Genomic DNA, 72,089 nt, shown 5'->3' with positions numbered 1-72,089 from the left:
AGAGCAGATAAGTATTGTTTCAGAATTTACTAAGGCCCTTGCCTTCTTTTTGTTAGGTATGAATTGATCCTGCCCGGTTTTGAGTGGGGTAATGGGTCAAGAGATTTGTAATGGTAATTTGGTGCTCAGAAGTCAGATGTTTAACAATGTTAATTCCTAAATTTAAATTGTGTAGAACTCTAGATCATCACGAAAATAACTTTTTTTGTTGATCCGTCCTCCATGTACCCTAGTTTGTTTTTGTAGTATATAAGGATTCTTTGCTTTAGGTTGTTTTATTAATAGAATGCGCCACAAAGCAAATTTGTTTTCTCTCTTCAATATTCCCTTATTGATGGCTTCTGTTGGCCAAGTTGTTCTGCTGATTTCAGTTTTAGAGTTCTAATTTTGTAGAAACCTCACAGCTACTAGATCTGAAGAAGATATGTCTTACAGCCCTTGAAATTGATGTAATATTTTACAAATATTTTGTCGATTAGGAATGTCAAATGAGACTTGCAAGATATTCTTATGCAAAGTCCAGAGTAGTAAGATCCTTATTGTTGTCTAATTATACAACAATACAAGAGTACAGTGAGGATTAGCAGTGGGGATAAATGATCAAAACATTACTTCCACTGGTATATCTGATAGGTGCTGCTGTGTGTGTGGTGGGGGGGGGGGCGAGGGGGTATTTCTGTTTGTTGTTTCATCTGTAATCCTGGAATCTATTGACATTGTGGCGCACTGTAAGGGTTCGATAATAATTTGTCATGATGATTGACCTTCCCCACTACGGTACTTAATAGTTCTTTGGTAAAAATTGCAAAACCATCAACTAATGTTTTTGCAATGCTCATGTGTTGTAAATTGCGTTGGCATTGACTATACAGTGTGTTAGGTGAACTCACAGCTCGATCTTCCACCAAGGTACATGCAGCCTGCGTGTCTCCGAATCTATTAATATTGAAGTTGTTGTTGCAGAGAATGCCATCATTATTTGTGTTTTCTCATCCATTGTTTCTTTTGGCTCTAGTTCATAGATTGAAGCCCCTTCTTTTAAATTTTCTGAGCCTTCTTTATGCTTCAAATTTGGAAAGAACAAGACATTATTTTGTATTCATTTAGGGTCAGTGACTGCCAGTAGGAGAATCTTTGAGCATTGACTTCATATTTATTCTCCTTAACTTTTTCCATCAGCATTTACTAACATACGGTTGGAATTCACCCATCGGCTTACACTATAAAGGAACATTATGGTCATAAATTTCTGCTATTAATTCGGCTTCCGTTTCCTCTACCTGGGCTGGCTGGTCAAGATCTTGGTGTGAATTTCGACCATTGTTCCCAATTTTATTTGCTTTAGGTGATTCCTGACATTTGCCATATTCCTTACTTATAGCTGTATTAGTTTCTTGTGTTCTATTCTCAGGATGTATCCATATGTATCTTACCGGGTAGTAATTGCAGTAAGTCAACTATATCATCAAACCTTGAAAGGTTAGAAAAGGGGGACTCCCATTTTTCTAACACGTTTTGTCCCTTTAGAAGATTTTCTTGAAGAATTCCCACGTTTTGAAGTTCAGCTCTTATGTCTTTAAACAGTGAGATTTCCTCTACATAACTAGACACTTGATCGTCTATGGCATCTGCCATCTTTGAAAGAGTTGTAGTAATCGCACCCATTACTTGCAATACTGGATACACCGTTGGAGTGGGTGTATCTTTCAAGTTCTCTTGATCCATACCAGCAATGGCCGAGCTATTTGTTTTCTGCTCTCGTAAACTATTTGTTTTCTGCTCTTGTAAAGTGGATTCCATTTCTGGAACAGATGGGGCGTCTAGACCGATCAATTGCAATAACAAGTTTGAGTCATCAAGTGAATTTGCAATAGAGTTGTAAAGTATTATATTATCCTTTAAGTGACTCGTAAACTTTTCTATTGAATCCACTTCTCTCTCTGTCATTTCAATCATTTGATCGATTGCATAAATTGAGACAGTCTGAATTGAAAATAAATGAACGAGTATTCTCTGGTATTGCATTAATTATAGCTGTTGTTGTGTATTTATATTGTAAATGTGGAGAGTGCCGTGGTGGTGTTGTTGCTGCGTTAACAGTGCCTAAATCAGTGTGAGAATGCAAATATATTGAATTTATTGGAGACATTCTTGAGCTGTAATAGGCTTTTCCACAGTAACAGTCTCAGCAAGAGAGCAACTCTTCCCAAAACAGTTTCTTATTGAACTTTGCTTTATGTGTTTTTTACTGGCTGTTGACTGATTATTTGATTGTATTGATAAGACAGCCGATGCCGTCTGCATTTTGCAACCATTGTCTCCATTCACTTGGGCCATTATTGATGGTTTCTGCACCATATTCTTTTGCAACCTTGTTTTCATCCCTAGGTGCTTTGACACAATAGACAATACACAATAGACAAAATGTGACCAGACAAAACCTAGAACGTACAAAACACACTAATGAGCGGCTATCAAAAAGGATTTTTCAGTGGCCACTGGCATGTACATTTTCAAAAATTGAAAAGCTCTTATTTTGTTCCATGCACCTTATTGAGACAGCATAAAAAATAAAAAGTCACATCCAGTGACTTGAACTCCAAATCTGAGGCTGCCCGTGGCAGAGTGTGGCCAACTTAGTGCACATTAGGCACGACCCTATCTAGTGTCACAGACCCGCCATGGGTCCGCTAAGTCCGGCTTGGATTCATACATCATTTCCGGTGCGTGTGCAGCCGGGGGTAAGGTACTTACATCTGCCCCTGCCCATTTGGCTGTCCTTTTGGTTCCTTATGGTCACGCCGTCTTATCCTGGTCTGGTGTCAGTTTTGTTCTGGTGAGCGTATGGGCATTGTCACCCCCCTCTCCAGGTTTTCCGCCTCCTGTCTGTGGCTCCAACATCGTGTAGGAGCCTGGTTGGACGGGTGGTGCTGGGCAGGAGTTAGGGGCTAGGGATGTCCCCGGGCGCCCTGGCCTGGTGGTATGTTTTGTTGCGGGGGAAGCAGCATGGGCCAAGGGCTCGTGGGCTGGTCAGGCACGGCCTTATGGTGTGGCTCGGGGGTTGGAGGGTGGCCGCGGAGCAAGAGTGGTATTGGGTGGTGTGGTGGTGCTCCGAAGCCCCGTCGGCAATTAGCAAATGAGGCGGGCCGGTCGATCACCTCGTGAAGTGTTGGTGGGTATTGCCAGTGTCATGGGTTTGTCCCGTGCAGACCCCGGACTGCCTAGCCGATGAGCATGTGGTAGCTGAGGGCGAGTGGGGGCTGGTGAGTACTCCCAGGGTGTTGCATACCGTACATGTGTCGGTCTGGATGAAGTTGCCACCGGGAGCGGGTGAGACTCCTGAGCGGTCAGTGCATGGTTTGGAAATATAGCTGTAATACACATGGTCAATAAGGGGGCACAAGCTGTTATGGATATGTTTGATTCCCCCCTTTATCCGTCATTTGCTTTCCTTTTAACAAGCAAGGTTTGGGCTGTAGGGATGGTCTATTGGCCGAAGTACTTTGTGGTCTGTGGGTCGAGCTACTATGTTATCGGCCGGTGTGTGCTCGAATGAGGCGTCGCCTGGAGTGGGTGAGTCTCCAGGCGAGAGGGGTGTAACGGCTGCTGCCATCGAACGGGGTACTCTGATGACAATTCTGCTAAGCATGCAGTGCTGATATTTGTTAGTCTTAACTGTGTTAATGCATTTTAGATGTGATTACGGAGATGTTAGGGAGAGAGATAATAATGATAATAATGTTACGGCCATTTATAGAGCGCACAGCAGCTACCTCCCAAAGGAGGTGTCCCGGGGCTATAATAACAAGTGACAGCAGCATAAAAGGTCAGACATCAGCCATCCCACAGAATTAATCCAGGTTAAAAAGCCATGTCTTAACTTCCTTCCTGAATAGGCATTCTGAATCAATTTGCCGCATGGCAGGCGGCAGGGAATTCCAAAGTGTAGCCACTCTTGCCACAAAAGATATGCCGCCCCAATGCTCTTTCCTAACCCGTGGGGTAGCCAGCAGATTCTGATTGTTGGACCGCAATAGGCGAGTTTTTTTGTAGGCAGATAGTCAGTGTTTCAAATATCTGGGACAAAGACCATGGAACGACCGAAAAGCCAACGTTAGGGCCTTAAATTTAATTCTGTTTGCCACTGGCAGCCAGTGAAGTTCCTTAATATGTGGAGAGATATGCTGTTGCATTGGTACGGGTCTAATCAATCCTGCTGCCGCATTTTGAACCAATTGCAGTCTCTTCACCATGTTGGCAGGTAAGCCCAGGTAAACGCCATTCATATAGTCCAGCTTAGACGTCATAGTTGCATGAACTACGGTTCGACTGCAATTTTCTGGTAGCAGGTGTAAAAATGTCCTCATGTACCTCAATTTTCCAAAGCAGGAAGATGTTACTTGCTGAATTTGAGAGGAAAAAGACAAATCAGCCTCCCATTGTACTCCTAGGTTTTTAGCCGCGCCAGTTGGGATGGCTGGCACCCCATTATCAGCGGCCACCACAAGTCCGAGTCTGGAGGCTTGTTGGTCCCAAAAAGCATCACCTCTGTTTTATCGGCATTTAATTTTAATTTATTATTGTTCATCCAAGCTGCAACATCAGTGAGACAGCTCTTGAAACTTTTATAAGGGGTCAGCCGACTGGTCTTTAAAAGGGAACACCAGCTGGGTGTAATCTGCACAAGATGTTGCCTTGACCCCCGAGTTGGCAATGAATGAAAACAGGGGGACAGAGTAGATGTTGAACAGCAGTGGGCTTAGAGCACATCCCTGGGGCACCCCACACCACAAGCGTTTCTGCTCAGACTGATAAGGTTGTAAAGCCACCCTTTTAGTTCGCTTGTGAAGGAATGACATGCCATCCCATTGGCACTCCCATCCGACTCCTTTCCCTCCCCCTGGCTAAGCTTTCGCCCCATCCAGGAAACTGAGATAATCTCGCTGATCCCGACCTCCAAACCATCAGCACACGTTTCAGACCCCATTCCCCCCTCTTTAATCAAAAAAAAATGAAGCTTACCTTAGCGCCCATCTGGGGAAGAATCATAAACAGCCCCTTACAAAGCGGAGTGGTCCCCGATTGTCTAAAAATGGGGCAAGTCACTCCTCTGCTGAAAAAACACGGTCTTGACACAACTGACTTGAACAATTTCAGACCGATATCCAACCTCCCTTTGCTCTCGAAAACACTTGAACGCTGCGTACTCCTGCAACTGACGCAACATCTGGACAACATCAATCTCCTGGACCCCCTCCAATCCGGCTTCAGACAAGGCCGCAGCACAGAAACCGCGATGCTGAACATCATAGACGACATTCATGGATCTCTTGACGCAGACAAGTGCTGCCTCCTCATACTCCTTGATCTCTCCGCAGCGTTCGGCGCGGTGGACCACAAGCTCCTCATCATGACTCTTCAAGAAAGAGCCGGCCTTGGCGAGGTAGTTCTCAAGTGGTTTTCCTCCTTACATAACCGTACGCAAATAACGAAAATTAAGAGCTTCACCTCCGAAACCCAGCAAGTCAACAAGGGTGTCTCGCAAGGATCAGTGCTCTCTCCTCAGCTCTTTAACATCTACATGGAACCGTTCGCCAAGTTACTCAGGAACGCCAACATCCACTTCCACCTCTACGCGGATGACACGCAGATTTACCTGGAAACCTCTTCTCTTAAAGACATCCACAGACTTAACGATGTCCTAAATGAAGTCCAATATTGGCTGACAAAGAATCACCTGAAACTCAACCCCGACAAGACAGAAACACTCCTCATCTCAAACAAAGAAGACAACCCTCAAATCACGAGTGGCAAAAATCGATCGATGCTCTCAAAGGTAACCTCACTCTAGCCGACTCCGTTAAATCCCTGGGCTTCACCCTAGACCCCAAACTAACCCTGACAAACCACATTAAGAATTCGGCGAAAAGCAAATTTTTCAACCTCAGACTTCTGAACAAAATCAAACCTTACATTCCTAACATGGACCTCAAACTAGCCACGCAATCTCTAGTTCTTTCAAGACTGGACTATGGGAACTCAATCCTAACAGGCATTCCCAAATCGCACCTGACCCCACTAAAAACAACACTTCACGCGGCAGCGAGAATGATCACAGACTACAAAAAATCTGACCGCATCTCCCCGGCACTCAAAGAACTCGAATGGCTCCCTGCGGAAATGCGGAGTACCTTCAGAACGGCCTGCCTAACCCACAAGGCCCTCCACACAGGCAAACCGGAATACTTGGCAAACAAGCTCAAAAAAGCAGGCCAAGCCAGAAATTTGAGAAGCTCTAACTCCCTGCTGCTCATCCTACCAAAAACCAGAAAGAAGAGAACTGCGGACTGCTCTTTCTCAGGAAATTCCCCCAAAATATGGAACGCCATCCCCCCGCACATCAGAACTATACCGTCCTATGCAGGATTCAAGAGCCAACTCAAATCCTTGTGCCTTATCCGCTCCCTTGGTTGTGGGTAACTTGGATCAGCAAGCGTCCCCAGAATCCATGCTGTAACGCTGAATCCTGTTACCAAGAAGTCCTGCTGTCCAAACTTTTCCTCATTCCAAATTGTCGCTCGCTGATCGCTTTTATTGGGTTTGTGTCATATTGTTCTCTTTTTCATTCCATCTACTGTAAAGCGCTCTGCTACCTTCGGGTCTTGTTAGCGCTATAGAAAACTTCTAAATAAATAAATAAAATAAATAAATAATAAATAATGCCAAAGTCATCAAGGCGTTGAACCAAAATATCATGATCTACCGTATCAAATGCAGCAGATGGATCCAGGAGTACCAGCATGTCTGATGCCCCCGAATCTACCTCTGCCCTCACTGCCTACAGAGATCGAACTGCCGACCTTGGATATCAGGAAGCAGGTACAAGCATCAGTTTGGTTCAACATCCTGTGATCCAAATATGAATGTCTTTGGGTAATGTGTATAACTTTAAAGAAGTTCTTAAATGAAGAGACTTGAAAAGAAATATAGGTAACGAGTCTCTTGGAAGTTACATCAAAATCAATGAAAGGTGGTACTGCTGGGAAGTTACGTTTTGATTATTTGTAAGGTTACAATGTGCTTTGTAGGGTGGGGGTAGGGTTGAAGCCTGTCTTTTTGCAAAGGGTAAGCCAGTGCAAATTACCCATCAGTAACGATTTGGCTCACCTGCAGGGATATATGTGGGTATGTGGTGCAGATAAAACAGATCACATTAGCTCCCGTCCCATCTATCAATGAGTCCAGTGCCTCCTCAGGGAGCAGCATGCTACTTCATAACAAGCGTTCCTTCCTGTAGAGTCAGTTAACACAAGGAACCCTCCTGGTTGCTGGTTGTTATGGTGGATTGACAACATTATAGTTTAACAATCCAAACATAAGAGAGTTTTTTGCAGCGGTATCTGAGCACAGGCATGCCAAGGTGCCCTTAAGTCAAATGAAGCAACAAGTAAAAGTCAGACAATTGTCTAGGATCGCACAATTTGGTTAAGCAGGGAAGCCATGACTAACCCCAGAATTATGGTTTCACATTGCACAAGATGTACCTCATCGAACAAGCAGCCATGCTGGAAGTCTAGAATAAGGCTCAAGGCCGTCCGATCACTAGCAACAATTTAAACACAGTCAAACAAATCAAGGTACTTACAGGCGGATGCACAAAGGACGAACATTCACTGAGAGCGGATTGACAGATTGATTGCCTTACTGCCTTTCTAGCTAGGTGGGTTGCGTACGCCTGTCATCCTATAAGTATGCTGTGGTTCCAAAGTATTGGGGAAACACCGTGTTAGAGTAGTAAGGCCACAGTTACTAGAAAACATTCAGTATTCCCACAAATTAAGAAAGGGCTACTAATGTGTACATATTTTTCAGTGATTGGGGTAACATACATCTGTTATCCAGCACCAACATGCCTACGGGAGCACGTGCGCTGCACAAATACACAATTATGTTATGCTCCAACCAGCATTATGCACAGATAACTGGCAGAGAGGAATTGGGGGCTGGATATAACCCTCACTTCTACCTGCAATGGCACATCTTGTCAGGAGTTGCGTGGGCAAAAGTATTGCACTAATGCTAAGCTGATTCTACTTGCATATGCACATATGACAAACATTGTAACTGTAACCCATTTCATTACATTATTAATATGTGCATCATAGTTTTATCAGGAAAACTGTCTGTGCAAAGGTATTGGTCATTTCAACAGAAATTGTAGATAAGCCAAGTTTATTATTATTATTATTATTGGGGTTTTGTAGAGCGCGTAGTAACCTGTAAGCATCCCAGCGCTAAGACCAAGACATTCGAAAGGTGGGTAGCGGGGAAGGAGGAGGAAGGGGGATCAGGGGAATAGATGTGTTTTCAATAGTTTCCTGAATCGAAGGTGATCAGATTCCATCCTTAGTTTGCGGGGGAGGGTGTTCCAAAGGCTGGCCGTGTTCACAGAGAAACGCCGTCCGCCTGTACGGGCCCTTTTCACTCTGTGAACTGTGATGAGGTGTTCATGTTGCCCGCCTTATCGCCCTGTAACTTGGTGGGCTGCGTAAGTCTGTCAGTAGAAAAGTGAGTTGGGGTTCCCAAAGTTTTTGGGAATCACGGGGTTACAGCACAGAGGCTACATTTACTGGACATTCGTCATTCACACAATTTAAGAAAGGGCAGGGGATCTGTTGTTATTGGTCTCACCATCCCAGTAGCTTTTCACCCACATGTCAGCATTCTGGTATACATTAGCAGAAGTCAGGCACTGGGCTACTCACGCGAGTGTGGGTACATCGGCATCTAAAGATCGTAGTCAGGCGGTGATGGGCTGCAAGATATGATTACATGAAATTAAGCAGAATACTGGAATAGAGGAGAGTGTAGGGTTTCTGCATTTTGTTATAACACCCCGCAGCCCTTCAGCCTACTAGGTTGCGTCAGCTTGTCATCCTAGAAAGTGTGCTGCTATAACTCCAACAGTGTTGAAAAATAGGGGTTGGAGCAGATCTGCAGACAATTACCAGTACATTTGGCACTCACACTTAAGAAGGTGCAGATACATTTCCTCATGTTTTACTCCAAGTCCTCAAAGCCAGAAGCATTGGCTAACATTTTTGGCACTCTGGTATACATTTAGCAAAAGCTGTTTATGGGCTACATATCTGGGATGGGGAACACTAGCATGGCGATATAGCATGGGAAGATCACAGTCAGGCTGATGGGTTTTGCAGGCAATAAGGACATGAAATGTAGCAGAATATTAGGAGGACCATTAGGGGACCTAAGGCCTTTCCCCCTGTGGTTAGATCCACCTTTGTCTGGTTTAGGTGCGGAGATTCACCGGGCGTCCTCGTAAGGACATGACACAGCTTGAATTCAATCCCATGTCTATATGTGCACTTGCTGGTACGGCACATGGTAAGTAGTCTGAACCCTAGTAATTGGGTTCATCCAAGTAAGGGGGGCAAACAAGGGCTTAATCAACCCCAAGTAAATGCTCAATTTTGCGTTCGGTGTGTAATGGATTGTGTCACACAGAACTGTGGTTACGCAGAGAGCTGTTTTATATCCCCTGCTGCTGTCCTCCTATACATCAGAGGTCAGCGGATAAAGATATGGGTATTGTGTTGGCCACAACAATAACTTATTTAATCAAACATACTCTTGGCCATGAAGGCAAACATCTTTTCGCTTACCAGCAAATCCTGAAGCTAGGCCCTGGGCAGTGTGCGGTAAATACAGGGCCCAGCCAACCTCCTAATCAGAAGGCCCATTAGCACGGAGGGCACCAGAGGAACACATCTTGGAACTGTGGTTAAAGAGGAGAACAGTAGTTCCCGACTTCCAGGGAGGCTGTCGAATTTTCCTACAAAAGGGTAAGTACATGCCCATCAAATGAAATAAGAAGGGGTTGGTAAATTTGTTAGCACAAACACAATAGGAGGGACCCCGATAGGGTCAGGCACACCTGCCCGAGGTTGGTGGAGAATTGGTCCAGCTGGAAGGGATGGTATCTGCAGGTTGCAGGAGTTTATGGAGCCTGCCATGGTGGGGGGACCCTGGATATGAGGGTGGCCACATCCAGGGCTTGGTGGAGTTGCAGGACGATCCGGAGGCTGAATGGTACATAGGGGTGTACTAGAACGCTGTATAGGTTCTGTTCAGCCGCAAGCGTTTTTCAGCGCATGATGGGTGAACTGTTCAAGGATATGACAAATAATATGTTCTTCCAAGATGATATACTCATATTTGGGAGCACGGTTGAACAGCACAATCTAGATCTGAGGCAAGCCCTGCATGGAATAGGTGAGGCAGGAATAACCCTAAGACGTCAGAAATGTAAATGTTTGGTAGATAGAGTAGAATACTTGGGATATGAGATATCCGCTGAGGGCTTGAAACCTACTTTCACCCAATCACCTCTAGAAATACGTTGAGAGACATTAGTCCCCATGGAACTTTCAATGGACATGGTGGCACACATCATCTCATGCAACCAGGCCAGAACAAACTTTGTTCCTAGTAGGTAGCCTACCACGCATCTTCTGAAAAGGAGTCTTACCAGTCACACCATGGGTACTAGACCGATACTCCCACAGCATCTTGGCCACCGACTCACGCACATCCTTTCTACTTGCTAAAGCCATTTGAATCACTCCCTTGACCATGCGGTTAGCTCTTTCGACTATACCATTGCCTTGGGGATTGTAAAGCGCAGTACAATTGTGCTTGATACCAAATTTCTCTAGAAATTCTTTCATTTCACAAGAAGTCAATTGAGTACTGTTGTCTGTGATAAGAACTGATGGCAAGTCAAGTCAAGTCAAGTCAAGAGATTTATATAGCGCGCTACATACCCATAGGGTCTCAAGGCGCTAGAGGGAGGGTGGGGAATTACTTGTCGAATATCCAAGTTTTAAGTTGCTTTCTGAATGCTAGGTGGTTCTGAGTAAGGCGAAGGTGAGTGGGAAGTGAGTTCCAGGTTTTAGCTGCCAGGTAGGAGAAGGATCTACCTCCCATGGTGGTTTTGTTGATGCGAGGTACAGTGGCAAGGGCTTGGTTGGAGGATCGCAGCTGACGGGAGGGGGTGTAGAAGGACAATCGTGTGTTGAGGCATTCGGGTCCAAGTTCGTAAAGTGCTTTGTGTGCGTGGGTTAGGAGGCGGAAAGTAATCCTCTTATTTACGGGGAGCCAGTGGAGGTTTTTCAGGTGACCAGAGATGTGTTCTTTACGCGGGATGTCAAGTATGAGCCTGGCTGAAGCGTTCTGGATGCGTTGGAGTTTTTTCTGGAGTTTTGCGGTGGTACCGGCGTATAGTGTGTTTCCGTAGTCCAGGCGGCTCGTGACCAGTGCGTGGGTGACTGTTTTTCTAGGGTCGGTGGGGATCCAGCGAAATGTTTTTTTGAGCATGCGAAGAATGTTGAAGCAAGATGATGAAACGGCGTTGACTTGTCTGGTCATTGAGAGTGAGGAGTCCAGGATGACGCCCAGGTTCCGTGCGTGGTCCGTCGGGATGGGGGCTTTTCCAAGGGCTTCTGGCCACCAAGAGTCATCCCAGGCGGAGGGGGAGGTGCCTAAGATGAGGACTTCTGTTTTGTCTGAGTTCAGTTTCAGACGGCTGTGCTTCATCCACTCGGCTACTTCTTTCATTCCTTCGTGTAGGTTGGTTTTGGCTGTGTTAGGGTCTTTGGTGAGTGATAGGATCAGTTGAGTGTCATCCGCGTAGGAGATGATGTTGAGATTGTGTTGGCAAGCGATGGCCGCAAGGGGGCTCATGTATACGTTGAAGAGGGTGGGGCTGAGTGACGATCCTTGTGGCACGCCGCAGATGACTTCAGAGGCCTTTGACTTGAATGGTGGGAGGCGGACTCTCTGTGTTCTTCCGGTGAGGAACGAGGTGATCCATTCCAGTGCTTTTCCTTGGATTCCTGCGTCTCTGAGGCGCTGAAGAAGGGTGCTGTGACAGACTGTGTCGAAGGTAGCGGAGAGGTTGAGGAGGATGAGGGCGACTGTGTCTCCATTGTCCAGTAGAGTTCGAATGTCGTCTGTTGCTGCGATGAGGGCGGTTTCAGTGCTGTGTTTGGCTCGGAAGCCGGACTGTGAGGAGTCGAGGGATTTGTTGGTTTTGAGGAAGGCGGCGAGCTGGTTGTTGACAGCTTTCTCAATGACTTTGGCCGGAAATGGAAGAAGCGAGATGGGGCGGTAGTTTTTGAGTTCGGTGGGGTCAGCTGTGGGTTTTTTCAGAAGGGCGCTGAGTTCTGCGTGTTTCCAGCTTTCCGGGAAGTTGGCGGAGTTGAGGGAGCAGTTGATGACATCTCGGAGGTGTGGTGCTATGATGGAGTCTGCTTTGTTGAAGATGTGGTGAGGGCATGGGTCAGTTGGGGATCCTGAGTGGATGGAGTTCATCAGGCGGATGGTGTCCTCAGTGGAGATTGGGTTCCAGTCGTTAAGGATGTTCAAGGGGGGTGAAGGTCCTGCAGAAGATTGGGTGGGTTGGTCTTCGGGACGGTTGTCAAAGCTGTTGTGGATGTCTGCGATTTTGTTGTGGAAGAAGGAAGCTAGGGAATCACAGAGGGCTTGGGAGGGGGTAATGTCGTTGGAGTTGGCTGATGGGTTGGTAAATTCTTTGACGATGTTGAATAATTCCTTGCTGTTGTGGGCGTTGTTATCTAGACGGTCTTTGAGTGCGGTTTTCTTGGCAGATCGGATTAGTTGGTGGTGTATGCGGGTAGCGTTTTTGAAGGCGTCCCTGGTGCTGATGTTAGGATCTTTTTTCCAGGCCTTTTCGAGGGAGCGACAGTGTTTCTTCGATTTCTTAAGATCATCGTTGAACCAGGATGCGTTTTTGCTGCTTAGCTTGATTTGGCGTTTTTTCAACGGTGCTAGGATGTCGGCGCTGTTGGATAGCCATTGGGTGAGGTTGATGGCTACTTGGTCGGGGTTTGAGGAGTGGGCGGGGGGGTTTAGTAGGAGCGAAAGGGAGATCTGGTCGCTGGTGTTTTTGTTCCAGTTTCTTCGCAGGGTGGGTTGAGGATGGTTGTGGATTGTTGTCTTATTGTAGGTAAAGTGAACGCAGCTGTGGTCCGTCCAGTGAAGAGCTGTGGTGTGACTGAATGAGATATGTTTGCTGGAGGTGAAGATAGGGTCGAGCGTGTGACCTGCGATGTGGGTGGGCGTAGAGACAAATTGTTTGAGTCCGAGGTCGGCGAGATTGTCCAGAAGGGTGGTGGTGCAGCTGTCGTTGTTCTTTTCCAGGTGAAAATTGAGGTCTCCCAGTAGAATGTAGTCCTCGGAGGGGAGGGCGTGTGGGGTGATAAAGTCAGTGATGTCGTCACTGAATTGTGCACGGGGTCCTGGAGGCCGGTAGAGGAGGGTGCCTCTGAGTGTGGTCTTGGGATCACTTATATGTCATCATTTTGCACTCCCACTTTCAACCTCTTCTCACTCTTTATACAGACAAAACATCTCTTCACCAATAATTCATCCACTTCAGCATCCATTCCGGGCCACCACCAATCCATCCTTAGTCTTTTCTTTGTTTTTGTTTGGCCCAAGTTCCCCTCATACGCCAACTCAATCAGTTTCGGCCTCAAACCTCGAGGCGGAACAAACAAATCACCTCTCATCAGCAAGCAATTCTCATTCACCAATTGAGAGAAGTTGGCCTGGTATATGATGTTCACTATTCTAGTGAGCACCTTGCACCAGTTCAAAAACCCTAATGGTGATGGTTGTAAAGTCAACCTTATAGACCTGCTATCCTAGTGGTAGCATGGACAAAGCAGTCTTAGGCTAAACTCAAGAGGGCATGTGAAGCCAGCTGTTTTACCATATGTAACCCCTTGAATACCAAATGAAAGGACACCACACAGGATATATATAAAATATATAAGTATTTATTTCTAAACAACTCCTCTGAACTCTTTATGAGGTCAGAGGCACAAGCACATAACAAGATACTTAATTATCATACAATAAGTTGCACAAAATACAGTAGGGCCCTAGGAGCACCCTAAACCATATACTAAAATAGTGGTATAAGAACCACGTCACGGAAAATAGATAGGCCTAGGGCCTAGGGAATCGCTGGGGCTACACTGTACTACCAAAGGATAGGAAGTAGGAGACTCACAGGAGGCATGCGCAGAGTCTTTACTCACACGCAAGTTACCATAGAGTTAGAATGGTAACGAAAGAATTAGAAACTAGTTCTTTTAGGGCACTTCTGACTGGACTCGATGAAAGTTACTTGAAACCTAGACACTAGGATATCAATACCCACAGGAGCACCGGAGTACTTGCGTTACCTCACCCACAGGAAGCGGGTGCATAGGTGTCAAAGTGTGTCGGGTTGCGTCGCTGAATCCTATGGAGCCTCGAAGAAAGATTCTGCAGGCGACCAGGAGAGAAGTGTCCTGTTGGATCCAAGTGCGGATCAAGGATGAAGAGTACCTGAAAGCAGAGGGGACAGAGTGTGGGTCACTAGCCAGTGACCAGGAAGGAACCAGGCGATGTCGCGAAGCAATCAGGTGATGTCGTGAAGCTTGTCTCTGCAGCCACATGGACCAGGAGGGGTTGACTACGACCAGGAGTCAGGCACGCACTGTTCCACGAAGGCTCTCGCTGTCGGCGGTGTCGGCTTCCTGATTATAGTCAACAAGCCTTGGCTAAGGCAACCCACGCAGGAATCAAAGATGGCTTCTTAATCAGACCAGCAAGGTCTGATGGGCTTCTTCTTTTCAGGGAAGCAGGGGCCGGTCTGGAGCAACCAGACCAGCAGTGTAAATTCTAAAGTTCGTCGTCAAGATGGCCACTAGCCAACAGGCAAGTGACCGGACAGACGCGTCGAGCAGGAAAATGCAGAAGGGCCCCACGCAGAACTCGTGGAGTGTGGAGGGCTGATCTTCGGTGCAGTTGGTGCTCGGGGCTGGGGCTTCTCAATCCCCAATGCACAACTTCGAGGGTGCCTCGGAAGTTGCACGGAAAGCAATTTGCTGATTTTCCAAGATGTCCGGTCCCACGTCTCGTGTCACCTCCACGGGTCTCAGCTTTGCTGGGGCTGTGGATCGGGCTAGAGGAAGTCTGGAAGTCCGGGTCTTGTCAGGCTCTGTGCTCGGGCTCCGGCGGGAGCGTCGACAAAGCAAGCCGTTGATCGCTGGATGGTGCCTGCTTGTGCAGGGTGGTCACTCCTTGACCACAAGGGAGATTCTTCAGTTTTCTATCTTCAAGTAGAACGTCGAAGGTCCAGAGTATCGTTGCAAGTTTCAGTCAGGATTAATCTAAAGTCTTGGGACTCAGCTCCTACCTATACACCAAATCTAGGGGCTGGATTACCTGCTAGGTCCCTCCTATGGGTGGGACCAGGGAAGGGGGTGGTTACACCCCTTTCCCTTTGTCCAGTTTCGCGCCAAGCTGGGGCTGGTGTGCCCCAGCACCGGTTTGAACTGGACTAGGCATGGGACACCTTGTGTGCCCCAGGCAGTGTCATTTCTTTCAGCCCTCCCTGCCCCAATACACTATAGCCTGTCTGGGGTGGTGCTAGCATCTCCCAAGACAGGAAACCTATTGTCCAAGCCTCCCTCGCTGGAAGGACTCCCAGCAGCAGGAGGTCAGACTCGTGTCTGTGGCAGCAGCATCCATTTTGTGATGCCGAGGCTCTGGTTAACTTTAACCAGGATTAGTAGGAACAACATGTCTTCTCCCTCTAGAAGGGTGGAATGCTACCCCTTCGCCAGAACTGGCGAGGGGGTAGTATTCCAAAGCGTATGACACCTTACACGACATGTTTTGATAAAGCCAAACCAGAGTTAGCATTTAACCGCAAGGTTCATAATGCACTTAAGAGTATATGGTATGGCTATATCCTAGAACAGCTCTAAGGACATGGTTCCGAAAGCTGCAGACAGGCTCAGCTCATGCTAGAGCCTCTTCTCACATAAAACCAAGCACTCTGCCTCCAGGATTGTTAAGGCCTGCCATAGGAGTGTCTTATTGGTGTACATGTGTCTAGATATAAGCTTAGATATAGGAATACTATATCTAAGCAAGGGGTGATTACACGACCTTGCCCCAGCTGAGTGATCAGCCAGTTGTGTCAATGTGAGTGGCCAGCCAGTGGTGGCATAATACATGCTGCAGCCCCTGGTAGGCCTTGGATGCACCTATGCCCTGGGTACCTATAGTACACTGTACAGGGGATCATAAGGTGACCCAATTCCCAATTGGAGATATACCTAAAGTACAAGGAGTCCATTTTACAGAGAGAGCAGATAGCCTGGGGCCCTGATTAGCAGGATCCTAGGCCAACTAAGTCGAAAACCAGCTAAACACTAGGCAAAATATCTGGGGTAACCATAGTCAGGTATCCACCTCCCATCACCGATAACTCATCCAAGAGTTTGAGGTAAGGCCTTACCGATACAGAAACCGTACTCTCTCTTCTGCCACCTTGCAATACCAAGCATATCACTTCATTCATAGCAACGTCAGATTTCATCTCATTGATCCAATCTGACTTGGTAAACGTATGCAGACCTGTCACAGTCAAGATGTCCTGAATGTAAGCTACAGCCCCTTCCCCTTCTTTTGCTCTAACTTCTGGACCATCCACATCTTGCCAATCCAGAGACAACTTTGACAAGCAATCCACTCGTGTGTCCCTGAATGTGTTCTACTTAATAACAATATTCTTGCAACCGTACTCAAATCTTCTGAGCCTAGCAGAATATTTGCCTGTCCCCCCTGGTAAAAGTACTTTCAGCAACGGTTTGTGATCGGATCGTAACAAAAACTTGGTGCCCCACAGGTAAGTCCTAAAATACTCACAACCCCATGCTGCTGCTAAAGTCTCACATTCTATTGCGGAATATTTGCTCTCAGAATCGGTTAACGTTCTGGATGCAAATGCCACTGTTTTTTCCTTTTTGCCAGGGACTTGTGCTAAAACCGCTCCTATACCAGTGGCACTGGCATCCACAGTGAGAATCGACTTTAGCTTGGTGTCAAATGGTGTGAGAACACTTGCTTCACAAATCTCTTTTGATTGTGTGAAACGAACACTGTTGGTCTAATCCCCACACAAAGCTAGCTCCCTTCTTGAAAAGTTCTCTCAACACCTCTAATTTCTCAGAAAAATTCCCAACAAATTTAGTGTAATATTCTATAACACCTAAGAACTTTTATGAGCTGCTTAGAATCCTCAATATTAGACAAAAATTGCAGGAAGTGCGGTCGCAGAGGACATTTTGCTTCAGTGTGCAAACAACCAGGGATACCTAAAGTGGCAATGGTGGATGATGCCAATGATGTGGTGCACCATCGAGACAAAATCTTAAGTGTTGGTGAAGACTAAGAGAAGTTGGGTAGCTGTCTTCAAGATTAATGGGAAAGAATTGCAATTGATGGTGGGCTCAGGGTCCATGTATACTATTATTCCGAAGGACACATTTGAAAAGACATGGCCTTATCGCCCTGTAACTTGGTGGGCTGTGTAAGTCTGTCAGTAGAAAAGTGAGTTGGGGTTCCCAAAGTTTTTGGGAATCACTGGGTTACAGCACAGAGGCTACAATTACTGGACATTCGTCATTCACACAATTTAAGAAAGGGCAGGGGATCTGTTGTTATTGCTCTCACCATCCCAGTAGCTTTCCACCCACATGTCAACACACGAGCCACGATCTGTGAGTTCAGGGGCAGCTCCTCTGTCATGTCAGAGGAGCGTCGCCCCACTGAAAAATAAAATGGTCATTAACCATTTTAATATAATTTTATTTTTCTTTCCTAATCTTACTATTATCAGTCGAGGTTAGGGTAGGGATGGGGCCATCGTGACGGAGCGTCAAGACAGGGAAGAGTGGTGGGCACTTACAAGGGCGCATGTCAGTTTGGCCAGCCATCTTAGAGCCTAACAGACATGTGCACTTTGGTTTCTCCAACCCAGCTGTGTTGTATAGCCAGGCTGGAGAAAAGCTACATGTGCCATGTGCCTGAGTGAGCGGCAAGTCAGCCCCCTCAGGCCAATCACAACGCTGCTTTCATGCTGGTAAATAATATTACTAGCATGAGAGCACTGCTGTGATTGCACCCTGAGGGCTTGTGCAGCAAGACCAACGCCGGGAGAGGAGCTCTGAGGTGGCAGCAGCAGGTGAAAAGAAGCGGTTCAATTTATTCCCCATCCCCCATTCACGTTGCCCTACTGCTTCCATTTTTAAACTGCTGCCCATAGGTGAGCTCTGATTCCTTCAGCACCTGGCAGCTGTTCTCAGTCTCTGCCTTTCTCCTGACTCCGAACTCAGTATAGGTGAGCGTTCACGCCGCTTTGCTGCTCAGAAAGCATGAAATAACCACCACCAAGCACATTCAACGGTTCTAGTTACCCGGGAAGATTAAAAACAAGCATTTACAATGCAATGGTCTCGGCATTATTAAAGGTAGAGCTATTGGTATTGTTTATTATTTTTTAAGTCTTTTTCTAAATTATAAATAAATAGCATTGTCTTTTTAATTTGCAATCGCTTAATCGTTAAATAAATGGCATTGTCATTTACAATGCTAATAGCTTAAGCTTTTGCATATGCATGACCTATTGAATTTACACATACATAGTCACACATACATACACATACAGAGCCACCTAGAGTTGTTCACAGTCACCTACACACACAGAGGCACTTACACAGAGACACCCTCACACAGACATTGGCACTTACACATAGAGTCACCTACAGAAAAAGCTATTTACCCAGAGTTACATACCTACACAGAGGCACACATTCACACACACAGACAGAGCCACACACATAGACAGAGCTACACACACAGAGCGACACACACACACAAGACTTCTACGGATTGGTTACCAGGTCTATCATTTTTTTTTTAGAAAGCATATGACACATGCTTACACCTTCTTGTAAGACAACTCGCACTCTATGCAATTGGGTAAAACGTGTAGCACCAGTCACGTTCCCTCATTAGGTACCCTCGTTTTAAGTTTGATTTGCTCCTTTTTCCAGTCACATAGTCATGAATTCCACACGATGAGAGGTAAAGTATAGCTTTTTTTAGTAAAACGTCAGCGTGTTACTAACTTTGAGGAGGACAAACCTTTAGGGTTTATTTGCTTAATGGACACTAAGCCCAACAACAAACGGGTCTATGATAAGCCCCAACCCCATGTTCAACACAAGTTCTTGTCAATGTATTTTTGCTATTACCTTCACAACTCGCAAGCACTGCACTGTATAATGTATTTGGAATTCCTTTTAATACTTTAATGTTAACTGTTGAAGCTCAAATATAATGTTTATATATTGCTTTATGACTGCAAGTTTGTTCTGTTTTGTCTATGAATGATTCATTTCACAAAATATAAATTCATGTATATAGGGAATGGCTCAGAGGGAACTACTGTTAACTATACTTTGTATGCCTAAGCTTGAAATTGAATACAACTAGTGGGCCAAAAAAGATGAAAGAAAACCAATCCGAAAAAGTCTGCTCATTAGTCAAACACCAGCAGAAATATATACCAGTTGCTCTGCTATTACGGACAAGCTGGGAAGGGAGCAACATGGAATGCACAGAGTGGGGGATGTGAGAAGAGAAGCAGCACTCGAGAGCAAGAAAACATACACACCAACAGAGTGCTCCAAGAAAAATAAATCCCTAATGGCAGCGGTGGGAAAAAAACAAGTCATCCAAACAAACATTGTAAAAAAGCGATGCTCTGGATAGGGACAAACACAAGCAGAGGAACGAAAGCCACTGAATAAAAATCAAGAAAGTGAGATTGACAAAGTCAATCCATGCTAAACAACCGAGCTGACCCAAAGCACACTCTGGGTACTGAATGTACAAAATAAGTCTTCGACAACAGACAGCTACAAACTACACCTAAAAATCCTGCAGCATATTTTTGCCACTGCTCATTAAAAGAGGATACTGCCACCTAATTAAATGCCGTCTGTCATGTATACTCCTGAATAGTCTCCTGACTCTCACACCGACAACCAAAAGCCCATATACCTAACATACAATGCAGAAAACTAATGCCAAATACATAGCTCTATACAGTGAAAGAGGGACATGGATGTCAGAAACGTCAATTCCCCAGAATAATACACTTCGTGGCACGTGGGAAGAGCTAGTATGCACAACAGAACAAGGAGTAGAGTAGTCAGGCAGCGGAGAAGCAGGCAGGTATATCCAGGAATAAGCAAATATGGAGCTGATGAAAAAGCGTATATCGGTGCATCAGAGATGCAAATAATCAGGGAAACAAAAGTGGGGTATGGGGCACATCAGAAGAGAAGCATTTTTAGGAGCACGATAGAAGGGAGACATTGAGAAACAAAGGGGAGGCAGGTAGGAGGGCAACAGGGGAAAGGCAGGTATGTAGGCACTGATTTTCCCAGCATGTTGAACCGACACCGGTTCCCAGGTACCAAGAGCAGTAGCGCTGGCCATCTTGTAAAAAAGTGATACTGCTAGAAATATGACAACTGTCGTGAAAAAGAGGGGGATGGAACACAGTGAACCATACACGAATCAGCCTGTCAGACTGCACTGAAGCCTCAAGGTGCTCTGAAGTGCACGTGCTGGCCCAACTTGAACCTCCCATTCAAGCGCTCTGGGCTGCATGCATGCCTCGGAGGGACACAGAAGGAAGATGGTCGTTTTTATACTGTAAAGAAGGTCGTACATCCTAAATGAGATGAGGGTCGCCTAGGGTCGATATACTGCAGCGTGCGGCTGCCGTGGACTGACCCTCTCCCCGAGCAGGACGGCAGTAGACAGGGGTGGCATTAAAACTAATACAGGGCATATTATACATAGTATACTGCATCAACTTTCCAATCCCGACTCTACCGCCCCTCTTGCAAACTAGTAACCAGAGGCTCTAGCCGCCATCGTGGGAGACGTGCTGAGCAGGGGAGCGGTGGAGACCCCAGCACTCATTCATGCCGGCCCCGGATCGGGCGCTCCGCCTCAACAATTCCACAGGTGTCTATGCTGAAGTGGGTGGATTGGGGGTGCCAAAGATGCTGGGAGGTGCCTCTGCGAGAGCGGGTCTTGTACTCACAACGGTATTGGATGGCGGAGGTCAGGGCAGCGGTGTAGCCAGTGGGGGTGCTGCAGAGCGGGGAAGGGACCCTCCGACTTCAGAGATTGGGTCCGCGGTGTAGGCTGGAGGTATGGCGGGGCATCCTGTTTACTGCCATGGTTGTGCTGCGGCCGGAAGTCAGGCACGGTCGCCTGTGACGGGGGCGGGGGCGGGGCCACGTCCAGACCGGAAGAGGAGGCAGGCGGAGTGAAATGCGTCTCGCGCCCGGGGCTCCTGTGAGCGGTGTGGAGCCCCGGGCAGGAGGTTGGGCGCCGCGTGCTGAGCAGAGTCCCCGACATTGGCCAGGTAAGTTCCAAAAGGCTGGGGGGGCTTGGTGCACTTGTGTGTGTGTGTGTGCGTGTATGCTCGTGTGTGTATGTAAGAGTGCGACGGTGACGGCGGGGGGGGGAGGGGGGGCCTCGGTGCACTTGTGTGTGTGCGCGCGTGTGTGTATGTGTCAGGGGTGGTGTCTCTGTATGTATGTATGTGCGTGCGTGCATGGGCGCTTGTGTGTGTGTGTATGCGCATGCGTGTGTGGTGCTTGCGCTTCCCAGGAGACAGCGCCTGGCCACAGAGCGCGTTCCAGTTACAAATCGCCTCGAAGGATGCGCGCGGCCGGGACTGTCTCCTGGGAAGCATAGTCGCTAACAAAAGATCTCGGCGGAGAGGCGCTTCCGCGCGTTGACACCGAGACCTAAAAAGTCTACAAATCAGTAAATCGCAGAAGATGAACACAACTTGAGCATAATATATATTTTAACAAAGTTAAAAAAAGTAGGTCCTTGTTTTCCTTGGTAATCAAACTCGTCTGGTCCCTCAGGATTCTCAGCTTCTGATACCAATCTATCCCAAAATACCAATTTCATAACAATGGCAGCAACTACCAAGCCCCTCAAGGAAGGACTTCTTCCAACATGAGGAATATTTATCAACTTTTACAGCTGTAACACGCTTTAAAAGGAATCTGTTAAAAGTTAACAAGGCCTAACCATCTCCATGTGATTCCTACCACTAATCCCCCTTTCTGCTGGCAACTTCATTAAGTTTATTATTACAGGGAACATGGGCGCCAGTGGAGTACAGTATGCTGCCCATAAGTGGCTTTACTATAGTAGCAGTGAACAGTGCTTGATGACATTCTCTTGGTGACATAACAAGTTCATGTTTTTAAGCAGGCTCACACCATCATTTTAGAGCATGGTTCTTTGAAATGACAGCCCTCACAGCCTGCCTCTTTCCTCTCCTTTACACATACAGAAAAGTTATACATTTTTACAAAATTGAGCACCTGAAAGCATCCCTTATCTCTTGTACACCCTTCATGCACCTTAAGGGCCCATTCCATGTTGGGTATTTGTATGCCTGGTAGTCCCTACAGAAGTCACTGATACTGAGGGTGCTGGTACTGCTCAACCCTCTGCCCGGCTGCAAAGTATCTTAGCCCAGCTTCAGTGCTTGACCAATAAAATCTTGTGATTATGGGGAAATCACAATATCTCACTGACCCTGAAATGATGAATATTCAGTAGAACTAGAAGCTATACACTGTAGTCAGTTTCATGACCACCCCATGCCAATGCTTGATGACAGCCATAATGCTGCACCCAAATGGTAGCTTAGAGGTGGATGGTGCTCTTTAAATCACAGACTGTGGCTGCCTCGATCCCCTAGTCCTGCTCAACCTCCTGGGTTCCAAACAGTAATGAAGTCAAAGTCCTAATCTTTAGCAAGAGCTTCAGCTGCTGTCTACCTTCCAACTAGACATCAGCCACACTTGCTTCCCTAAAAGTCAGGAGTGCTGCCTCCATTAGAAGTTTGGGGCATTTGCCCCACTTCTATTATGGCCCGGCCCCCTATTAATGTGAGCAAAGTGCCTGTTATAAAAATGTACTGTTTACACTCTGGCCGTAGCACACAGCATTCAGCTTTTGCCACTGGCTGGTTGTATAATAGAGGCTGAGGTGGGCCCTACACCGGTGCAGCCCTTGGGGAGGTAGGGCTTGCTTAACATAATTGACAGTCACTCGTTAGAGGCACCTGTGCCTAAGTATGCATGTCGGGTTGGCCGGCTGCCTTTCTCCGCTAGAGGCCTCTCTCCACCTGCCCATTACTAAGCCAGGGGTGACTCAAAGCCGCAGCCCCCGGTGTTAGAATGAGCTTTGAGTTCGCTCTCACTAGCCAATCCACGCGCTTTTGTAACAGCATGAGAAGTGTCTCGATTGGCTAAGAGGTGCCTGGTTTTATAGGCAGGGTCTCTGCTCTGGTGCAGACTGTGTCCACATGACTGAGGCAGCATGGGGATCAGAGGAGGCTGTCTCTCTTCCCTTTTCATACCGCATGGACAAAGACAGTCACAGGTGTTTTTGGTTGCTAGTTTTGCTATGGGCCTACCGGCATGCATCTGATTTGAAAACAGCTTCCATCCACAGCAGGTAAGTTCAATTGCCTGCATTACACAAAATGGTTTTGTTGCCCGCCTCTCTCGACTTTGTTCAAGGACCAGATAGCGGTGTGTATTTCAACAGCATCTGCGGTTCTCGGCATGCAAGACCTCTCTTGCCCCCAGTCCCCTGCCATCCGTCCACACCCCTTGTCTCCCAAGGCAGGCCCTCAAGCATATCATGTAAAGTTTGTTTCGTTTTAAACTTTTGGTTTGTGTGGAATGCTGACATAAATCCCCACTAACGGCCGGAAGGAATTGGAGCACCAGGGATGTCATGTGTCCCTCTCTCTCCGTGAGAATTGTTGCAGCATAAAGTATGCGTAATATTTCATTCATACGCTTACTCTCCTTACTACTCTAACTGTACATGGGCCCTTTATGAATAGACAGTCTGAAGCTTTTCCATTACTCCATAGGCAATTATCCTCTGATTAATCTTTCTCCGCCGATAGAAGGGATGGAAATTATGGTGACCAAACTCCATGTTAGCTGTCGAATAGGGACTCACAAGTTAGAAATCAAATTTAGGTACACCCCTCTTATGACCGTGCTGTAGAAAGAAAGAATAGCAACTTGGAGACTCACCTTCCTGAAGAAGTTAAGTCGAGTGAGGATTATGCAAACGAAAAGCTCTGCAATAGCCACACAGAACAAAAGAATTAAAACCTGAAGTTCTGATAGGGCCCACTGATTCTTCCTACAATATATTTAAAACACCTGTACAGTAGCACAGTTTAAATAGAAGGACCAACAGGACTCAATAATAGACTCATGGATGCGTGTGGATACCAGGCAATTTCCCGGTGGTGAGGGCTGCCAGCCCTAAGGCCAATGTTAAATATCTGTGCCTTTGCACTTAATACTCGCTCTTTGAGCAGGCATGCTCTTGATATCCACGAGCTTTAAGCTGTCGAAAAGCCTGTTTGCTTAATGCTTACTGAAACTTGGCTGGGGAAGTCCTCCAATCCGGACATTGCGACTGCTATTCCTCCTGATTATGTAATTTTTAGGCACGACAGACTGAACGGGAGGGGTGGAGGGGTGGCGATTGTGGTCAGGAGATCTGCCTCATGTGTGGTTATCCCTATGGAGACCATTCCCGGCTGCGAATCCCTGGCGTTTTCTATAGCCCTATCTCCCCATCAATCCTTCTCTGAGCTCCTAGTCTACAGACCACCAGGTCAGCTGGGGTCTTTTCACGAGGAGCTGCAGATGCTGGCATCGGCGCTTTGTTTGAAGACAGAACACTGTATTGTGCTTGGGGATTTTAACATTCATATGGACGGATGGTGACACGATTAAAATCAATGATGTCACCTCCCCCCTGGGCCTCATCCCCCACCTGGCTGTTCCGACTCATAACAAGGGCCACACCCTTGATCAGGTGTTCTCCACCCCTCCACTTGATATGGCCAGCCCTGTCCCTGTCCTTTGGTCGGACCATTTTCTGATTAGGTTTCAGATTTTGGGTACTAGTAAATCACCCTGTGCAACGTCGAGTCATCCTAGGCAGACTGGTCGGGCATATCATCGGGTGACCCCTGAAAGTTTGGCCCAGGCCTGCTTGGTTCATCCCTGTCCTCTATCAGGAGACCTGGAGAGGGATCTTGATTTGCTGCAGGAGTGGCTAGTGGAGTGATTAGACGAATTAGATCCTGAGATTGTTCCCCGGAAAACCTCTAAACGGACCTCTGCTCCTTGGTTTACGGAGGCTTTGGCGCTGTCACGGCGCAATTGTAAGGTAGCAGAGAGGCTCTGGCGCCAGCAGTATGATCCTGGGGCCAAGGCTGCCTATAAATGTAAATGTACATGTATTTATATAGCGCAAATCGCCCACATCGCAGGCATCTATGCTCTTGCTTAGGGAACCCGTCCTGGTATTCCCCTGTGAGATACCCCGGCAGGGTATACACAAGGTGAAAGCCAGGCATCCCGCCGCGAGGGGCCGTTGTGGAGATTAAGCAAGCTATTGCCCGGAGTCGCAGAGTGTGAACCCGTGAGTCGAGTAGGCACCGGAGCGAGAATTATCGAGTCCGTGGAATTATTGAGACCAAGACCCGCCGAGGCGGGGAATTGAACCCTGGTCCAGGGCCGATCTCAGCTTCCGGGTCTGCCGCCTCTAACCCCTGAGCCACACTTCTCCACGCCGCCATCAAGGTCTATCATGCGGACATTCTGATCGAAAAGAAGAATTATTTCTCTGCGAGAATTGAGACTGCTTCAAGTTCCTGCAGGGAAATTTTCACTATTGTGAAGGAGTTTATAACTCCTAAGGCTAATGCGTCGCATCATGAGTTCTCAGAGCCGTGGGTGATCTCGCTAGCTAGCGTTTTCACCACTAAGATCACGCGGATTCAGGACTCTTTTTCTTCCTTGGGCCCGAGCAATGTCACCATCCCGGGGGACCAGTTGAATTTACAAGCTAGATCTGGACCCTTTCTCTCGGAGTTTCCATCCCTCTCTGACTCCGCTTCTCAGGATTTCCTGATCAAGCTTACGTCAGGTTCACCCTCTGACCCTTACCCTGCTAAATTTCTGGCAAGGGTAGCAGAGGTTTTGAACCCGCTGATTAATCCCATCCTTAACCTGTCACTGACTAGTGGTGTGGTTCCCGCGGTTTGGAAGCAGGCGATGGTTGTCCCACTCCTTAAAAAGTCGGGTCTAGACCCTGAGCTACATGCCAATTACAGGCCGATTTCCCTCCTGCCGGCTCTCGCAAAGATAGTAGAAAAGCATGTGCACACTGTGCTTTCTACTTTCCTTGAAACCCATAGCTTGCTGCACTCCACCCAGTCTGAAGCCTAGTCCATATACATACTAATATAATAAAGAGAGAGCCCAAACATTTGAGGCGGGTAATCTCAGGAACCACAGCACCAATCACAACACCCAATACAGCGTTGGAAAGGGCAGTTGCAGCAGAAGGACATAGGCTATGCAGACGCCGACCATATACATTTAAAAGGTAAAAGAACCGTGCCAGCAAAGTAGTCCCTTGTGGGCGTGTCTGCGTTGTGCTGTGGGCGTGTGCTGGGGGCGTGACAAACGATGGGGGCGTGTTTTACGTTCCGCCCTTCATGCCATGTCTCATATCGTGTGCTAATCCCACCCTGCTCCCTTTAAATACCCCTGCACCCCATAATAATAACCTACCCTTACTCCTTAAAATACCCCAACACCCTTAAACACTAACCCATCTTAACCCTATAAATATACCCTGTACCCCAAAACTCAAACCTATCCCTAAACCCTAAAAATACCCTTTTACCCCAAAACCCAAACCTACCCCTGAACCCTAAAAATACCCCTGTACCCCAAAACCCAAACCTACCCCTGAACCCTAAAATACCCCTGTACCCCAAAACCCAAACCTAGCCCTGAACCCTTAAAATACCCCTGTACCCAAAACCCAAACCTACCCCTGAACCCTAAAAATACCCCTGTACCCTAAAACCCAAACCTAGCCCTGAACCCTAAAAATAACCCTGTACCCCAAAACCCATACCTATCCCTAAACCTACCCCTGTACCCCATAACCCAAAACTATATCTGAACCCTTAAAATACCCAAACACCCCAAAACATATACCTCAGTACCCCAAAACATATATACCCATACTTACGTTATCCAAACATTTAAAAAAAAACATGCTTTTACCATTCATGCATTTACAACGAATTTCGTTGTAAATGTATGCGTGGTAAAAGCATATAAAATGTAATGCCATGCGTTATAATGGCATTGCGGAGTCATGGTACTTTGGTAATGAAAGTATGCGGAGTGATGGTATGCGGAACGAAAGTTGAAGAATAATGGGTGTTTACCCTCCCCGGTAAGTACATTGGTGGCACGGCGGCCCACATCTCCAGCAACATACTTTTCACCACCCATTTGAAAAATGCACAGGTCTCTCTCATTGATGACCAGCACCGACATACACTTTTAGACACAAGTTCTAGAATTTCGAACTTTAGAGCTGGTGAGCTACGTTCAAATCTCGGCATCAGCTCAACATCTTGTGATTCCAAGCAAATCGCTTTGTCCCCCCGTGCCTACCACAAATGAATGTGTTCTTCTGTAATGTAAATTGTGCTCATGCCATGTTGTCGAGTTCGCGCTCTATAATGTTGCAAGGAAAAATAAAGTAGGGAAACTCGAGTTTACACACTACTGAACGCACACTCTTAAGTGCATCAGCAGTGCACTGGGAATCTGAGCGTTTCACAGGCCTGTCACAGATAAGAAATGCTATCAAAACGAAATCCTACAAAACAATATACTACTGGCTGGCAGCAATTCATACCCGGACAACGTCGGGACGGGCTGCTAGTATCATATAAAAAAGATACAAAGTAGTATGACCAGAGGCATAGCTGTGATTCTATTCCCACAGGAATATTTTCACAGTGAACATTGAAGCACTCAAGAGTGTCGGGGGAACAAGTATGGGACAAATAAGTAACAGTTCACTTCTGAAGAACGATCTATTGTATTAACCCCTTCGGTGCTCATGACAAGCTCTGCTCGTCACGGCATATACCTCTCAGGTGCCTTGTGTGCGTGGATCAGGAGCTTGAAGGAGATTTTTTTGTCGACTGGGAGCCAGTGCAGGTTCCTCAGGTGGGGGGGGTGATGTGATCGCAGCGCGGGACATCGAGGATCAGGCGTGCGTAGGCATTCTGGATTCTTTGCAGTCTGTTGATGAGCTTGGTCGGGGCTCCGGCGTAGAGGGCGTTTCTGTAATCGAGTCTGCTGCTGACTAGGGCCTGGGTGACTGTTTTCCTAGTGTCTGTCGGGATCCATCTGTAGATCTTGCGGAGCATACGGAGGGAGATGAAGCAGGTGGAGGAGACACCGTTGGCTTGTTTGGTCATGGTGAGTTTCGAGTCGATTGGCAGGGGTCCTGGTTGCTATTGTCTTCGAGGTAGCTGGATGTTGACTATCTTCTCGATGACCTTAACTGGGAACGGAAGCAGGGAGATGGGATGGAAGTTTTTGAGTTCGCTCTGGTCCGCCCTGGGTTACTTCAGTAGGGCGTTGATCTCGGCGTGTTTCCAGCTCTCAGCGAAGGTCGCAGTCTTGAAGGAGAGGTTGATGATGTTGCGCAGGTGGGGTGCGATGGAGCTGCCGGCTTTGTTGAAGATGTGGTGTGGAAAAGGGTCAGACGGCGAGCCGTAGTGGATTGTGCCCATGGTCTTGATTGTTTCTTCGATGCTTACGTTGGCCCAGGTTGTCAAGGGGTCGTGGTCGTGGGGTGTGGTCGCACGGGGCTTGGAAAAGAAATCAACTGAAGTGTATATACCTCCAAAGTGTGTTGTATCTATAAACAATGTTGATGTACATGTGTGGGCTAATTCTTGTTCCCCTTTTACATTGATAGATAAGCAGAAGTGGCAAGAGTTGGGGGCCACAGAATTGATCTCTACTGATGTTGAACTGCAGGGGTATTGTGGAATGAAATTACCTGTTTTGGGATACTTTAATGCTGTTGTGCACTTTAAAGTAAGAAAGTCTGTCACAAATATATATGTAGTAGAAGCTGGAAAATGTTTGTTGGTATGGAAAGAACAGAAAAACATGGGCATCATTCTCAACCCGAATCATCCTTCACAAGTTTTATTAACAGATCCTCATGATTTTTTTTTTTTTAACATCATTTTTATTGCATCACCAATATAAGTGTACAGACAATACAATTATCATTTATAAGACAACATGTACAGGCTTAGTATGAACCAGTCGATTTCCATTCGGGGGGTCATCTCAGCCTTGGCGCGGTCGACCTCCCCCCTGCCCAGTACCTGTATCTCCTTACAATGCCTGATCGCTTCCTTAAGCAAATAATCCTGGGTTGCTTTTGCGGTTTTCACCCCTCCCCCTCCCCCAAATTTCGGTACCCCAACATCCCTCCAAAGCAGCCTCCTACCCACCCTCCCCCGTGGTCGCTCTGCGCTGGACTAACAGTATAAAAGTGTCCGGTGTGATGCAGGAGGAGGTTATCTTTCACTATAGTGTGTTCTCCTGTGTAGTGATGGGGTCCGCCCCGTCCAGTTCGCTCTCGCCATCCTGCCCCTCATCGTCCACATCCCGAAGCGCCTGCACCATCACTTCCCATGCAGTCGCCCTTTCCAGAGCTTTCTCATCATTCAACCTCCATGCCATCTGGTATCGCAAAGTACTTTCACACGCGGCCCATCTCAGGCATTCCCCATACCACTTTTTATATGTGGGCCCCGCTTTGGACTTCCAGTTCCTTGTGATCTCCCGCTTGGCCAGAATAAGCCCCAAGTCTATAAATTTACTAGTCATCTTATTCCTAGGCGTGTGCGGGAACCAATGGAGGACACCAACCGCTTTGGTAAACTGGATATCCCTGTCCGTCGCGACGTTAAGGGCCCGCCCAACTTCCTGCCAATAGTCTCCCAGAGAGGGGCAATCCCACAGCATATGGCACAAATCCGCTCCAACTGTATTACATCTGGGGCAGGCCGCGTCGGTCGCCCCAAAATACTGCTGGATTTTCCCGGGGGTGAGGTATGCCCTGTGGATAATATAGAAATGAATCAATTGAAACCTGGCATTTCTCGAGCTCTTCCGTGCCCGCCTTAGCAACTGGCCCCAGGTCGTGTCCGGTATCTCCACCTGAAGGTCCAGCTCCCATTTGGCCTTCAGGGCCGCCAAAGGCTGCAAGGCCTCCCGCTGCATCCTAGCGTACAAGCACGTGACAGCCTTAAAGGTTCCCGCCGCCATCATGGTGTACTGGCAGGCCATCGAGGTGCCTGGCTCCTGCAGCCCTTCCCCCCAGTGAGCTTGCATGGCGCCTGTGACTGCTGCGTGCAGCAAGTAGTCGCCCCTCGGAAGGTCAAATCGCTCCTGCAGGCCCTGGAACGGCAGCAAAACCCCATCCTCGTAAAGGTCACCCAACATTTGTATTCCCGCCTCCTCCCATCCTAGTAAGCGCGACCAGTCGCCTCCATGCGGGAGGGCGGTGACCATCCCCAGCGGAATTTCGGGGGCATACATAAAGCGGACACCCGCCCGCTTACGGGCCCGGTCCCAGCAAAGCCGGAACGTCTGCTCCTCGGCCGTTAGGTCTCCCACCCGGAGCTTCTGGTGCAGCGTAATCTACGCCAGCACATGTCGCGGGGTACCTTCCATCCTCGCGTCCTCGGGGCCTCTGTACACCCTTGCCACCTCCTGAGTAAAGGTCTGCAGCTGCGCTGCCAAGTAGTATCCTTCAAAATCCGGCACCGCCATCCCTCCATCATCTTTGGGGCGCACCAGGGTGTCGAGCGCTATGCGCCTCCTTCCCGTGCCCCACAAAAAGGCTATGACCAATGACCTTAGGCGTGTGAAAACAGAACTCGGGACCCACACCGGGAGCGTCCTAAAATAGTACAAAAGCCTGGGCAGGGCTATCATCTTAAGCAGGGAGATTCTACCCGCCAGGGACAACGGCAGAGTTGCCCAGAAGTCCATGGACCCCCGCAGAGCGTTGATGCAGCGAGTAATATTGCCATCCAGGAGGTCGGACGGGGTGTGGTAAACATAGACCCCCAAATAATGCAGGCAGCGCGGCTCCCACCGGAGTTCCTGAGCAGTGAGCGGGCACGGTTCACCCGGCCTCAGGGGGAACAGACAGGATTTAGGCCAGTTGACCCTCAAGCCCGACAACCGGCCAAACTGCCCCAGTAGCTGCCGCGCCCCCTGAAGTTCGGGGCCCGCATCGGCCAAAAACATCAGCAGGTCATCTGCATACAGGGATATGAATTGCGGTCTCCCCCTAAATGATAAGCCTGTGTAGTGGCGGCCCAGTCTAGCTTCCGCCGCGAAGGGTTCCATCGCCAACGCGAATAGGAGCGGGGATAGGGAACAACCCTGTCTAGTGCCACGTTTAATCGGGTATTGTCCCGAGATCAGTGTGCCCACCCGAACCCTCGCTACCGCCTCGGTGTACAGGACCTTGGTCCATTTTATATATCCGTCCCCCAGTCCGAAGCGACGCATCACCTCATACAAGTACCCCCATTCAAGGCTATCAAATGCCTTCTCAATATCAATGGAGAGGACAAATGGGGAGACGGCGTCAGGCCAGTCCACACCCATCAGTCTCGTGAGCCTACGAATGTTATGAGTGGTGTTGCGTGTTGGTATGAAACCACACTGGTCACCGTGAACCAGGCTTGTCATGTGCACCAGCAGTCTGTTGGCCAGAATTTTACTAAGGATCTTGTAGTCCGTCGTCAACATAGACAACGGACGATACGAGGACAGAGCCGCACTCTCTCTGCCCGGTTTCAGGAGCGGGATCATGAGGGCCTCGCACATGGAGCCCGGGAGTCGGCCCTTCGCCTGTGCCTCGTTGTACACCTCGCGCAGCCGTGGGGCAAGGTGCTCTAGGTATTTACCATAAAATTCGATTGGCAGTCCGTCGAGTCCCGGGGTCTTATTTCTAGCCATCTGCTTTACAGCACAACCTATTTCCCCAAGAGAGACGGGCCGACCTAGCTCTTCCGCCTCCGAGTCCTCCACTCGCGGTAGCTGTAACCCGTCCAAAAACTCTTCAAGCTCTTCCGCCCCTCCCGTTCCACCACTCTCATAGAGCCCCTCATAATAAGCACGAAACTTATTCAGGATCCCGGGTTGAGTGTGGCAGGGCTCCTCCCCTGGCTCCTGGATCCCCATGATCGGCACACCCCTCCGGACGGGGTTAGCAAGCCAAGCCAGCATCGACCCCGCCTTATCACCTTCCGCATGCGCCCTTGCCATGTACTCCTTGTGATCAAAACTGCGCAGCCGCTCTAGCTCTACCGCCAGCCCCTCCCGTGCCCCGCTAAGCCCCTCCTGCAACTCAGGGTGATTCGGGCGCCTCTTCTCTAGGTCCCTCAGCCGCATCTCAGCCTTATCTAAGTCATCTAGCAGTGTTTTCCGAGCCCCTGCCGTGTGTCCAATACAGTGTCCCCGCACCACCACCTTAAACGCATCCCATTCGACCGCCCTAGTGGAGGCCGAGCCACTGTTCACCTCAAAATACCTCTCTATGCGCTCACCCAGGGCCTCCCTGAACAACAAGTCATCCAGGGTGTCAGGTTGCAGGCGCCATGTTGGCACGCAGTTAACAGTCACCATCCATTCCAGAGATATCAACAAAGGGTTGTGGTCCGATAGCGTCCTGGCCAAGTATTCCGCCCCTCCCACCGCGGGGAGCACACACGCCGAGCAAAGAAACGCATCCAGCCTCACGTGCAGGTCATGTAGGTGCGAGTGAAAGGAATAATCCCTAGTGGTGGGGTGCAACGCCCTCCATGCATCCGTGAGGGCCCAGCTTTCCTGCCATTCCAACCTACGCTTAGCGACCCTATGCACTGGGAACACGCGCAGCGGGGGATGGGATCTATCTAGTAACACATCCTCAACCGAGTTGAAGTCCCCCCCCAGAAGGACCGGCCCTGCCAAATAACCCGCCAGTTTGCCCGAGATGGTAGACAAGAAGGCGGGTAGGTCTACATTAGGAGCATACACATTACAGAGAGATATCACCCTGCCTCTCAGCCTCCCCTCCACCGCTACATATCTGCCCTCCGGGTCCACCACTGACTTCGAGACCTGGAAGGGGACCCCCGCCCGTATCCAAATCAGTGCCCCCCTTGCAAAAGCCGAAAATGTCGTGTAAAATAACTGCCCCCTCCAGCGCCTCTGCAGAGCAGCCCCCTCCTGCTTGTTAAGATGCGTCTCCTGCAGGAAAGCTATATGAACCCCCCTACGTTTGAGGTACGCCTGGACTTTATGTCTGCGCGTCATGGACTGCATACCCCGCACATTCCAGGTCACACATTTCAGCGCCCCAGTACTAGCCATCCCCCCCTACACAACCGGACCAAAGAGCAAAGAACAATGTCCGCATAAGTCCCGCGACCACGGGTCCACCCACCCACCCTCTCCAAACAGGAAGCTGAACCCCTCCAACAACAACTACCCCCCGAGCAACCCCAACTGCTCGCATCTCCCACCCCCCCAGGACAGGCCCCCCCGCAACTGGAAGTACCCCCATCCAAACCAACACTCCCGACCACCCCTCAAGGAAAGGCGGCAATAGTCGCAGTCCCCACTGCGGTGACCTTAGGGGCCAGTAAGGCGTGGCTCAATGCAATGGAACCTCAAAACAAATCAGCCCCGTGCACTCCATCCCACAATCCCCACCTTACAACTCCCCAAAACCTCAATCAATAACGTTCCATTACTGCGGGTCCAGTGCCCCGGTGTCCAACCAACGAGTTCACTCCACCAGTTCAGTTCAACACGCCTCCAGTATCTCCCCCGAAGTCTGCGGCGTCACAATAGGGCCCCGGGCTCCACCGAATTCCGACTGTCCAGTCTCTGAGCCCGTGCCCGGGTCTTCCGATTCCGTGCCCTTCCCGGACCGACTCCTGGCGGTCCTAGATAAGTCCACTACCGCCTGCAGTGCCGCCTGCCTCTCCGCCTCCGTCTGCGACACCGAAGGTTTTCCGGTCCTCTTGCGGTTCCTCCTGATCCGTTGGGATTGCCTGACCGGTTGCGCCACCTTAGCCTCCTCCTCCCTGGCCTTAGCACCATCGGTACCCGCTTTATAAGTGTCCCACCAGTCCCAAGCGTCCGCGGAGGTCGTGAAGAATAATGTTTTCTCATCCACTACCACTCTTAGCTTGGCAGGGAACAACAGGGAGTACTTGATGCCTTCCTGGCGGAACTCCCGTTTGAGGGACAGAAAGTTTGCCCGGAGCCGCTGCGTCTCAAATGTATAGTCCGGGAACATGGTGACTCTGTTGTTATCCACTTGAAATGGCCCCGCTTCTCTCGCCCTCTGTAGGAGCCAGTCTCTGTCCCGGTAGTGGAGCAACTTAAACACCACTGGGCGAGGAGGAAGGCCCAAGGCTGGCGGGTGCGCTGGAACTCTATGTGCCCGCTCCAGGGAGAAGAAGGGGGACAATCCTTCCGGTGCCACCTCCGTCCGCAACCAATTATCAAGGTAGCCCACCATGTCGTCGCCTTCGATTTTTTCTGGCAGGCCCACTAGGCGAACGTTGTTGCGCCTGTTTCGGTTTTCCGCATCTTCGGCCCTCCTTTCTAGCACCTTCAGACGGTCCATCACGTCCGCCATCTGGGCCTTCAGTGTAGCATGGCCCGGGGCTAATTCTTTAACCGTGGTCTCCACGGACTTCACCCTGTCCTTAAGTTTGTCATGGTCGGCCTTCAGGAGGCCCAAACCCGTCGCCACCTGAGCTATATCCTGCTGCAGGGCGTCCTTTGTGGTGGCGATGGCCTCCAGGATACGATCCTGCATCCGCTGCAATGCTGCTTGGTCTCGTTCCGCTCCCTCCGCGGCCTCAGTATCGGTCGCGCCATCTCCCTTCCCTTTCGTCTTCCCCATCTGGGCCGGCACGGTCGGTGGCCTTCGGGTACTGTCCTGGACGCCCTCCGTTTGCCGTTGGGTTCCACCCCACAGCAGGGCTCCCGGGTCCGAAGTTATCTCCAAAACGCAGGAAACACTGAATGACCGCAGCCCGGCCGGCGCCAGTCGTGCCAGGGGCCCAGGGTTCTCGTCGCTGGGACACTATCGCACTGTCGTCGCCCTTACCAGGGGGGAGTCCCCAGTCTCCGCCCGAGGGTGCGCCCAAAGTCCACTCAGCACCTGGGGGGGAGAGGCGCGATTCAGCCGTCAACACCCCTGTGTCACCAGGGAGCAGTCCTTAGCAGGTCTCCAGGCAGATGCCTCCGTCGCTTCCGAGTCTCATGCCCTCGCCGCCATTTTGGGGTCCGCGACTTCTCGCCTGGGTCCAACTTTCAAAGCCAAAATATCGCTGTGGAATGGCTCGGTGTCGTCTTCCGTGGGCCCCGGGCCCTCCGCAGTGCCTTCCAGTACCGGATGATACTGGTTACATCGGGGTCCGATCAGATATTCAGGATGTTTTCCGGGATCGGGCACGGAGCTCCGAGCTCACGCTGCCTACCTCCTCGGCATCCAAGCCACGCCCCCACAGATCCTCATGATAGTAGTAGTTGAGAAGTTTCCAAACTTGTTTAATGGAGAATTGGGATGTCTCAAAAAATTTGAGCACCGAATCGTATTGAAGAAGGATGCTATACCTAAAGTGCACAAGGTCCGAAATGTCCCAATGGCATTAAGAGAAAAATTTAGAAATTAGCTACAAAGATTGTGCAAGGAAAATATCATAGAGCCAATACAAGCCTCAGAATGGTTAAGTCCAATTGTTATTGCACACAGACCTAATGGAAATATCCACTTGTGTGTGGATTTGAGAGACTTAAATGAGTGCATCTGGGTTGACAGACAACTTCTATCATGTAAAAACGAAATGTTGTCCAGTGTTGGCGGTGGTAGGTATTTTACTACATTGAATTTATCCAGTGTGTACCATCAGGTGAGGCTGCAACCTGAATCAACGCATTTAACATCCTTCATCACACCTGAAGGGGCGTATCAGTTCCTTGGAATGCCTTTTGGGCTTGCTTCGGTATCAGCCGTATTTCAACGTGTGATGCAAAGAATTTTGAAGGAAGTAAATAATGTATTAGTTAGACGATGTTTTGATATGGGGAAAAGATGAAAAGCAGCATAATGATATTTTCATGGAGTTACTTACAAGGTTAGAAGCAGCTGGGCTCACCATTAGTTTGCAGAAATGTAAAATTTGTGACAAGAAGTAGATTATTTGGGACATACGTTGTCATTCAATGGGATCAAACCTAAATTAAATTTGGTGGAGGATTTAGAAAAAGCTCCTTCTCCACTAGACAAGGCACAATTAAGATCATTTCTCGGTTTAGCCGTGTATTATACTAAATTTGTGCACCTCTTTTCTGAATTAGTACATCCTTGGCATGTGCTCATGAAAAAGGGGGTGGTATTTCAATAGACAGATGAATGCCAGTCAGCATTCGAGGCGGTGAAAAAAGCTGTGGCTGGTGCTACTGCTTTGAGACCACATAATCCCCAGGACAAGACCATGATTGTTTACTGATGCCAGTGGTTATGGCCTTGGAGCTGTACTGATGCAAGAGAGTGATGGTAAAGAAAGAGTGGTGGCTTTTGTGTCACGTACCCTTAACCCCTTCCACGCTGATGACGAGCTGGGCTCGTCATGGCGTAGCCTCCTCGCACGCTGATGACGAGCCCAGCTCGTCACGTAACATGCGTTTTTAAAAATCTCAGCGCAGGAGTGGAATTCCGCTAGCGCGCATGCGGTTAAGGGTGCTGAGATTTCATACTCTACCATAGAGAAAGAAGCTTTAGCTTGTTGGTGGGGTGTTCAAAATTTCCATGTTTATATGGGGGGCACAAGATTTCAACTCAGTACTGATCACAGACCATTGTTATATATATTTACCACAGCAGGAGGTAGTAGGGCTACTCTGCGTTTTGCAAAATGGTTATATCATTTGCAAGAACTCTCATTTGACTGGAAATATGTTCCTGGAGGGAAGAATGTGAATGCAGACTGTTTGTCACGTTTACCTGTAAAGGAGAATGGAATAGATTGAAATGATGAAGAGGAACGGATGGTGGCGAACATTGTTGACGCATGTTTTAGTGAAGGTGATCAAAATATTGTCTGTTGCATTTGGATAGAAGTTAGGCAATGATGTTTTGATTATTTTTTATTTTTTTATTTTTAGAGTTTTCTATAGCGCTAACCAGACCCAATGTAGTGTAACAGAGCGCTTTACATAGTGCGTAAGGGAAGAAAAGCACAGTTGGTAACAGCAATACAAACAAAACAAATGCAAAAAGACATGATATCAAAACATAATAAAGTTCGGTGGATAAAGGTAGGGTAGGAAGCAGTTCTGCAATAGAGAGTCAGTTCAAGCTTGTGCAAGTCATATCCTCGATATATCATATCAAAGGAGGAGGAGTAGGATGAATGAATAGAATTTGAAGCTGGCCTGGTGTTTCTGCGGATATTATCCTAGGAATTTGCTCATCAGGAATGATTTTGCTTCCTTTTTGAAGAAGGGAAAGAACTTTTGGTTGTGAATGAGGTGTTGAGGAGGTGTGACAAGTTGGTATTGCCTGAACCTTTAATGATTAGGTTGATGCAATTGTTACATGAGGGCCATGGTGGCATGTCGGCTGTGAAAAGAAAAGCCAGAATGTATTATTATTCGAAGTGGCCGGAGGTGGGGTTTGTCAGTGAAGTCCAATCTAGCAATGTCCATGCATTTTGTGAGGGAATTTTTCAGAGAGAGGGTTGTCTTGCCGAAATTCTTACAGATAATGGTCCTCAATTTATTTCAGAAGAATTCTGTGATTTTCTAAGGAAGTTGGGAGTCAGGCACATGAGAACCCCTGTATATCATCCCAGCGGAAATGGTTTAGTTGAGCGCTTTAATAGTGTTTTGGGAGAAAACATTCAATTGGCTGTATCGATGAATGAATGTTGGAGAACACATGTGAAGAAAATGGTGTGGAACTACAGGGCCACTCCACATTCAGTGACCGGGGAAACTCCTTTTTGCCTACTTAAATGTAGAGTTCCTTGTACTGTGGTTGTACCAGCGTGGATGGCTAGGAGTGGTAGAAAAGATATCAATGAAGAAGAACTACGCAGCAGGGTAGTAAAATATCAAGACACCTATTAACAAAGACATAATAACAAGATAGGAAAACGTAGCAGAGTTTTTGAAGTGAGTAATTTAGTGAGAATTTGTTCTGGTAACATTGTGAAGAAGGGATATTCCAAGGGTTGTATGACGAACCGTCACACACAATTTTATCGCGGCACTTATAATCGCGGCAATTACATCGCAAAGGCCGTCACACCGGCCATTATCTCATCGCACGTAATTGCGACGCAAATGCGGCACTGTAATTGGATCGCGTGTCACATCCGCGATTTAACATCGCGTGACATGACAACGCGATGTTTAAGATATTTTGACACATTGTCAGTGCAAGATCCTTGTAAGTAACCACCTAAGTGTCAAGCCGCTGCGTCAAAGGCGAAAATGTTTTTCAGTCACAGACTAAAATATTAAATGCTATGCACGCCTTGAAATTTTGCGGACACTTGACTTGTTGGGAGAAGCTCTCTGCTTCGTGCAAGGGGAGCTGGTCAAAATACCACACATGTCCTATTAATTGAAACAACTATAGAAAGTATACTCCATCTCAAATGTGATTGAAAGTGAAGAAGGAAACCTCTGCATAGTCGCTGCAGAGAGGTCATATTTTTGCATATAAATATACCGTGATACCAATTAAGTTATGTAAACAATTGCTTGTTATCGGAAAAGTTGCTGTCATGCATCATTTGACCTTTGAGCTCTCAACCTTTTTGTGCACGCTTTAATTTACGACATCCTAAATACTATTTTTTATCCTGAATTTGCGTGTCCTTCTGCCCTCTGTTCCCCTCTATTTGCGTGCACCTCTGCCCTCTGTATCCCTCGTTTTTTGTGTCCCTCAGCCCTCTGTTTCAATCGTTTTCCCCTTGTTTATCGTGCCCTTCTGCCCTCGGTTTCCATCGTTTTTCGTGCCCTTCTGCACTCTGTATCCCTCTTTTTTTGTATCCTTCTGCCCTCTGTTCTAATCGTTTTTTGTGGGTTTCTGCCCTTTGTTTCCCTCTATTTTCGTGCACTTCTGCCCTCTGTTTCCCTCTATTTGCATGCACTTCTGCCCGCTGTTTCCCTCTATTTTCGTGCCCTTCTGCCTTCTGTTCCCCTCTATTTGTCATAACAATCAGAAATAAGTATTCAGAAAAGACGTGAGAGGATAAAAGGAGAGTAAAAAAAGTCTAATCATGTTTGCTGGATGAGCTTAGTTGTCAAGCTTTGCATCCATCCATACAGCCATCCATTCATCCATCTGCCATCCATTCATCCACCTATCCATGCATACACCCATGCATCCATCCATCCGCAATCCATTCATCCACCCATCCATGTATCCATCCATACAGTCATCATCCGCCATCCATTCACCCACCCATCCATGCATACACCCACCCATTCATCCATCCGCCATCCATTCATCCACCCATCCATGCATCCACCCATCCATGCATCCATCCATACAGTCATCATCCGCCATCCATTCATCCACCCATCCATGCATACACCCATCCATTCATCCATCTGCCCGTCAGGTCACATCCTCTCATGTCATCGATGCGGTCATTCGCAGCTATATGTTAGCCCGTTTTTAGTAAAAGGACATTTTCTTCTTTTTAGCCCGTAACCCGTTTTTTGCTTTGTGTCACCCCTTATACAATATATGTTTGTTACGTTTGTTACTTTGTGTCACCACTTTTAGTATTTAAAATTTATGTCTGTTCCTTTTTCTGAAACTCTGATTTTTTTGCGTTGTAATGGCATTTTAACATCGCATGCGTTGTAATTGCATGCGATGTTAATGCCATTGCACCGTTGTAGCATGCGCACTAAAATGCTGCAATGCCAACAACAATGCGATGTAAAAGTCGGGGTGCGATAGCACCGCGATGTATTTACATCGATGTCATTGGTGTTTCCCGTTCCAAGTTATCTGAACCAAAAGTAGTGGTAAAGGTTGAAGATAATGGTAGGTGGTGGAATGCGTGTAGCGCAGTTAAGTGCAATGATGCGGAAGTGAGATTTTGGATGAATAAAAATCCTGGAGGTGTTAATGTGTCAAGCAATGTTTGATTAAGAGTTCCTAGTGAACGTTTTAAATTTAGATCAAAGAAACTGGAGAGTTACATATGCAAGTTATCTGAACCAAAAGTAGTGGTAAAGGTTGAAGATAATGGTAGGTGGTGGAATGCGTGTAGCGCAGTTAAGTGCAATGATGCGGAAGTGAGATTTTGGATGAATAAAAATCCTGGAGGTGTTAATGTGTCAAGCAATGTTTGATTAAGAGTTCCTAGTGAACGTTTTAAATTTAGATCAAAGAAACTGGAGAGTTACATATGCAATTAGTCATTTAGTTCTGTTGCATATGTTAATTGCATTTGGTTGTATACTTTTATTATTTCTCTCCTATATTGTCAATGTATTTATTTCCATTATTTTAGAAGAAGAGATTTGTTATGTTTTGATCTGTGTTTTCCTTAGTGGCATCCTTTCATCTCTTAGCAACAAGGTTCTACTGCTGGAATCTGGATTGATGAGTCCAGCAGAGAAGCTTTGCTGTGAAGCTGAGAGGTTGGTATAAACCTTCTTTCAACTTTAACTGTTGTGTCATTTCAAATGTCAGCACTAGAAAAAACACATTTCATGAAGGCCTTTAAGTTAGCATTGGACGTTTAAATTAATGAGCTCGAACTTTATTTCAAATTCAATGAAATAAAAATTCAAATGAAGAATATATATATTTTCACAAAATATTATTACATGGAAATGGCTAACGTTAGAAATACCCTACTACCACATTTTTCACGATATTCATGTAAATGCATGCTTTTTAAATGTCATAATACAATTGTTTTTAATATTTCATAAACAACGGAGTCTCTAGGATCATATTGCAAAATGTCAAGCTTGTGCTTCATTGCTACATATTTTTGCAGTGACTTTTTTAACTGGTGCATTCTCAGCAAAGAGCACTGAAAGCACTAGGCCACTTCACTTAGCATCACAATTTTCATCAATATATATGTTAATAAGCATCATATGCATTAGAAAATCATTATTGCAACTTGTTTATGTGTATTAGTATTGGCCAATTCAATTCAATTCAATAACTTTTATTCGATTGCCACTTGTGTAATCATAAAAAGTACATAGTTTTTAAAAACAAAACAAAATCAATTCACCATTAACACAATAAAAAGGTTAAAAAATACATAAGAGAACTCATGATTTAAGGAAAACTCATGATTTAAAAGGTTCTATTCAGTTTGTAATTTTTGGCGTATTTTGATGGTGGCTTTTAGAAAAGTCACTATAGATTTTGCTACATGTGGCGAATCCAGACACTGCAGAAAAAAGAATGCAGAATAACACTGTCTATGACCACTAGATCGAAGGAGTGGGAGAATCCAAGATTTACGTGGTGTTTTGTAATATTTGCAGAAAAAGTATTGGCCAATAAATGTATTTTCATTATCTTCATGTTTGCTTCTACTACACTGGTCTCTGTATCGTGTCACTGTGTCTAACGTGTACAACTTGTACTTTCAACCTTTCATGTCTGTGTATAAACACGTTGTGTATTATCGTTTTTAAAATCATGCTGCATCATAATCAATTAAACAGTTGTTTTGCTAATGTACTTTTATTGTGAAAATTGTATTTACATGCAGGGGAGCGAGGAGCCTGCAATCATTTTCACCGTTTTTCACAATGGTCTGGGGCTGTCCTGTTCCAACATCTGATTCCTCCTGAGGACTGGCCTCAGCCCTGTGTGCATTCCTTGCCTCCAGCAATTTTAGACAGCAATAACAATGTCAAGATAACTCTAGTGATTAATGTTCTTCCTGGAGAGAGATCAACATTTTGTCTAGTGGACATCTTGACTCGTCCTAAGGTAGGGCAGAGGGTTTATATGCCAGTTGCAAAGAATATGTACCAAGCAGATCACAAAGTAAATGTAATGTGAATAGTTCAGTGGGTTACTGCTTTTGTGAGAGAGATGCTTTCGTTACTAGCAGTATATAAGTTAAAATCCTAATCCTATTATAGAACAGTGAGCGCTTTTTCCCCAGTCATTCATTATCCTAATTTGCAAAAAGGGTCCATTTGCGTAGAAATGAGTTTTGGGAATTTAAAAAGTAACACCATGGTTGGGGGTTTTCTTTGATAATAAGTTTGTGCTTCTCCAAACCAAGCACTCCTACATCTTGCAGTCCTCTGTTTTATGTAAGGTTTCCTAAACAATGATGTATACATGTATGATTGATTGTCTCAGTGTACTGTGTTCGAGCCGTAAAGTGCTTTGACAGCCTACACTGGTATGAGTTGTGCTATGAAACTAATAAATGCATCTCAGAGAGAGTGGTAATGGAGACTTGAGGGGCACCTTTAAGAGGTGGTAGTAAGGGTATCCGTGGCAGAGGTGGTCATTTGAAGCGCCAACAAACATTGTTGCACCGGGCGCCATCAGTGCTAAAGTTGGCCCTGCTGCATTCTGCCTTAACGGCCTTACAAATGGCTTGCATATAGCCTACATAGTAGATGCACTGGTTTGCTGATCGCAGGCTCTTTCAAATGCAAGCAGTAACATTCAAGTCATTTGTCAGGACATAAACTAACAACCCAGATGGCTACAGATTCCATGGATGGCACCAACGTGTTGCCTCGGGCTGCACTCTGTTCTAGTGGTGCTGAAACAATTTTCAGAATGGGGGTGCTGTCATCAATAGTGAATGTCTGACTGAAGTCTTAGGGATTTTGAAAAATACAAGGGTAACACGTAGCAGTTCACAAAGAACAAGAGTTGCAATATAATATCATGTGAACTCTCTTTATTGATTTCATAACTACTCTTTCACAAGTGCTCTTTCACCACAGGGCACTCATTCCAAACTTTTAATCCACACCACTTTCAAATGTCACCAGTCTCCGCTGCTGAAAGTGAAAATCTGGGTCTGTAGTTTGGCTCAAGCCTCTCCGTGTGCCCCATTGTAACATCTGTTGTCAGTGCCAAAGACATGCTATTTGTTTGATAAGCTCAGTGTTCACCTACAAGTCATCTCCATGTTACAGTAATGAATGCTTAGCTGGAAATGTTTGGACATCAAAATCGTTGAAAATTGTTATGAAATCAACCAGGTGTCATATTACAAACAGGGAGCACTTTCCCACTCTGCATCACAGCGCACCTTTTTTTGGTGCACTGGGCCAGCGTGTGACAATGCACCCTGTTACACTTAATACACAATTCACAGTGCAGACAAGAACGTGTGCATGTGCTGGGATCAGCACATTAGTAAAAGGCAGAACAGTTATTTGAAACCGCTGGTAAGCTTTTCACTGGGATAGCAGACATAGCCTCACATTTTAAGTGTGCTTTGTTGTTGGTGCAGTGAGTGACCTTATCCATCTGGGTGCAAGAACCCTAGCCATCATACACAAAACACCCTCTGCGTTGCATCTCGCTCCGACGACCACTCACCTGACAAGGAGCACCTCCACTTCCAGATGCGGACCAACCTAAACTGCATCCTCTGTTGCACCATCACCTACAGACCCCCCCCCCAACGCTATCCCCTGTCAGCGAATCCATAGCGGACTTCATCGCATACTACACCCTTGCCTCAACAAACGACATCCTCCTTGGCGACCTCAATTTCCACCTGGACAATCTCAGCAATCTCAACACCTCAGCCCTACTCGAGAACCTTGCCATCATCGTACTCCAACCACTGGTCACCTCCCCAATGCACTCTGCAGGACACATGCTTGCAACAACATCTCCATCAGCCGCATATCCGCATTCCAGTGGACTGACCACCACTGCGTCTATTTCTCCTTCACCAAATCCACCCAACACCACCACGCCAACCACTACATGCACAAAAGCTGGAATAAGGTCTCCGAAGACCAACTCGCCACTGCCCTCTGCAAGACACCACCACCGACTTCCACAGACACCAACACATCAGCACGCAACCTCCACTTATGGATCTCTGACTGTGCCAACACAGTCCGGAAACACTCCGGCAAACATCCAGCAGAGAAAGCCAGCTGGTTTTCCCCTGCCCTTCAAGAGTCTAGACGCACCGGCAGACAACTCAAGAGAAGATGGAGGAGCAGCAAGACCCCAGCAGACTACGGTGCTTTCAAAACCGCCATCACCACCACCTCATCTGAGCCACAAAGAAAACTGCCATACAGGAACATATCAATGCCAGCACATACAACAGCAAAGAACTCTTCACCATAATCAAAGAATTCACCAAACCCAGCACAGATGTCTCTGACATTCCCCCATCCCAGGCCCTCTGCGGCTACCTCGCCACCTCCTTCCACCGCAAGATCACCAACATCTAAGACAGCTTCGCAACACAGAAAACAACCACCTCACCTAATTGCTCCAGATCCCAGCTGACTCTGCTCAACTGGACGACCCACACCACCCACAACACCATACTGATCATGAAGACCATCCACTCTGGAGCCCCTTCGGTCCCCTGCCCCCACGAACCTTAAGAATTACAGACCTATCTCTCTGCTCCCCTTCCCAGCCAAAGTCATTGAGAAGGCCATCAGTGCCCAGCTCATCAAATTCATATAAACAAACCACATCTTGGACACATCCCAATTAGGCTTTAGAAGCAACCACAGCATCAGAATGCACTCCTCGCTGTAACAGACAACATACGGAATCTCCTTGACCGAGGCAAAACCGCAGCCCTCATCCTCCTGGACCTCTCTACCACTTTCGACACCATCTACGCAAGACTCCTCAACACTGGCATCCATGGCAAATCCTTAGAGTGGATCCTCTCCTTCCTCACCATCCGAACCCAGAGAGCCAGGATCCCACTGTTCTCCTCAGGACCTACAGAGATCAGCTATGGAGTCCCTCAGGGCTTGTCCCTGAGCCCCACCCTCTGCAACATTGACATGGTCCCGCTGGCAGCCATAGTCAACATCATCTCATTCGCCAACGATGCCCAGCTGATTCTCTCCTTCACTGTCTAGCCTACAGCCGCAAAGACCAACTTCCACAATGAGATGAAGGCAATCACCACCTGGATAAAGGACAGCTGCCTCAAACTCAACTCTGACAAAACAAAAGTACTCATCCTGGGAACCACCCCCTCTGCCTTATACAACTCCTGGTCGCCCATAGTGCTCGGAGCCCCCCCATAACCAATGACCATGCACATAACCTCAACATCATCCTTGACTCCTCGCTCTCAATGAACCGCCAAATCAACGCTGTCTCATCCTCCTCTTTCCACACACTGTGCCTGCTTTGAAAGATTTTTAAAAGGATCCCCAGTGAGTCCAGAAGAACAGTCACCCCAATGCTCGTCAGCAGCAAACTCGACTACAGCAATGCACTCTGTGAGACTTATCCTGGACATCCCCTTCTGGAGCCACATCGCCTGTCACCTAAGAAACTTTCACTAGCTCCTGTTCAACAAAAGAATCACCTCCGAGCTCCTCGTTCCTGCCTACAAGGCCCTCCACAACATCGGACCTGCATTACCTCAACCACCACCTCTACTTCTACACTCCCACCAGATAGTTGTGCTCTGTCACCCTGGTCCTGGCCACTATACCACAGATCTGCAAGACCACGGCCGAGACCCCAACAGGTGATTAGCCGCACTCTATAAGAACCCTGATTGATTGATTGATTGATTGATTGAAAGAGCCCCATCATGAGGCGTAACAGCTATGTGCCACCTCTATGTCAAAGCCTTTCCGACTCTGCATCCATGTCTGTAATATGGCATAGGTGCTACTCTAAGGATTCCCTCATTTGCATGGGGCTTTGCACCCATAAAAGTGAGGTCAATAACTCAGGGAGTGAGCCAGGGCTAAATGTGCACTGGCGCAATCCATATTATTAAAGAGGCCACTAAAATTTCTGCTGCCTCTTCTATAATGCCCAATCAATCACAATCAATTAACTCAAATTCATAGTGCGCGGTTAATCACTCAAGAGGGTATCCAGGTGCTAGGTACTTTCTTGGATCTGTCGAAAAGCCAGGTCTTGTGTCCCTTTCTGAATTCCGGAAGAGAGGATGCTGTTTGGATGCGAAGGGGAATGTTGTTCCAGGACTTGGTGGTGAGGTAGAAGAATGATCATCCTCCACTGTAGCTTCGGTAGATGCAGGGAGTGTGTGCGTAGGAGAGGGAGGTGGTATGGAGGTGTCTGGAGGGTTGGTAGAAGAGCAGGCGGGGCTTGATGTATGCTGGTCCTTGGTTGTGGAGGGCCTTGTAAGCATGTGTCAGCTAGACCTTGGTGGAGCTTGCATAATTTTACTCTGCGGAATTCTGCAGAGTTACCAGAAAACTCCCCGAATTCCGCGGTATTCAGTGAGCAAGCGGAGTTACACTTTACTGTTTTTTGCAGCCCCAGATTTTGCACCACCTGGCTCTCCATGCCTCAGAGGGGCTTCCAGTTTTACTCTGCAGTGACAGGGCGAGACCCAGGCAGAGCTGAGGGGCTGTCTTTCCTAAGTGCCAACTGAAAAAAGCATGGACAGTGGTGGGCCGGTGCACGCTCATTCATTAAATCTTTGAGTCTTTGATAAAAGTTTGTAGGAAGTTTGTGGTCACTAGTGATTGTAAGCAACGATCCACAGCCTGACCAATCAGGCAGGGAAAATCAAAGGATGTTCATAGCGAAACGGGTTTCCAATCCTAATGTAACATACATTGTGTCTGCATGATGAAATCCAAACCCAATTGTTGAAAACTAAATCTGTAAGCTTGAACTTGCACAGAACATCAAGTTTCTGTTTCAGAATCTTTTAACAGTTCTGAATAAGACTGCGGCACGTCACCCAAGACCTGATAATCTCCCTTATATATCATGCAATTTAACTATAGGCAAACACAACTCCCTGGGTGTCAATGAAAGTAATATAACTACTGTCACATTAGCATTCTGAGCTGCAGCAAAAAATAAAAATATAATTTATAAGAAGCCAGTTGGTGTGAATCATGATATATGGAGTGGGATTTAAAAAAAGTATGCTTTCCTTATTAATGAATACACTGTTTCAGGTTGAGTCTGCATATATCTCTTATGTTAGTGTAATAAACAACCTTCTAACTTTCACGTGGTGGCAACAACCAGAGGATTTAGCATTCATGCCAAGTTTAAGAAACATCCGACGGATGGATACACTTACTGTCTGCGAATATGATCATGCTTTTGTGCCCCAGACTTGCATTTATGCAAATGAGACAAGTGCCATCCACATTGAACAGGCAAACTTCACCACGCAAAGGACAAAAAGAAGCGATTCCCAAAGAACAAGGGTTCCAATCTATCAAACGATTAGTCTGTTCCCTCATAGAGCCTATATTTTGGTGTGCGTTTGTGGAATAAAAAGCCTTTTTAGGGGCTCACTGTTGCACCAGTCCTTAAACCAACAAAGAAGAGATTGGCACGGACGCTGTAATATTATGAGAATACATTTATTAACCTCACATGAGGGAGACTACGTCAGTACGGTACCCTTAGGCCACTGTATGAGTTGGTCCAAGGAGTACAGAAACCATAGGCCTTTTATGACCAGTTTATAGCTGAGTAAGCATGAAGACTCAAAAAGAGGCGGTACAAGTATACACAAGAATAGTTATTTTACATATATGGACTAAAAGAAAATACTTAGTCAACAAAGTAGAAGGAGTAACAGAGTTGCTGACATTAGTTAAAATAGCCTGACAGTTACTTTATGAGCAGGTGCATTCTAGCAGCTACAGACCATTCTGAGCATACATTGCTCCAGTTCAGTGCTGAAGGAGTTAACAGTAACTGATGACTCAAGCAGAATACAAGAGTAGACAACAGTGAAGAGGGGAGAAGCACATGGCGAGCACATGGCTAACTAAAATGGCTGCCACAAACAAAACGGTTTCAGCTGATGCTAACAGCAATTTCAGCTAGTTTCCACATGTTAATGAGCCCATCTGCTGAAATACTAATTTGGCTCTACCCCCCTCACCCCTCAGGGCCCGCACAGAACAGAAATCGGTGTCAATGTCACTCATGGTGGAGTCCAAAGGGATCTCACTGTACACATAGTGGCCTACTCACAAACTGTGTACCCTAGTTAACCGCACACACATGTGCCTTCATACTCTGTGTCTCGGCGTATACATACACACTGTGTCGCAGTATTTGCCGTATCCTCTTGCGCAGCTATAAAGAGCAATGCACTGCACCCACATTTTGAACCTCACCACAAATCGGCTCTCACCTCCCCAGATGCCCAGCTTCAGTTTGGGAGCTGTTGTTGTAAAGATCCACCAAGAAGAGATTTAGCAGTACCACCACCGACTCAAACACCATGCTGACACCGAGCTCAGGTCCTCCTCGCACACCGCTTGGGTAGAATCCTTCTGTTCAAGATGAAGGATTTCCTAAGGAGGGGGGTCACCTCGGTCCAGGGCACCTTAGGGGTAGTCCTGGGAGAAAGGGGACACACCTCACCTGACTACTAATTTTTCTGCCAACCTTGCCACCAAAAGTGGAGCTTTGTCAGGGGGGCGGGCATCTCCACTAGCAGGAGAGGCCCTGGCAACCATAACAAAGGGCAGGAAGCCTTTGAGGCTCACGGCCCTGAACACAGTTGCTGATTGGGGTAGGTGTGAAGCACCTCCAGCCAAACCAGCCTTTGTCCCTGACCCGCGAGAGCACAAGGACTCCCACCTCTGGGGTAAGTAACATGTCTGTGTGTGGTAGGATGGTGCTGACCAGTCAGCTGGACACAAGGAAGTTGGTCGTTTTTCAGGGGGCTTCTCTCAGATGTAATAAATCCATTCCTGGCATCAGGGTGACTTTATTATGCTGAGGAGTTTGATACTAAATTCTTTGGCATTCAGTAAAGCCATCATGGAGCTGTGGAGTTTACAATGACAAACTCCCAGCCTATGTACTCAGCATAGCTCCACTGCACTTGAAATGTCTGTGAAGGGGCACAGACACTGTAGGGTCATATAGCTCATGCAGCTATGCCCTCACCTGTGATATAGTGCGCTCTGCCATAGGGCCATGAGGCCTGCTAGAGGGGTGACTTATCTATGCCACAAGTTTAGAAGTACAAGGGAACCTAAAGTGTAATTAAAGACCTTGGGTATCAATTTGAATAACAACAGTGGTCCTTAAAGAGACTTTTTAGAGCATTTGAATAAAATATAGCCTGCAATAAGTACTATATTCCATAGTGTCCAGCCGTACAAAAACTTTTAATCAAATGCAAGTATAAAGAAGTATTCAAGAGCAACAAACAATACAGCGGGATACAATCCTGCATCCGGTACATGAGAACGTAACAAACAAACAAATCAACATAAGGATTTTCAGGCAAAAAGAAAGAGGAAGCTTCTGTTCAATGTAAATCAAGCTATCCACAATAGTTAACACACTAATATGACACAATGGATAAATGTGTGTAACTATACAAGAGGTTTGATGGCGTTTTGATCCCTTTGAAAGTGTACTGGGATCATCATCAGGACTGTTTAGTTCACATGCCTGAATTTTTATAACTGCCTGTGGAGAAAAGGCAGAGGTAGCGATTTAAAGGAGGGAAAATTCAGCTTGTTTGAACACTTATTTAAACAAGCATTTACAATGCAATGGTTTCGCCTTTGGAAAAGTTAGAGCTATTGGCATTGTAAATGACAAAATTTGTATTTATGTGTTGGTTTTGAAAACAGATAAATAAATGGCATTGTCATTTACATTGCCATTAGCTTAATCTCTCGCAAATCTGAGACCCTGCGGACGAGCTTAGCAGACAGCAATTACTACCACACACACACCCAGAGCCACACACACACACACCCAGAGCTACACACACACACACACACCCAGAGCTACACACACACACACACCCAGAGCTACACACACACACCCAGAGCTACACACACACATACACACCCAGAGCTACACACACACACACACCCAGAGCTACACACACACACACACCCAGAGCTACACACACACACCCAGAGCTACACACACACACACCCAGAGCTACACACACCCAGAGCTACACTGGCTGAGCAGGTAGGGAGATAATGGCAGGATATTAACATGAACAAGCTACTACAGCATATTGTTGAAATGTTGACTTCTTACCCTAAGGATTGTGGGAACTGAAATGAAGTCTTTCTGTGTATTCTTTAAATGGCTGCTGTTTAATAAAGTGAAAAAAGTACAATGTAATCCTCTGCTCATTGACCTTAATAGAATTTAAACTTTGTTACGATAGCTAGGAAATGTTTCGTTACTTTACATAGAGAAACAACTATCCTGATAGCCATAAGATCTCTTTAATGAGATTTTAACTTGCTGTCCAAAACTACCCCCTTGCATCCTGGTTAATTCACGTTTGCTTAAACAAATACACATGAAAAAACTCCACACAATAAACAAGATGCTACACTCTGCACATATACTATTAATGCCATGGGAGCGAAAATGAATGTGGCTCAAAAATGTTATTTAGAGCAATTGTATTAATAAACTTAGTCACATTTATTACTATAGGGTAAGGGTCACAATGTTATTGCCAGAGAACAGCATTTCTGAAAAAAACTCGGTTCACTGCTTCACAAACTGCATGCTGCAATGGCTTTTACACAGGGAAACCACAGTCACAATGCCTCTTCAATGTGATTTTATCTTACTTCATAAATGGAACCCATTGCATCCTGGTTTCAGTTAAATACAATTTTGGTGAAAAAACAAAAATGGCATAAAACTATAGTATAAGGAGTGTTTTATGCATTACCGTTCTTGAGAGAGAGGATAGATTATGCATCATAAACTGCTCAAAGTTTCACATTCATGAATCACTGCCAAACGCTCCTCCTCATTGGTAATAAATTACTGATTACACTGTGCACATTAGCAAACATGCTAACAAAGGTTTGATATGTACCCATGTCAGAAAACAGCAGTCTGATAATCCCATCTGCAGGTGGTACGTAGATTCCCGGTTCACACACATAGTATTTGGTATTCAAAACTGTGTATGGTTATTCACTACACACCATTTGTCTGCAAATCATTAGCATTTGAATTAGAGTAAAGATTATGAAGTTCTTATGCAATAGTTATTTTCACTGCTTAGCATTTAACGTGTTTTAAATATCCAGCTACACATGGTGAAATATGCGAATACCGCTGCTTGGTGTGGAGAGGGGCCAGGACTCTCAAGAGGTGAAACAAGAACATTAAAGAACAAGCACCTACGAGGACACGGGGGCGGGAGAGGACACGGACGGCGGGAGGGGGGCGGGAGAGGACACGGACGGCGGGAGGGGGGCGGGAGAGGACAGGGACGGCGGGAGGGGGGCGGGAGAGGACACGAACGGCGGGAGAGGACACGGACGGCGGGAGGGGGGCGGGAGAGGACACGGTCGGCGGGAGGGGGCGGGAGAGGACACGAACGGCGGGAGAGGACACGGACGGCGGGAGGGAGGCGGGAAACGTGCACAGGACAGCGAGGGGGGGGCGGGAACGGCACACCGACAGCGGGAGGGGGGGGGAAGGATCACGGCGCACGCACATTTCTAAACATTACCTGATCGCCTCGTGGGAAGTCAAAGGCACAGGAAGAAACACGCGCAACACAGCCAGTACAGGCAGATGCATCACCCGTCTCTTCGGAGAAAACGCTGGTTACATAATCAAATTAACTTTAGCACAAAGCACGTCTAGTGTGCCAAAGAAACACAGAACAAGACGGAACTGTAAATGTTACGAGGACTAGTTCTGTGTGACCAGGAAACAGACTTTCAACAAGGCTCCCTCGCACTCAGGTCCCGAGGACCAGCCTTCAACCAGGCGAGCCGCGGGCACTTCCGGGTCGCGCTGCTAAGGGCAGCCAGTAGCTGCGCGGCCCTGAGGATGGAGAGGCGGCACTTCCGGGTCGCACTAGGCAGCGGCCCGGCAACGAATTCAATGCCCCTGGGCTGCGGCGGTGATTTTCGAGGGGCAATGCCGGGTGGGCACCGGCTGATTTAAAATCACAATAAATCGAGGTGGCCACTCGATATTAGGGCGGCAATGTCCCCTGCAGGGTGGGCACCTGCTAGGGGACTTTCAGATCGGCACAAACGGGTCCAAGGGGGGCGGGGGCGGGGAGGCACACGGAGGGGGACGGGAATGGACAGCGCATCTGAAATCACTTTCAGTGAAAGGGGAGGGAACGGGAAAAAACGAAACTCCGCCCATGGAAAAAATCTCGGGAACGCCCCCGAATCTGGTCCGGCCTTGACGGACAGATCTCTGTTCCAATGGCTAGCCTCCATTTATGGAGCTAGCCAATGGAACAGAGGGGCGTATTCAAGTCCCCCTAACTGAAAACTAGAGATTTCTCTGGGGGCGGAGCTTACGCTCCGTGCCCCAGGCGAAACCTAAAAAATGGCCATGCACTGTGAGGAGGACCTGATTATTCCATATCGTGCACAATTGCATGGTGAAGGGGAATCAGTGAGGCTCAAAGAAGTGTAGTGCCCTCAGAGAAGGCGTGAGCCGCCGTGAAAACAGTGTGTAATATCCGCACTAATGAAGTGAGGTGCGTGAACTACTGTACTCAAATTCAAGGGTAGTGGCAATTCACAGGACTGCAAGGCACCAAGTATGAGCGGTGTCGGGAATAACGTGTGCCTAAGGTCGGAGCAATTACAATGTGCCGCGTATCGAGAAATACGGCGGTCAGCTGAGCAATTATGCATTAGTGAAATGATGCCGCAAAGGTGAATAGACATACTGAGACGGAGTCAACAGACTAACCTAATAGGCTGTGGATCGGATTATTATACGGGATCTACAGGGCAGAATCAGTTTCTAAAGAGGGAGCACAGGCCATATCAGTCAGTACTAATAGGCATGAATTAAAATTGGTACGCGGAGAACGTGATAGACAAGTGTTTACCTGGGCTCGAATAAAGCCACCGCATGTAATATGATACACGTGAGAAACCTGTCAGGATTCAGGGTTTAAGCACCGTGGGATACAGTATCAGATAAAGCGGGCGTAGTGGATGGATAATGCCTGTGAAAAGAGGGAAGTGAAGGTATAAGTGGCCCGTATGCTAGACACTACAAGTTAGGAGGGACCCGGTGTGATAGCCGCTTACCTTACAACCGGTGTCGGTGGCCGCGTATCGCTGTCTCAATGACGCAAAGGGAGTAAGCTAACTAGGGTGCGGGCCGAGTGCTCATTTATACTAGATCATGGTGGTGTGCGAAAAAGGCGGCCATGTTAGGTGAGTAAGTTAAAGTATGCAGAAAGGAAAAAAAATTTGACCCAACGTGGGGAGCGTCGGGGCGATGGTAGAAGGTGGTGGTCAGGGAACAGACCAATGTTTTTTTACAAAAATATAGGGACCTCGGCTTATAATTTATCAATGTTGTCTGGAAAGCACACCCTATCGGAATCTAAGGTATCTCTTCTAAGTAAAGGGCTCTCCTTTGTGCCCACTATTCCTCCCAACTTCTTGGACCTGCACACTGAACTATTGAGGTTCTTTCGTCACATACGCCTACAAGCTTACTTCCAACTGAATCCCTCTCCTACTATTGTAGCCAATACACCTTTCTGCCCACCATCTACATTTTCACCCACATTAGGTATGCTTCCATCTGAAGTTCTTACCTTTGAGAAGGTGGTAGTTAAAGATCTTACCACACTCAAAGAAAAAAGAAGATTCATTCCTTATAATTTGTCCCTTGAGGAGGAAAAAGGCTATCCAATCCCTCAAATCCAATGAGTCTCTGATCATTAAGTGTGCGGACAAAGGCGGTGGTATCGTCCTCCAGGAAAGGGATCTATACAGTTCTGAGATTACATCTCAGGTTTCCAATAGAGGTGTATCAGGCATAAGTTCGATAAAAGACAGTATTCCCATCACTCCTTCAAAATTGGAAATTGGTGCAGTCCCAACGTGTGTGAAGAAGTACTCACTAAGACGCATCCTCTGAGATCAAAAAGATCCCCGGTGATTTTTCAAATCCGCAAAGGTTGCAAGATTTTTCATTTTGACTAATATTTAGAACTGCGACTATTGCTTTTATTTATGTCGCACATATGCTTATTTAAAATTAATAAAATGGCTCTTTAGAAGATATATTTTGCAAAAAATATTAGTTTGCAGTTATTTTCTAGGTTATCTGGGTTTGATTATAGTACATATTGTCTTGCTATGCAATAAAAAACACTACCTCGAAAAGTGAAAAAAAATCTTTGCTCGAGTCAGTGGGACATTGTACAATGCTGCATCTCATCTGTGGAGTCAATTCACAAAGGCATTTATGAGTACTTGAAGTATTACTACAGTAAAACTCTTCTACATACTCTTACATGCTTTTGTGAATAAAAACAATCATAATAATAGTACAGTTTATAAAGCTCATAGCTACCTCACACGAGATGTCCCAGTGCTGGAAGCAGGACTCCGAACCATGCATACCACTTCCAAACTCTCGAGCATCCTGATCCAAAAAAACAAGTTTTAAGTTTCGTCCTGAAAAACTCTTCCAATTGCACCTGACGAACCGATAGGCGCAAGGCATTCCACAGCTCTGGCGCCAGTTAGTTGAAAGAACTTGTGCCGGAGTTCACATGCTTTACCTTGGGAACAATTGCCAGCACCTCCTCTGCTGATCTTAAATTCCTTAAAAGAACATACTGTTTCACTAGAGATTTAAGGTATCCTGTTCCTTTGCTGGCAAAAGCTTTGTGACGGTAACACAAAGCTTTTAACAAAATATTGCAGTGATCCAGTCTTGATATAATCAAGGCCAACACTATGAAGGAGTGAGAAGCTATGATTAGGTAGAACCCTCAGTCTCCCAAGGTATCTGAAATAACCAAATTGTAGAGGGTTAACCTATATTTTAAACCCCGTTTTATTCTACAAGACAGTTGTGTGGCCCATAGTATGTCACTGTCGTGTGTGAGATCTACCCCCTGGTAAATCGGTGAGATCAACACATCTCTGGGATATTTTTGGTGGTTCCTTGCCCACAGGTTCCACCTGTGGCCTGCTTCATCATCAGACCCAAATCCAACTCGCCTAGTGTGAGCAGGTGCGCTAAACATGTTTGTTAGCAGAGCGTTTAAGCTACGACCTAAGGATTGAGAGTGAATTAAAATTGCCTGCTGGATCCTTATTTCTGATTTATTAAAAAGGTCCTTTGGTAAAGTTTAAAAACAGTGAGATGTCACAGGGGTATGATGGTCCTAGATGTCTACGGTCAACATGTTTCAGCCATTTACTGCCCAGTGGGTCAATTGGCTTTCTTAAGGACCAATATATTGTGTTAATCCCTCTGTGGTGTTGTAGCTAATTCTTACATGCATTCGTGCATAGTTCAGTAAAGCATGCACACAACTACACCGACCATTAATAGGAAATTTTCCTTGTTATGACCTGGAATAAAAGAGAAAATGTATATTGTTGAACATTGCAACTATAAATATCTCATGATCAAGCAAAGTATCCTGTTTTCTGTGCTGGCAAACATGCACACACATGTTAGAATCCCTGAGTGTGTATCATAGTGTCTGTACATAGATATACATTTAAAATCAATCAATCATAACTTTTGTAAAGCGCACTACATACCCGTCCGGGTCTCAAGGCACTAAGGGGGGAGGGGGGAAGCTGCTACTGTTCGAAGAGCCAGGTCTTGAGTAGTCTTCTGAAGGTCAGAAGGTCTTGGTTCTGCCGTAGGTGAATGGGGAGGGTGTTCCATGTTTTGGCAGCGAGGTGGGAGAATAATCTGCCGCCGGCAGTCACTCTTCGGATGTGGGGGACTGTGGCTAGGGCGCGATCTGCGGAGCGGAGCTGGCGGTTGGGGGTGTAGAAGCTGAGTTGGCTGTTGCGGTACCCTGGTCCGGTGTTGTGGAGTGCCTTCTGTGCGTGGGTGAGGAGCTGGAAGGTTATCCTCTTGTTGACAGGGAGCCAGTGCAGGTCTCTCAGATGGGGTGTGATGTGGCTGCGGCGAGGTATGTCGAGGATCAGGCATGCGGAGGCGTTCTGGATGCGTTGGAGCCGTTTCAGGAGTTTGGGTGAGGCTTCTGCGTAGAGGGCGTTTTCGTAGTCCAGTCTGCTGCTGACGAGGGCCTGGGTGACCGTCCTTCTCGTTTCGGTGGGGATCCACTTGTAGATCCTGCGGAGCATGCAGAGGGTGTTGAAGCAGGAGGAAGAAACAGTGTTGATCTGCTTCGTCATGGAGAGGGTGGAGTCGAGGATGACCCCTAGGTTGCGTGTGTGGTTGGTGAGTGTTGGGGCTGGTCCTAGTGTAGTTGGCCACCAGGAGTCATCCCAGGCTGAGTGGGTGGCCCCCCGAGGATGAGGACCTCCGTCTTGTCCGAGTTCAACTTCAGTCGGCTGTTCCTCATCCTGTCGGCGACTGCCTTCATTCCTTCGTGGAGGTTGGTTGTGGCGGTGTGGGGGTCCTTGGTGAGGGAGAGGATCAGCTGGGTGTCGTCGGCGTAGGAGATGATGTTGAGATTGTGTAGTCGGGCTAAGTGGGGGAGCGGTGCCATATAGATGTTGAACAGCGTTGGGCTGAGGGAAGAACCCTGGGGCATGCCACAGATGATCTCGATGGGTTCGGAGCAGAAGGGGGTAGTCGAACGCTCTGTGTTCTGCCGGAGAGGAAGGAGGTGGTCCAGTCCAAGACTGTCGTGTTTAGCCAGATTGACTAACCTGGATATCCGGTACAGCAGGAGCGAGGTCGAAGCAAACTTCCTTCCTCCCTGGACACGGTACTACAGACGAACGCAAAACATGCACTCGCATATAGGACCCCACCCCGGGAAGGGGAAAAGTGGATAAATAAAATATAAAGATGTGGCAGCCAGAAACCATCTACAGGACTTGACAGCAGAAGAAACGCCAAACGTAGAGGTTGTAAATAGGTACCTGCACAGGAATACAAGAGCAAGACAGTTACCTTTTGCCCTCCCACTCTCTGTCTTTTTCTGTATGAAATAGGAGGACTGGCACTTACACAATGAGGCTTCCACTCTTGCTTAACGGAAAAGAAGGCAAAATAGAAAAAATAAAGAAAAGAAAAGAAGAAAGGATTTGCCCAGAATCCTTATATCAGGAAAGAAGTACAAGACTTCTATAGTACTCTTCAGTGATGTCACCGGCTGGTGTGCCACACCATAAGATCAAACAGATCCAAAAAGAGGTTCAAAAAGTTATGCTCAAAGCAAACACCAGGTTACAAAGTTCTGAATCCGAGCCCCTCAACAGCTCATGGGGAATCCTCAAAATGTTCAGCAAGGTACCTTTGCCACAAAAACAAATGTCGAAAATAGTCGCGCAAACATAAGTAGAAGAGTTACAAAAAACACCCTTCTATCTAGCAACCGCTAGGATACAAATGGACAAATGTCAGTCACTGGAGTCAATAAAGATAGAAATCAGGGCTCAACTGGAACCCCAGCTCACCCCACGGCTCCACAGCCGATGTCCGTGGACCACGCTTCTTGCTTCCAGCGCGGCTCTCTGTCAGCGCGGCTCCCCGTCGCTGCTCTCTCTCTCTCCAGCACCCAGCGCGGCTCACTAACAGCGCGGATCCCCGACGCTGCTCTCCGCTGGTCCCAGCGTCCTCACACCTACAAAGCGAGCGCGGAGAAAAGCTTCCCGACTCCGTGTCAGCAAACACAATCCAGAGGAAGCACGGATCCACAAGGCTCAATCCAAAGTTACGAGGAAACACAGGTGACAAGCACCGCTGCAAGCGCTGAGAAGATATATATAGAAAACGGACTTAGGCAGTTAGAGACAGAGACAAGGGACTACCACAAGCATTCTGGGATTTGTAGTACACTATATGGCTAAATTCGTGACAGAACCCCCTCACAATGACTGACGTCTCGGCGGTCCACCAGGCTTCGTAGGGAATGTAGCGTGGAAACGCCGTAACAACCCAGGACAGTGCAAGTTACTAAGAGGTTCCCAAGAACGCTCCTCAGGGCCATACCCCTTCCAATCAATCAGATATTGTAAAGCTCCCCTCACCCTTCTGGAATCCAGCACGGCTTTAACTTCATACTCAACGTCCCCTTCCACTCTAACTGGCGGAGGTTTCGCTACAGCTCTTGTCCCTTGGATATAGGGTTTCAGCAAGGACACATGGAAAACGGGATGTATGTGCCAGGAAGAAGGAAGCTTTAATTTCATGGCTACTGGATTAATCACAGCCACGATGGGATAGGGACCCACAAACTTTGGTTGTAAACGTGTGTTGCCTTTCACTCTCAAGTGTTTAGTACTCAACCATACCTTGTCTCCCACTACATAACAAGGTTCTGGGGTTCTCTTTCTGTCTGCCTGCAGTTTGTCACGTTTTCTGGCTGCCTCCAATTGTTCTTTGGCTGACTTCAAAACAGATTGAAGATGGGCATGATGTTGTTGAATGGAGGGATGAGAGGAGGGGCATAACTGATCAAATGGCAAGGAATTGGGGTGATACCCAGTGAGACAAAAGAAAGGAGAACATCCCAACGAAGAGTGAGTTGTGTTATTATAGGCAAACTCTGCCATCCACAACAACGTCCTCCACTCTTCCTCCTGTTGTAATGTAAAACACCTCAAATACTGCTCTAACGTCTGATTCAGTCTTTCTGTTTTACCATCCGTCTGCGGATGGTAACTTGTTGATAGTCTAGCATCTATTTTCATCACTTCACATAGTGCTTTCCAGAACTTTGAAGTGAACTGAGTGCCTCTATCTGTTATTAGAACAGAAGGAAGCCCATGCAACCGTACTACATTCTGCAGAAAGACTATAGCTAATTCACCTGAGGTGGGCAATTTGGGTAATGCAATAAAATGACCCATTTTGGTGAGGTGGTCTACCACCACTAGAATGGTGTTGTTGCCGAAACTGATAGGCATTTCCACTATGAAGTCCATAGAAACTGTATGCCATGGATAGGGAGGAACAGGGATAGGACGCAACAATCCAGTACTTCTTTGATGTTGTGCTTTAGCCTGGATACATATGGGACACTTAGTAACGTATTCTTCAATATCTTTTCGCATGGTTTCCCACCAAAAATACCGAGAGGTAGACTGGAAAGTCTTGAGTATACCTGGGTGTCCACTCAAAGATGAGTCATGGGTCCATTGAAGGACTAAATTCTGTACTTCATGGTCCGGTAGGAACAACTGATCGTTTCTGAAGAGGAGTTTATCTTTCTTCTGCCATTGCAGAGGCTCCTTGGCTACCCAGGCTTGGGCGTCTAAAAGGCTGCTTTTGTCTTCGACTAGTTTCAGGAAATCTGCAGGACCGACGACCGCTGCTACTGTTTGATTGAAAGATGCTCTGTGGAGAAGAAAGGGGGGATCTTCCATCTCTGTAGGCTGATTCTTTAGTACTGATTCCGGTCTTGATAAAGCATCCGCTTTGCCATTTTGTGGGCCAGGACGATACTTGATTATGAAATCAAAATCGGAGAAAAATAATGACCACCGCAATTGGCGAGGTGTTAAAGCTTTTGCACTCTTCAAGAAGAGAAGGTTTCTATGGTCTGTAAAGATTTCCACGGTATGTCTTGCCCCCAACAAGTGATGTCTCCATTCTTCGCAAGCTCGCTTGATAGCCAATAACTCCTTATCAGTTATGCTGTAATTCACCTCACTAGAAGACAGTTTTCTGGAGAAATAGGCTACTGGATGCAGCTGGCCGGTATCCGGATTCCGCTGGGATAATACACCTCCGATAGCAAAATGCGATGCATCAGTTTCCAACACAAATGGCTGTCTGGCATCTGGATGGCGTAAGATGGGTGCCGTAATGAAACATGTTTTCAGGGTTTGAAAAGCGTGTTCTGCAGCTTCAGTCCACTTGAACGTAGCTCCTTTCCTCAAGAGAAGCGTTAACGGCTGTATAATCCTGGAGAATCCGTGTATAAATCGCCGATAAAAGTTAGCAAAACCGATGAAGCTCTGCAACGCTTTTACACTACCTGGTGATTCCCATTGTGTGATGGCTTGAATCTTTTTATGATCCATTTGTAATCCCTTAGGGCCAATGATGTATCCGAGGAATTCTACTTCAGTGGCATGGAACAAGCATTTCTCCAATTTGGCGTATAGTTCGTGCCGTTGGAGCCTTTCCAGTACTTCCATTACATGCTTAACATGTTCCTCCTGTGTGGCAGAGTAGATAAGGATGTCATCGATATAAACTATGCATGATACATCCAATAAACCCCTCAGCACCTCATCCATAAAATATTGAAATGCCGCCGGGGCATTGCACAAGCCAAAGGGCATCACTTGATATTCGTAGAGCCCATATTTAGTGCGGAAAGCAGTCTTCCATTCGTCACCACGACGAACCCGCACCAAATGGTATGCCCCCCTCAGATCAAGTTTGGTGTAGATCGTCGCATCCTTCAGCTGATCCAATAGCACTGGTATTAACGGAAGAGGATATCTGTTCTTCCTGGTTACCCTATTGATGGCTCTGTAGTCAATACAGATTCGCAAACCCCCTTCTTTCTTAGGGATAAAGAACAGAGGAGATGATGCTGGAGAAGTGGAGGGTCGTATGAAACCTGAGGCTAGGAGTTTCTTTAGATACTCCTGAAGATAAACATTTTCTGATTCTGTGAGAGCGTATATTCTGCTACATGGAATGTTGGCCCCAGGTTCTAACTCGATCACACAATCGTAATCCCGATGAGGGGGTAGTTTGCTGGCTTCTTTCTCATCGAAGACGTCTCGGTATTGGCTATACACCTCAGGAAGAAAAGAGATGGCATTCACTTCAAGATGTGTTCCTACTCCTGCTAGAGTGCTTGCTGGGGATTCCACGTGTATGGTCTCATGGATACAAGGGAGGGAACAATGGTCCTTGCAGTACGCAGAACTCAAGGTGATAGTACGATCAGCCCACTTAACAACAGGATCATGCAAAGTTAACCAGGGCATTCCCAAAATTAGCTTGAACTGCGGGGCATCTATCAAATCGAATGCTATATATTCATGATGGTTTTGTCCCACTCGCATCACCAACTGACTTGTATGATAACACACTGGCCCGGAAGTTAAGTCAGACCCATCCACGGCCTTCACAGCTTCAGGGGTCTCTTTTTGGATACAAGGAATTCCAAGTCTTTTGGCGTATTGCAGATCAATGAAGTTTCCTGTTGCTCCACTGTCCAACATGGCATGTACCATCACAGGTTGACCCCCTGGCCATTGTATTGTAACGCAGACATTCATGTGGGGTACAGCTGGCTGCATCGTATTGGCTACGGCATGGTAAACCTCTGGTTCGGTGTCTGAGCTCAAGCAAGGGGTCTGTGACTCGCTTGAGCATTCTCGTTTCCCGCCACGTTGAGGGGATGTTCCACCACGGAAAGAGAACGGGTACCTTTAGTCTTTGCTCTACATTCTCTAATGAAGTGTCCAGATTTCCCACAGTACATGCAGAGTTTTAGATTGCGTCTTCGAGTACGTTCGTCTGGAGATAATGGTCCTCTTACACCTCCGATTTGCATGGGTTCAGGGGTATCGGAGGTTGTAGCGCTTTCTGCAACAGCCTTAGGTTTTATCATGGGAAACCGGAAATCATACCGATGTTTGTCGCCCCTGCGTTCTTGTAATCGATGATCCAGCTGCACGGTGAGGTCAATCAATTCTTCACAGGTGGTAGGCAACGTGACTACCTGCGCCAATACATCCTTTAATTCACCTCGCAATCCTTGATAGAACAAGGAGATTCTCTTTGAGGTTGGCCAATCAGTTTCAACAACAAGACGGTTAAAATTGGTAATATAAGACAACAAGTCTTGGGATCCTTGTTTTAAAGTAATTAGTTCCCTATCTAATGACAACATATGTGCCTTACGATCAAACAATTTACGCATCTCATCACAAAACCCCTCAAAGTCGTCTAATACGGGATCCTTCCTTTCAATGAGCGGGAATGACCAACTAGCTGCGTTACCCCCCAAATATGACAACATAAAGGCTGTTTTGGAGTGGTCATCAGGGAATACCGTTGGCTTACATAAAAAATGTAAGCTACACTGACCCAGGAAGGTACCGAATTTCTTAGGGTCCCCCATAAACCTTTCTGGAGGCGCAAGAGGCAATTGAATTGGTTGTACTACTTGAATAGTAGAAGGCCCTTGCCCTACTCCCTGTATAGTGGGGTTCTGAGTGTGCGTCGGAGGTTGGAAAGTAGCCTCTTTAATGTAATGGGCTCCTCTTAAACCAGCAGGACTGGTACGTGCCATTCCTGCTACCTCCTGACGTAGAGTACCCATCTCCTTTCTAATTTCATGATTTTCCCCTCTGACGGCATCTACCTCCACCCGTAGAGCGTTAAGGGTCTCTAACATAGATGCTAGAATATTCTCAGTCTCCATCGCTCAGGCTGTATTACAACGTGGGCTTGTCACTCTGTCGTGTTTAGCCAGATTGACTAACCTGGATATCCGGTACAGCAGGAGCGAGGTCGAAGCAAACTTCCTTCCTCCCTGGACACGGTACTACAGACGAACGCAAAACATGCACTCGCATATAGGACCCCACCCCGGGAAGGGGAAAAGTGGATAAATAAAATATAAAGATGTGGCAGCCAGAAACCATCTACAGGACTTGACAGCAGAAGAAACGCCAAACGTAGAGGTTGTAAATAGGTACCTGCACAGGAATACAAGAGCAAGACAGTTACCTTTTGCCCTCCCACTCTCTGTCTTTTTCTGTATGAAATAGGAGGACTGGCACTTACACAATGAGGCTTCCACTCTTGCTTAACGGAAAAGAAGGCAAAATAGAAAAAATAAAGAAAAGAAAAGAAGAAAGGATTTGCCCAGAATCCTTATATCAGGAAAGAAGTACAAGACTTCTATAGTACTCTTCAGTGATGTCACCGGCTGGTGTGCCACACCATAAGATCAAACAGATCCAAAAAGAGGTTCAAAAAGTTATGCTCAAAGCAAACACCAGGTTACAAAGTTCTGAATCCGAGCCCCTCAACAGCTCATGGGGAATCCTCAAAATGTTCAGCAAGGTACCTTTGCCACAAAAACAAATGTCGAAAATAGTCGCGCAAACATAAGTAGGAGAGTTACAAAAAACACCCTTCTATCTAGCAACCGCTAGGATACAAATGGACAAATGTCAGTCACTGGAGTCAATAAAGATAGAAATCAGGGCTCAACTGGAACCCCAGCTCACCCCACGGCTCCACAGCCGATGTCCGTGGACCACGCTTCTTGCTTCCAGCGCGGCTCTCTGTCAGCGCGGCTCCCCGTCGCTGCTCTCTCTCTCTCCAGCACCCAGCGCGGCTCACTAACAGCGCGGATCCCCGACGCTGCTCTCCGCTGGTCCCAGCGTCCTCACACCTACAAAGCGAGCGCGGAGAAAAGCTTCCCGACTCCGTGTCAGCAAACACAATCCAGAGGAAGCACGGATCCACAAGGCTCAATCCAAAGTTACGAGGAAACACAGGTGACAAGCACCGCTGCAAGCGCTGAGAAGATATATATAGAAAACGGACTTAGGCAGTTAGAGACAGAGACAAGGGACTACCACAAGCATTCTGGGATTTGTAGTACACTATATGGCTAAATTCGTGACAAAGACTTCTCTTGGATTCAGGCGTTGCAGAGGCGTGTTCGTAGTGTGCGGTGGCAGACAGTGTCGAAGGCGGCTGACAGGTCCAGGAGGATGAGGGCCGCAGTTTCTCCATTGTCTGGCAGGGTCCTGATGTCATCGGTGGCGGCGATGAGGGGAGTTTTGGTGCTGTGGTTGCCGCGGAACCCGGACACGGCACATCAGACAAAAGATAAATCAAATTGTACAAAAATAAGTACAACAACAGTGTATAATATGCACACACAAAATTAGTGAGAATAGTGAAAGAATGTTTTGTAAGTGCCCCTACATGGCTTAGACATCTGTTAATCCAAAGGTGGAGGGACTAGGGCTTATCTAAGGTTCAGCACACGCACCCCTAAATCAGCTATGAGAACAAAGAGTGTGCAGTTCCTATGTGGTGATCTAGGCCTCCTGATATGGTGAATCAAGGGGAGTGCTCCATTTGGGAGCAAGGGCCCTCACTCACCCTGAGGGGTGTCATGCTTCATCATAGGCAGCTCCTCTAAGGGCCGGTGCTGCAATGCCCAACGGGCCCCTCGAGGGGAATCTTTGCTGGAGTTCTTTACTTTTTTGCCGATGTTAGGTGTGAGTTTGGATGACTAGGTGTGAGTAGAATGGGAAAAGGGATCCAAAGACTATTTTGCTTATTGTGTCCCTTTGTCATGGTTAAAAACGTGGATTGAGCATACAATTGATATAATGGTCTATCTTAGCTACAGTTAGTGTGAGTCGAGGGTCAACATGTTTCATGCCTGTTACTATCCAGAGGATCATGGCATTTCATCAGGACCAAAAAACAGATTTGTCTATTCTGGTCATAGGTCCATGCTCTTTTGCAACGCGTCATGAGCTTCCCAGTGAAGTCGGAGTCCTGCAGGGCGCTGCTGGGTCTCCACCAGTGATGGGATGAGACGAATGGGGACAAAATATTGTAAATATAGGCTACTTAGTGGCCAAGAAAGACAATGCGAGGCTCTGGCGTGCTGTAGCATTCCCCACAGAGACAGAATGGCTCAGCGGCATTGACCTCTGTGCTTTGGCAGAGGCCATGGTCTCTAAAACCCGGAAACACCAAAAGATATGGGGCGAGTGGCTTGTCCGCTTCCAAAACTTGTTTTCACAAACTGTATGACAAGTATTCCGAGATGTGCACTGCATTTTTTTTTTCTGTTGCTTGCATGGAGACTGTGTCTAATGACACAGAAGGAGCTTGAATAGTACATTGTCCATTCAGTCAGTCAAATAATTTTATTTGATATTAAAATAAGTTCATAAAAGTACAGTACAGTACAGTACATCCACCAGTAGAATCTTACAATTATCGTGGCATTCACTCATATTTTGCGAAACATATCATCTCAAAGCTCACATAATAGAAGTTATACACAGATAACAATTATAAAAAGGATTAAAAAAACAGTAATACAAAAGATAAAAACATCCTTGACTGGTCTCCAAGTAATCCACTTCATAATGTTATGTACATGGTTCCATATAAAACATCTTAATATAAAATTTAAAAATGTAATCAATTGATTACTATTTAAACAAATAATAGATCTCCTGGTCACATTCGCCAGACAGAGATAAGATGCAAGGCAATAGCACACACAGGGATCAGACAGCATTTGGCAAAAGTACAGAGCAGAGCCAAATTGTGTAAATCTATATTTCTGCATAAGTGGAACAATGAACTTTTTACAATGTATTGAGTAAAATTTACACAAACAAAAGTGTTAATTGGGTTGTTATGAGATTCCATCACACGGGCAAACTGGCAATTCATTTGGAGAGTAAAATCCCATGGGTAAGCCCATCATACACGGAATGAGATTTAATCGGAATCTCACCAATCTAAAACAGCGGCGCATATTAGTGACAAAAGCTAAATAGGAGTTTGAATCAAAGGGGATAAAAGGTAACCCTGAGTGTAATATTACCATAGTTTTGTTACGATTTCTTTAATGCCTATTGTTCCATCTGTTTGTTAGGAAAAGATTTTTAATTTTGGCTTTCAAAATCTTTAGGCAATTAGCTGGATCCATATAAAGGCATTGCAGTCCCAGAGCAGTTAATGTTTCTTTTACATATTAGATCACGGGAACACTCTGTGCCTGATCGAGGTTTAAACAGTCCCTAATAATATTTTGTGTTAGGGCCACAGTTTCCCTTTTCCAAATTGAATGCCATAATAAAACTGTAGCTAAACAGATAAAATCTGATATATATGGTGCGTTCAACTCCTTATGCAGATTAAAATTATAACAGCTTTTTGGTAGTGCTAAATGTTTTTTGTAAAAGCGATCTTCTATACTTTGTAGAGTGTTAACATTTGCCATTCCCCAAATCCCTGCCCCGTAAGTAGCTGCTGAGATTGCTTTTGCTGAATAGATCTTTTGAATTACCTTCAGTGGTTTAGAGCCTAGTTTTTTTCATAAAAGAAAATATGGCCATAATACTTCTTTCTCGCGTAGTGCATCTGTTAGCTACCATATTTGTCCATGAGGTAAAGCTATTGAAAAAAACACCCAAATGTAAAAAGGTTCGAGTAATTTCCACTCAACGACCAGCAATATGAAAAGAGGGAGATCTTCTGGGCCGTTTCCCCATAATCAGAATATAGGTTTTTGTTTCATTGACCAAAAGGTCCAATGAAGCCATATAGAGGACATACTCATCAATAAGCTTTTGTAGTGCTACCCCTGTCCTGGCTATCAATACTGCCTCATCTGTGTATAACAGTATAGGTATGCACATTCTGTTTACCATAGGGATATCTGTTGTAGAATTTACCACTGTGGATTCAACCCCATCGGGTAAACAGAGAACAAAAAGGGAGCCAGGACATAACCCTGCCTTACTCCCCTAAGGATAGGGAACCATCTTGTGCATTCCCCCTGGCTACCATACCGTACACACTCCGATGATTGGGAATATAGTTGTCGTATAAATATTATGATAGCCTCATCTACACCAATTACCTTCATAATTCTCCAGAATTTGGAGTGTGAGACACAATCGAACGCTGCTGAGTTTTTGTTATGTTCAGCATAAAACAATAAAAAAAATAAAAAAAATATAGTCACATTTCATGTGTTTAATGGTCAATTCAATTCACACATTAATTTTTCAGTAATGAAAGTAGTAGTCTTGTAGGATGAGCTTACAAAGAAATGATCCACCAGTCTAAATGTGAGTTCTTCTCGAAACGTATCAAAGAAGCAAATAACTCTCCGAAGGAATTATTTAACACAATTTCCTCCTTGGCAGCCCCCAAACCAGTAGAGATACCACCTAGTCGCCAACTATGTGAAGACCTAGCTAATTTCTTTTTGAGTAAGGTAGAGAAGATCTTTCATCCCCTGGACAGCCAAATCATGATCAACGCCTCAGACTTTACCCCAGAAATGCATCCTGAGACCAACATGAAACTTGATATACTAGAGAACTTCTCCCCCATCAACGAGGAGGAGGTATCAAGTCGGCTAACGAGGATAAAATCAGGCTCCCCTCACGACCCCTGCCCCGCCACAATTGCTAAACTAGCCCCCGCCACCATCGCTTCAGGACTCACCCCCCTGTTCAATGTCATGCTGGACAGGGGGGAATTTCCCCGGCGCTGGAAACAAGCCTCCATCTTGCCCCTTCTAAAAAAAAAACAACCTAGACGTAACCGACTTGAACAACTTTCGTCCCATCGCTAGGCTACCCCTCCCAGCTAAAATCAACAGATTAGCACCTTCCTGGGATCAGGAGAGATGCTGGACTCTTCTCAACACGGATTCAGGGTGGGACATAGCACAGAATCGGCGCTGATTAAATCAGCCGAAGACATTCGAAGGGTGCTGGATGCGGGGGACAGAGCCGCCCTGATCCTGCTGGACTTATCAGCGGCCTTCGATACGGTCCACCATAAATTACTGGTGGACCGATTGAGGGCCTGCGGGATTCAGGGAAAGGCACTCGACATCTTGAAAGCCTTCCTATCCGGCAGGACTCAGTCGGTGGCCTTGGGGGACTTCGGATCTGAGCCATTTGTGCTTCCTTGCGGAGTCCCACAGGGTTCATCCCTGAGTCCGACTCTTTTTAATGTTTATGTCTCCACCCTGGCGCCAGTGATTAGATCCTTCGGATTTAATCTTACATCTTACGCTAACGACACGCAGATTGTTGTGTCGCTGCGTCCGGGAGAATTGGACAGCACAGCAGATCGGTTCAGATGCTGCATGTGGGAGGTGAGCAACTGGATGGCAGGAAACTGCCTTAAGCTCAATTCTGCAAAAACAGAAGTGCTGCTGTTTGGGTCAAGAGACCTCATTGGTGGCCAGAGGAAATGGGGCCTCCCCCCTCTCCGGTGGCAAAGGTAAAAAATCTGGGTGTTTTGATGGACGACTCCCTGACCTTTAGGCCACAAACCAGTGCTGTGTCCTCGGCTACCCACTACGTGCTTAAAACTATCCGGAAAGTCCTGCCATTTCTGCCGGTGGAACATAAGAAGACAGTAGTGACCGGACTGGTGATGTCCCAGTTGGATTACTGTAACGCTCTGCTCCTGAATGCCCAGCAGGGACTTTTAGATAAACTTCAAATCCTACAGAATGCAGCAGCACGTCTGATTACGGGCACCCCCAAGTTCGCCTCGGTTTCTCAGGACCTTGTAAAGCTGCATTCGTTCCCAGTTCGCAAAAGAATCGTGTTTAAGTCACTCTGCGTGATTTTCAAGGCGCTGCATGGCCTGTGCCCCAAATGCATGACCCCTCTTTTCCAGTGGTACAAGCCAGTGCGTGCTCTAAGATCAGCCGAGCAGGGGCTGGCTGTAGTCCCCTAAGTAAGGAAAGTCTGCTGGGGAGGCAGAAGTCTATCCCTGAGGGCAGCCAAGGCATGGAATGTGCTGCCTTTGAGCCTCAGACAAACCCCCGATTTGCTCAATTTTAGGAAGACCCTTAAAACGTGGCTTTTCACACGCTAACTCCCCCACCCGCGGCCTCTAGCGATCGGTCAGCACCAGGACACCTTGTCAAGTCTTTGTGGAACCTTTACAGTCGTACTCCATCTCTAGGGGCCACCAGGCTGACCACCTTTACTTGGGTCACCAGACCTCCTCCCCTTTAGTACCAGGGACATGGTGTAATCATAGGAGTGTCCGAATCAGTCTTAAGTCCCTTCCCCATCTTATAAGAGGATGCCAGATGTTTAGCAGCTTCTCCTCAGCGCTTTCGTATTCCAACCGGGCCATACTAAATGATGATCTTAACCAGTCCTCACTACTCGGGGGTAGGTGGTCCTTCCACCTCTTACATATCTCTCTCCTAGCCAGCAGTATCAAATATAGGAGGAGCCCTTTTTCCACACTAGTAGCTGATTGAAAGAACAGGCCGTCATCCCCAAAAATCACTAGGGAGGGATTGACTTTAATCACAGAGCTAAAAAGTCCTGACAGAGCCTGTCCTATCTCAATCCAAAATTGATCTAGCTCTTTACAATCGAAAAACATATGTATATCGTTGGCCAACAATTCCTGACATCTTGGACATTTCGGTGGAGGTAGAGGGGCAAATTTCCCGATTTTATAGGGAGTGTAGTAAAGTCTATTCACCACGAAGAAATGTTTTTTTTTAAACATGCAGGCTTTATATGTTTATACAAAATCTTCAAAGATGGTTCTAACATATCCTCTGCCTGCATAGCCAGTGCGGAGTTGTTCCAAACCCCTTCTGCCGCTGGTGTCCCTGTATCATCTCCTTTTATTAATTGCTGATACCAAACGGAGATTTCTTTAGAGATTGGTGTAGATGATCGAATAAGCCTTTCTACTACCCCATTGTTCCCCATCTCTTCCACTTCTGCTGTACGCCAGGACACTAGTTGAAGATATTTAAACCTTGACAGATCTATCCCAACCTTGGCCCTCAAATACTCCCATGGGTGTATCCCATCCTCATCCATTAGCTCCTCCCACTTCATTATGCCAGCTCTTTGGATGGGTACAGCCAGGGCATCTTTTAAGCAGTCCGGGTACCAGGTGAGTCCCAGATTGGAGATGAGGCTGAATAATACCCAATTCCACATCCTACCCTTATCCTGTCTTCTCGTTGTCTTGTGCAGGAGGGGGCGAGAAGCCCAAGATGATACTAGAATACTGCATGCCCACCCTGTGCCCACCCTGGTGGATCACGTTCCCTCTCCTGTGATGACTCCTGCTCCTGTCCCCGCATGTTGTGGCTCCAGTCCACCCCCGCCTGTGATGGCTCCTGTCCCCCCATGTGGTAGCTCCAGTCCACCCCCGCCTGTGATAGCTCTTGTCCCCCCCTGTGGTGGATCCTGTCTCCGCCCTGGGTGGCTTCTGTCCCAGTCCTGGAACGGCCCCTGCAGCGAGGGTGAAGTTCTTGATGGGCCTCTTCTCAAAAGGGCTCAGCTCAAAATTAATATGGAAAGGTCGGCGAGTAAGTAAGTGAAGGGATGGGTGAATGGCTGGATGAATTAGTGAAAGGGTGAATGGAAGAATGAAAGATTGAATAAATGGATAATGAGAGAGGATAGATGGATTGATGAGTGAGGGGAAGGATGGAGAGAAAATGTAAATAGCTGGATGTATGGGTGGAAGGGTAGCTGAATGATGGATGAGGGGAAAGATGGATGAGGGGAAGGATGATGGATGGAGGGGTAGGATGGATGGATGGATGAGGGGAAGGATAAATGGATGAGGGGAAGGATCGTTGGATGGATGGATGGATGGATGGATGGATGGAGGGGAAGGATGGATGGATGAGGGGCAGGATAAATGGATGGGATGGATGGATGGATGGATGGGTGAGGGGGAAGGATGGATGAAAGGAAGGATGGATGAGTGGAAGGATGATGGATGGAGGGGAAGGATGGATGATGAGGGGAAGGATGGATGGATGATGAGGGGAAGGATGGATGAAAGGAAGGATGGATGAGTGGAAGGATGATGGGTGGAGGGGAAGGATGGATGATGAGGGGAAGGATGGATGGATGATGAGGGGAAGGATGGATGAAAGGAAGGATGGATGAGTGGAAGGATGATGGATGGAGGGGAAGGATGGATGGATGAGGGGCAGGATAAATGGATGGGATGGATGGGTGAGGGGGAAGGATGATGGATGGATGGATGGAGGGGAAGGATGGATGGATGAGGGGCAGGATAAATGGATGGGATGGATGGATGAATGAAGGGAAGGATGGATGAAAGGAAGGATGGATGAGGGGAAGGATGGATGGATGACGGGAAAGGATGGATGATGAGGGGAAGGATGGATGGATGATGAGGGGAAGGATGGATGGATGGATGGATGGATGATGAGGGGGTGGGTGAAAGGATGGATGATGAGGGGAAGGGTGGGTGGATGGATGGATGGATGATGAGTGGGTGGGTGAAAGGATGGATGGATGGATGATGAGGGAATGGATGGATGATGAGGGGAAGGATGGATGGATGATGAGGGGAAGGATGGATGGATGATGAGGGGAAGGATGGGTGGATGGATGATGAGGGAAAAGGATGGATGGATGGTTGATGAGGGGAAGGATGGATGGATGGATGATGAGGGAAAAGGATGGATGGATGATGAGGGAAAGGATGGATGGATGGATGGAAGATGAGGGGAAGGATGGATGGATGGATGATGAGGGGATGGATGGATGGATGAGGGGAAGGACAGATGGATGGATGGATGATGGGTGGGTGAAAGGATGGATGGATGGATGGAGAGTGGGTGAAAGGATGGATGGATGGATAAGTGGGTGGGTGAAAGGATGGATGGATGGATGATGAGTGGGTGGGTGAAAGGATGGATGGATGAGTGGGTGGGTGGATGGTGGGTGGGTGAAAGGATGGATCAGTGGATTGGATGGTGGGTGGGTGAAAGGATGGATGAGTGGGTGGGTGGGTGGATGGTGGGTCTGTGGATGATGGGGGGTAGGTGGATGAGTGAAATGATGGATGGATTGATGGATTGATAAGTGCAAGGGTGAATGAATGGACATATGAGTGAAAGGGTGGATGTAAGGATGGATGGATGAGTGAGTGAAAGGGAGGGTAGATGGACAAAAGGATGAATAGATGTGTGAAGGAGTGAAATGATAGATGGATGAGTGATAGGGGCAATGGATGGATTCATGAGTGGATGAGTAGATGGATAGGTGGGTGGGTGGATGGATGGATGGATGGATGGAAGGAAGGCTTAGTGAAAGGGTCGATGGAGAGAGAAAGGGAGGATGGATGGATGACTTAAATAGTGGATGGGTGGAAGGATAGGT

Source organism: Lissotriton vulgaris, chromosome 5 (genome assembly GCF_964263255.1).
Source record: "Lissotriton vulgaris chromosome 5, aLisVul1.2, whole genome shotgun sequence".
NCBI lineage: Eukaryota > Metazoa > Chordata > Amphibia > Caudata > Salamandridae > Lissotriton > Lissotriton vulgaris.
Note: the sequence above shows the minus strand (reverse complement) of the source record.